The 71,816-nt window shown below is 41.4% G+C and overlaps 4 protein-coding genes and 1 pseudogene across 5 annotated transcripts; all 5 read right to left on the reverse strand.

Moving 5' to 3' along the window:
• Positions 1-16,796: 16,796 nt before the first annotated feature.
• Positions 16,797-17,736, reverse strand: LOC116909313 (annotated as a pseudogene).
• Positions 17,737-38,372: 20,636 nt separating this feature from the next.
• On the reverse strand, positions 38,373-48,202 carry LOC116909213 (olfactory receptor 1361-like). The gene is made up of 5 exons (XM_032912715.1): positions 48,005-48,202; positions 40,264-40,336; positions 39,590-39,716; positions 39,114-39,370; positions 38,373-38,842 (listed from the first exon to the last, which is right to left on the reverse strand). The coding sequence occupies exons 3-5, from the start codon at positions 39,603-39,605 to the stop codon at positions 38,798-38,800; spliced, it is 318 nt and encodes a 105-aa protein (XP_032768606.1). The 5' UTR covers positions 39,606-39,716; positions 40,264-40,336; positions 48,005-48,202; the 3' UTR covers positions 38,373-38,797.
• A 1,668-nt stretch (positions 48,203-49,870) lies between these two features.
• Positions 49,871-50,386, reverse strand: LOC116908479 (olfactory receptor 1361-like; the record flags this gene model as incomplete). Its single annotated transcript, XM_032911632.1, has 1 exon — positions 49,871-50,386. A coding segment is annotated over one exon (516 nt), but the record flags the coding sequence as incomplete, so codon positions are not given.
• Positions 50,387-56,126: 5,740 nt separating this feature from the next.
• Positions 56,127-59,428, reverse strand: LOC116909436 (olfactory receptor 1361-like). Of its 2 annotated transcripts, XM_032913012.1 has the most exons (2): positions 58,518-59,428; positions 56,127-56,151 (listed from the first exon to the last, which is right to left on the reverse strand). In XM_032913012.1, exons 1-2 carry the CDS (start codon positions 59,426-59,428, stop codon positions 56,127-56,129), a joined length of 936 nt encoding a protein of 311 aa, XP_032768903.1. The 2 variants fall into 2 exon arrangements, with proteins under 2 accessions (XP_032768903.1, XP_032768902.1); XM_032913011.1 differs by lacking the exon at positions 56,127-56,151 and having other exon boundaries at positions 58,487-59,428.
• Positions 59,429-69,250: 9,822 nt separating this feature from the next.
• Positions 69,251-71,809, reverse strand: LOC116910274 (olfactory receptor 1361-like; the record flags this gene model as incomplete). The annotated part of the gene is given in 4 exon segments (XM_032914152.1): positions 69,251-69,388; positions 70,942-71,303; positions 71,306-71,329; positions 71,332-71,809. Coding segments are annotated over 4 exon segments (1,002 nt in total), but the record flags the coding sequence as incomplete, so codon positions are not given.
• Positions 71,810-71,816: the final 7 nt, after the last annotated feature.

A 71,816-nucleotide genomic window follows, 5' to 3' on the forward strand; every position in this document is an offset into this window, starting at 1 on the left:
AAAGAGCAAGGAGAGTGGACTGCAGAGGAGGAGCTGAGATTTACCTGAGTGCATTGGATTCTATGTTCTACGTATGGTCTCATTGGCTTTGGAAATTAGAGCAACAAATTGGCTCCAAACCTGGGGATTAGAACCCAAGCAACTTGAGGGAAAATTCACTCCTCCCCAGTATAGGCAAGTAGGGCTGGGCTGTAAAGTTGCCTCGGGGTGAAAATCAAACACCTAGTGGGTCTACAAGTTTCTATAGATCTACTGAGAACCTCCTCCCNNANNCCCATTCAGACCATGACATTAACCCATCTCTGAGCTCAGACTTAGCCCCAGCACCAATGTCACAACATAGTTGGGGTTCGTTGAGCCTAAAAGGACCAAGGACGCTGGGGCAGGTCTTCCTCTGAAGCATCAGAGCTTAGCATCAAGAGGTGAAAAAATGGTAGCCGACTTTGCAAAGGCTTCTCACGGGCACAGGAAGCTGATCAGGTGTCTCCACCAAAGCAAGCCTTCCTGTGCTCGCTTTCCTTTATGTCCCATGTCTCAACAGGACACAGAACAGCCAGACCTGCTCTACAGACGGCTTGCACTGCACACCGCCCCAGATCGCTGCACATGCTGCCAGCAGCCATGCAAACAAACAGAGATGGCTCAGAAGGCTTGGGTCCTTCTCCAATTAGCTCGTGCCTGCATATAAATGATTTGGAGAGTAGTGCAGTGTTCTGAAAGGAACAAGAGAGTGAGAGAAAGGCATTAGAACTCTGAATCAGGTAAGAAAAAGTACAGACACACACACACATACACACACACACACACACACATACACACACACACACACACACACACACACACCTGAATATTAGTAAAAATAGATATCCTTTGGTTTTCCTAAACTGCCAATTTGAATAGTTCCTAAGGAATAGATGTAAAAGACAAATTTCATTATAACAATTTCAATTATCTTTGTTTACTACATGTTCTCAGAACGCAGGACTCTCAGTAAAAACAAAATATTCAAGTAATTAAGGAGAGTACAAGATAAGATTTTGACCAACAAAAAAATACAGAAAGTGAAGTATAGATACAGGAGCTGGAAAATTTGCTATAACAAAGGTTCCGAACTTCATATATCAGGCCCAAGAACAGAAAAATTGCAACGAATATTGGAAGCTGAGTCTACATAATGGTATAGAGGTTGTCAATCAAAATTAGGGACATACAGAGAAAAAAAAGACAAATTTAGAAGACAGAGAGAGAGAGAGAGAGAGAGAGAGAGAGAGAGAGAAGAAAAAGAAGCACTGTAGTGGTAGGCAGTCCTTTTATACAAAGCCCATAACTGGTACAATTGGTGGCAGTGATGGCTTTGGGCTCCAGTGAGTATTGGGGATGACCTTAGACCCCTTTGAGATAACAGGGAAGACTTTCAGACACAGCCTTCCTGGAAACCTTGGAAGGCCTTATGTCCAGCAAAATACTTGGTCAAAATTGAGGTGCCAACGTGAATTTCAGAAACTCTGTAGAAGGAAGAAACTCCTTAGGGGAAGGTCTTAGGTCCCACGGAGATCCTGAGAAGGTCTTAGCATTGAATTAGAACCTTAGGAAGGAATCCATAGAGGTCCAAGTACTGAGGAAGGCCCTGGATCCCTGTGACTCCCTAAAGAGGTCTTAGTGAATAGTGAGAGGATAAAGGCCTTCTCATACTCTCAGAAACTTGGAAACCCTTTGGGAACGGATGAGTACTCAAGAAAACATTATTCTGCAAGGAAGCCCAGTGAGAATCTCACAATATTTACATTCAAGTTAGCATCTTATGAAGGCCATGAGCCCCAGTGAGTGTCACGAGCAGGAAGGAAGGTATTTGTCCTCTTAGCAAAAGGGATAACTGGTCATACTGAGGTTCTCCACCCATGGTTCGCACAAGTTCCTAAGCACAATGCTATTCCTACCTCTTCAAGGCTGCTCAGCTCTATGGCAGTTCCAAGTTTCCTTACAGTCTATACCCCCTAGTGGTTGTAACTGAATCCAAGAACTTCCTCAGTATGACAGACATAATTTTTAAAAAAGCCTTTGAGTCATAAAAAAAAGCTTAAGTCTGGAAACCCACAGTGCCCAGCCTGTGCCTGATAGTCAGACTGCAGGTATATCAATTACTAGAGATAATCAGACATGTGACAGAATAAAGTGACAATGCCCCCTGCCCACTTGAGAGTATATAATCAGAGAACAAAAGTAATGCGTAGTACTTTGCCTTTACAGGACTGCTGAAGACTTTGAAAGGGACACTATGTTGGTCTTCCCTACGGATGGAGGGTTTCCTGCGATCTTAACCATTCAACTGCCTCCTTCCCTGAGAGAATTGAGCCAAGATTCAGATAAGATTCTTCAGGCAGGTGAGACGCTTGGGAAGATAGATTTATGACCTTAGTTAGGAACTTGGCCGTACACCTATGGGAAGACACTCAGCATAAGAAATTACATCTTTTCTTCTAGCAGCTGCATATACCGACCGTCGAGATCAACACGGGCAGGGAATTGCTGGGTAGGCCTTAGGTGTCCATGAGATCCTGGGACGGCATGAGACTCCAGGTAGACACAGGAGACTGCTCAGAACCTAGTTTGAATCTGGGATATTATTAGACATCAGTGAGACTCTGACAGAAGAAAAGGTACTGGTTCCATTCTGCTGACAACATGACACCTCAATGGTAATTTAGAGAAGGTACTAGTCCCCTGAAAATACCTGGGAAAAGCTTTGAACCCTAGAAACATCATAGCAATGGAACAGGTTCCACTGAGACCCTGGAGCAGGATTGAGTCCAAGAGAGAACCAAGGAAAACATTCAAGTCCAAGGAGGTCCTAAGGAAGACTTTAAGCCTTAATGAGAATCTAAGATAGACTTTAGATCCGAAGGAAAATCTCTGGGAAGCCATAGCCATGAGTGAGAAGGTTGGGAATGATTTCTTCCTCAGTGAGAATGTGGAAGACTGTTAGAAGCAGTGAAAAACCACAGTTTGGATTTGGTGAGGCCTTGGGTTTCCCTGAATACCATTTGAAAGCCTTGGGTCGCAGTAAGAACACCAGAAACTCTTCTATCCCAGGGAGGTATTGGAGAAGACTTTAAATGCTGTGTGATCCTGGGGACATTCTTAGACTGACAGAGAATCTAGGCAAAACCTTAGGTTCAACTTTGCAATATTGGAGGACTCAGATCGAACCCTGTCAAGGCCTGAGACCTTGTGTTTCTCAGGAAGGCCTAACATACCAGTGTCATCTTGCCAGAAGATCGCGACACACTGAGAATCTCTAAGATCCTTTCTATTCCAAAAAGAACCTAGGGAAGACAGGAGATCTCAATAACACTTTGAAGAAGGCCTTTAGCCACATGGAGATCTTTTGGAATGTTGGAGGTCATATTTCGAACATGAAGAAAGCCTTCATTCCCTGTGAAAATCTCGGGATGATTTTCCATGATTCCATGAGAAGTTGAGAAATATATCAGCCCAGTTGATACCCTGTGTATAGTAGGCTCGAGCGAGATGCTGTGCAAGGAATTAGGCCAGAGATACAACTTTGGAAAGCCAGAGGGGTAACCTGGGAACTCTTGTGGGCCTTGGGCCATAGGCTTCATTGTGTCTTTGGAGGGAGGTCTTAAAGCATAGGTAGTGTTCCCATTTAAATTATCCAGTCCTGCTTTTTGTATTGTGATGCTAATTCTGCCCCAGAGAGCAGACCACCAAGTACCCAGGTGATTTCATGGGAACCTTCTTCCTATTATATTAACCTGTCAATAAATCTAGAGCGTGTGATCGGAGACTAGAAGGGAAAGGTGAGACTGGAGGTTTGACGGTGGTAGCAGTTGGACAGAGGGAAGGGCAAAGAGCAAGGAGAGTGGACTGCAGAGGAGGAGCTGAGATTTACCTGATTGCATTGGATTCTATGTTCTACGTATGGTCTCATTGGCTTTGGAAATTAGAGCAACAAATTGGCTCCAAACCTGGGGATTAGAACCCAAGCAACTTGAGGGAAAATTCACTCCTCCCCATTATAGGCAAGTAGGGCTGGGCTGTAAAGTAGCCTCGGGGTGAAAATCAAACACCTAGTGGGTCTACAAGTTTCTATAGATCTACTGAGAACCTCCCTCCCTAAGCCCCATTCAGACCATGACATTAACCCATCTCTGAGCTCAGACTTAGCCCCAGCACCAATGTCACAACATAGTTGGGGTTCGTTGAGCCTAAAAGGACCAAGGACGCTGGGGCAGGTCTTCCTCTGAAGCATCAGAGCTTAGCATCAAGAGGTGAAAAAATGGTAGCCGACTTTGCAAAGGCTTCTCACGGGCACAGGAAGCTGATCAGGTGTCTCCACCAAAGCACGCCTTCCTGTGCTTGCTTTCCTTTATCTCCCATGTCTCAACAGGACACAGAACAGCCAGACCTGCTCTACAGACGGCTTGCACTGCACACCGCCCCAGATCACTGCACATGCTGCCAGCAGCCGTGCAAACAAACAGAGATGGCTCAGAAGGCTTGGGTCCTTCTCCAATTAGCTCGTGCCTGCATATAAATGATTTGGAGAGTAGTGCAGTGTTCTGAATGGAACGAGAGAGAGGGTGAGAGAAAGGCACTAGAACTCTGAATCAGGTAAGAAAATATAAAGACACACACACACACACACACACACACACACACACACACACACACACATTAATTTTAGTAACCTAGCCAATTTGAGCCAGCCCCAATCCCAATTTGGCCAGGCTCAAGTCCAATATGGCTCCCTACATCTCCCCCGTTTTTCTTCTATAAAAGACCATTAGGTGGAAGTAGTGGTCTGAGAGAGATCAGACATGCCTCACAGAGTGCCCAGTCGGCCATGTGATCCACTCTTAGTTAGGGCTGCACCCCAATGTCTAGGAATGAACTTATTCTGTAAACACACTGTTCTGGGCTATACGTGTGTGTTTATTGGTGGGGAGATTAACTGGGCAGAGGAGCATTTGATCGGCCTGTACGTTTAAACAGGGTGTAGCCACCTCTGTCTTAGGATCGACCTCTCGAACCCTAGCCTTATCCGTCATAGGATTACCTGGTCACCCTCAAGGCTCCGTGTCTTAGATTGGTCAAGGGTCAGAGGAAGTTGCCCGTCACTAAGTATGGCTACTTCGGGTCATCTTCTCATTCCTTTTACTTGAGCCCAGGAGGGAAAGAGTAGGGGCCAGGTGGTATTAATTTAGGAGAATGTGGAAGTTGAGCCTCTCCTGATATGTTGTGGGCACCTCATCTTGTTTGTCGTCTCTCTGGTTCTCCTCAGCTGTTCCGGTCTCCAAGCGATGATAATGTACTGAAACAGAATTTCTAGGCAAAGCAGAATCTATTTGTGATTTAATAAAGCGTGTAAGTCGTTGAAAGGCCCAAGGACTGAAGGAAATCAACAGAAGCAGGCCCACAAGGGGTTCTAAAATCGAAGGCAACAGGGTAGAGAGCCATGGGGATGTAGAGAACCAGTTTTTATACCAGGACTCTTGTTGTTCTCGTTCTCTCTTTCATTTTTCTAGGCTATCTCTCACTTTTCTTAGACTGTCTTCTACAAGTCCAGTCTTATCTACATACACACAGCATTCCTCTTTTAAGGCTGCACAAATTCCTCCTTGTTGTAGGAAGAGCAAATCAAGCCCTCTTCTATTTTGCAGTACTACTTCTGAAAGGGAGGCAATAGAATCTTTTAAATTGGCTAAGCCCTCTCTCAGTTCAGCTAGGTCCTGGTCAATTGCAGCACTGAGTAAATGATAGCGTTGTTGATTTTGTTGGGAGGTCACAAGAGAAGTGATGCCTGTGCCTGTCCCTGCCCCTGCTGTCCCAAGAGAACTGCGAGAGTGATGGCCAATATAGGCTCTCTCTTTTTTTTCGATGGGGTGCACCAGCATTTCTATCCCAAAAATCCAAGATATCTTGTGGCTCACGAATGTTGAGTCTGGGGAGTAATTGTACTAATACACAATAATCGTGCTGCTGCAAGAAATCAGATATTATTACATAGGTAGTCAGCCCTGATGAACATGCCAGATAGGTATGATTTGGGGCGAGCAGGTACTCATGTTTGTTAACAACCAAGGTATGGTTGCATATTTCTAACAGCTGGTGAGGAGGGAGCATATGTTCTCCCAAAATACAACTTTCCACCCCGGATCCCTTGGTGAGGGTAAATCCTAAAAAGTCTCCATCTTCCTCCAAGGGCACAGGAATGACTCCGGGGATCTGAATCAGGAGAGCTGAATCTTCATGCTCCCAGGATCAGCATGTCTCACAAGCCACTCAGGCAGCTGGCACACTCCTGTAGCATCCTGTAGGAAAAATACAAAGATTCCCTCTTCCCCATAAAAATACCTGGACAGGATCATGCCAATATGTGGATCTTTCTACTTCACCTAGGCAGAAGTATGCCTAGTTGTAGGGTGCCATAAACACTCAGAGTGTTCCTTGGCGTCCAAATTTTAAAATTGAAATAAAAAGAGCATTATTTAGCATACAGGGATAACTCCCCCTTTTATTTATTAAGATATTGTTAAAATATATACTTTGATTTTTATAACAAATTATTGTCTCCAGCATTATTGTTTTGGTGATATAAAGAATGAAATTTTTTGACTAATTGTTCCTATGTAAGGCCTATAGGTCCAGGCAGTCCAGTTTGAGTTCTTAAATGGCCTATGAAGGAACAGTACTTAGTGCTCTTAACCACTAAGCCATCTCTCCAGCCCCTCACCAGCTTTATTTACCTAAACATAAGGATTAATTAAAAATGCCAAATCCTGTAAACATGGTCCAGATTTAGCCTTACTTAGAAATCCCTGAGTTGGCAAGGTGAGGCTGGAAGTTGAGAGTAAGCAAATGGAGTCTTCTTCTTTCTGTGAGGGTGTGCTATCAACTCCATTACCATTTCCAAGGAGCTGGGTGTGAGTCTATGGTTTTGTTTAGTTGTCTGAGGCAGAGCACTGAAAGGACAGTGAGTTGTCAGACATTCACACTGAAATCATCACTCACTGATTTCATGTAGAAAACTTGCCTCTGATAAAGCACTAAATAATTGTAAAATTTGAGGGTTAGTAGTATCTAAAAAAAAGGAAAACTTTTTAATCAATTGTAAACCTTAAGCCACACAGTGGCTATCAGTATATGAATTGAAAGCTTGATTTTTTTTTTAACATTTTAAGAACAGTGGCTATAGCACGTAATTTAATAATCTGTGGTGAAGCAGGGGAGAATAAACAAGTGGTCCAATCATATATGTAGCATTTTTATTAGATGAACTGCCTATAAATACAGTAAGCACATTTTCTATGGGTTATATTGAAAGATTCCCGTTTGATATTAGTGCAGCCATTTCTTAAGAATGAGAATCTTTTAACTTGGCCCTTGTTTAGCCCCTAGATGTTAGACAATAGACCAGAAAGTACAGAAAACACATTCCTATCCACTCTCTAGGAAGCTGCCAGACCATAAGAACAGATGGTATAGAACATATTTACCTGCAGGGCAATTACAAGACAAGAAACATCTCTGGGAAGCTAACTGACCACTATAGAAGTGAGATGTCCTTGGTACTGAATGCAGCTATGCTGACATAGTTATAGCTTTGTCCTGGGAACTCCAGAAGAGAAACATATGCCAAGACAGATATCCTTGGTCCTTGTCCTGGGAATCCCAGGATAAGAAAACATATATCAAGTCAGACATCCTTGGTACTGAAATAGCTGCATTGATGTGGTTACCGCCTTATCCCAGGAATTCCAGGATGAGAAACATCTGCATAGTTATCCTTGGCACCAAAATAGCTGAGCTAATGAAACTGTGTAATCTTTAATGACCACTTAAGCTGTATATTTCTGTTGTTTGAGGCTCTTCACATCCCTCCTGCCTGAGGACCGTGTTGAGCCCTAATGCATTGGTATCTCAAAGTAAACCTCTTGTTTTTACATCAAGACTGAGTCCCTTATGTTCGTGGGGTGGTGAGTGTCCTCAGGACTGGAGCGAGAGTCTCCTCTGTCTGAGGGTCTTTCAGTATGTACAGATTTACAGTAAATACAAAAGCATGCAAAGAGTAAAAGTATCAATTTTGCCTGAAAGATTTGTATATGTAATAGGCCAAATATCAGTATTTGTAATAACCAATTTAATTGCTGTTTGGAATAAGGTATGTTTTACCAGGTTTCTTTTTAAAATACTTTCAAGACTCTAGCCTACAATTCTGTATTAACACAACTGAAGCTTTATCTCCAATGAGGATAACAAACAAAGGCCTAAGTCCTTTGGTAAGGTGAGGTACTTAGCCAAGTAACATATCCTTAGAAGCTTAAAATTAGTTTCAAATATTCTTTTCTGGAGTAGTGCAACAGCTACTCCTCAAATATTAAAGCTCATTTTGAGAGCAAAGGTTTGTAGTAAAAATTTCCATATACACTGAAAGATTTAAAGTTTTAACCTCTTACATTGAAGAAGTGACAAAATTACATAATATAAGGCTATTAGCCATTTTTTTGTAAAATTTTTAATGATATTGAAAGGAAAATTATACAGATTTAAGGTTTAAAAATATACAGTTAAAAGAATAAGTTTCAAAATTCAGACTCAGGGCTAAACACTGTGAAAAGCAAGTCCAGGCAGCCCCGCCCTGCCGCTAGGACTAACAGACCATAAAGATAAAGAAAAGAAATGCAGGAACCAGCCTGAGTTATCAGGACTGACTCAAACCATCTGGCAGAAGGGCACCTCCCCCAGCTTACTAAGAGTCACACCTTAACCAGATGTCCTTCAAACCCTGATAAGCCCCTAGCTTCTAAACCCTGTACGCTCCAGTCAGCACGTACTCTTCTGCTGTGCTGTAATCTCACTGCCATGTTTAAATGAGCCAATCACTTATAGCCGCGCCAGAAATTACCTAATTGTGTGTAACCGCGCCAAACCCCCTAGCCTTCCCTATATAAACCCCTGACTTTTGAGTTTCGGGGTCGACACCTCTGTCTCCTGCGTGGGATACGTGTCGGCCCGGAGATCCCCCGTAATAGATCTCTGTAATAAACCTCGCCTTTGCTTATTACATCCAAAATGGTCTCTCTGTGTCTGGGATCCACGATTTCCGAAGACTTGAGTAAGGGTCTCTCTTCGGGGATCTTTCATTTGGGGGCTCGTCCGGGATCGGTGTTTCCTGGGGCGCACCATCCTGAGACTCGAGCTAGGTTCTTTCAATATCACTTCATGGGCTCTGTAAAATTATAAGCAAGCTCACGAAATGAAAACTCCTCACAATCACCAGGATGTAAACAAATTGCATAAAAACAATCCTCTAAATCTATCTTGAAATGGCAGTTGGAGTAAACAAACAGGCTGTAATGCTCTCATAAGTTCTAAAACCTCATCAATCCTTTGTAAATCCTGTAACAATCTCTACCTGTTTGATTTTTTCTCAATTACAAATAAATGTGAGTTAGTCAAAGTAACACTGGCAATCCTTAATCACAATCCTTAAGTTCTCCTTGTAACACCAGAGCACAACCACAACTTTGGGAAGTCACCTGAGTTCTGAGTACATGACTAGGCAGCTGTCCTTGGGGCAGTAGAATTAGTATCAAAATACAGATAACTTCAGGGCAAACCACAACTTTGGAAAGCAAAACTCAACTTCCAACAAACAATCTAGTCTCCAAAATCTAGTCTCCAAGACACCGAGTCTATCCTTCATGCTATAAAGTTTGACTGCCAATTCCTACATATGAACGCATGATGGTGCGGTCTCCAATACCTCAACAAAGAGACATTGCCCTAAATTCTTTTAGAAACCTGATTTCTAGGATAAGAGTTCCATAAAAATATTATCTCAATTTAGACCTGTTTCCCAAGGTTGGCTCATGCCACATGTTGTCTAGAATGACTCCATCCAAATTACCAGTTTTATGTCAACTTTCTGTTACCGACATATAATTTTTTAACCATATCTAATAACTTAAAAGCCAATAATCCATGACCAAGGCATGCAGATCATATTTATACATTTAAAACCAGTCAGAAACAAAATTGAAGTGGCTATTTAGACCAAGCACCACTTTTACTTTTCTAGCTGTGATTTTAAGAGAAGCACCTTGTCACCTGCTAATAATAAGTCAGGGATTTTTCTAACAGAAACAGCCATCAGCTCCTGTACCATAGAAGCTGAGGAGCTGTTGGCGCCTTTAAGATCAGCTCCTGCAGACGCTCAGCCCCCGGGCAGCTTCTCCAGCTGATTTAGGCTCTTAGCTACAGGTGCAGGGCTCCAAAGGCCGATTGAAACTGTTTTTTATTCATTTGTTCCTTTTTTTTTTTGAAACGAGTTAAAACCAAATCAAGGTGTGAACGACCAGCAGATAAAGGTTTTACCATTTTTTCTTTTGAACATGAAACATAAAACAATTAAACAACGAGAAACAAAAACCACAGACATAAACTGACAGACATGGACAGCTTGGTGACAGACAATAGACATAGAGGGGAAAAACTAGATGGTGTCCCACCGAAGGGACCCAGATATCCTACCTATGGAACCCAGAACCAGAAATAAGCATTTCTCCAATAGGAGCCAGCAGAGAGGCAGGACATCTCCTGCCTTTCTTCTGTTCCCAGGAGAGCTCTGAAAGTTTTTCTCTTTCTCCAAAGCATCTGCGGAGAGTCCGGGAGGACTGTTTTTCCCAAACCCATTCTCTCTCATGTCTAGGGTGTAAACTATCTCTAATCAGAGTCCAAAGACTAAAACATAACTCTAAAAGAAAGCATACACAAAAACACCTTACCTTTACCTTGTCCCTTTTTTATTACAAGTTTTACTCATGCTAGTCCAAATCATCAAGGCCTTTTCTAGCCCATCTTACCCCAATACGTCCTTGCTTCAGCCCCGGCTTCTTCACCTTGAAACTCCTCTTATGCTAACTTGGCCTGAGCTGTGCTGTTGCCCATGCACAGCCTGTAGCTTGCTTGCTAGCAGGCCTGCACGCTTGTCACCCTCAGCCCCACACTTCCCTACTCTGTGTTGTCCCCCCCTTAGAGGCTGGGAGAAAAAGTAATTAAAGGAAGAGGCTGTGAGCCCCAGGGGATAAGGGGATGTTAAAGGGGAATGTCAAAGATACCACAAGTTACAGGATTGTTTTAAGGCTCCAGGAGACAAGGGGATGCCAAAAGGTTTTATGGCCCCCTGGTTCCTGGAACAGAGCTACTAAATCAGGAGAAGGGTCCGGTCCTCAGGTCCTCATTATTTTTATCTCTTGTCCTGTTAGGGTAAAAGTGTGTCAGAGTTGATGAAGCATCTCCATTTGAAACACATCTGGTTAGTCTTGGGCCGACTGGTTTCCTGGAATGCTCTTTGCAGGAACAATGGCTGAAAAGGCACAGTGGGGGCTTAAACAAACACCACAGGGGCAGAACAGTTCTCTTGCATTTTTAACAATCTGTCTCCCTGAGTCCTGTTGCTGAGTTTTGGGCTAATTTAAAACTCTATCTCTAATTCCCCTCTTCTAACTCGGCCTCAGAGGCAGGGTCTAGACCTGAGTCAGAGGGGTGGCGATAGTAGCGGCTTTTGGCCTCAGCCACCGCCACCGCCGTGTATGTTGTCCCTGGACTGAACCAGTTGCCCGCGACCCTCGAACACCCAGATGGCCCTCCCATCAGCCCGCTTCAGTCCAGCTTCCCCGCAGCGGCCTGGTGCCTATGGCACCGCGGTTGCCCCACAGCCCCCATGCCGGCTCAGAGGGCGCAGCACTTGGGAGGAGCCGCGCAGGGCGCTGATGCCGCAGGGCGCGCCAAGGAGCACCCCGAGCAGCAGAGTCCTTTTTTTTTTTTTTTAAACAGTCTAGTTGTCCAGAGTCAGAGAAAGGGGGTTATCAAGTCTGTCCCATCGTCAAAGTCACAAGTAACACAAAACAAAGACCTAAGACACACAGTAGCCAGCACAAAACACAAAGACACAAAGACACAGACGCGATCTCCTGAATCGGAACTGCCTAGGATCCTTTTCTATACAATAAGACATTTAAACACTTTCCAATCTTATTCCAACTATAGGAATTAATTTCTGGTCCTTCAATAATAAACCAAGGACAAGTTTCTGACACAAAGACAAAAAAAATTCGCTTAAAATTAACCAGGGGCACTTTTCATCAATAAAACAAAAGAACTTGATTAAATCCTTTTTCTTAACTCTTAATCCTCTCTCCCTGAGTGAGCCCTTGATCTCTCCTATGAAACAGTCCTCCTCAATCCATATCTTCCCCATGACAATGGGACGATAACTATTCGACCTGTCATTACCTCCCTCTCCAGCGACACACGAGCGATACGGCCTGAAGAGTCCTCGATTCCCACTGCAGCTTTCTTGTCTCTGTCATCCAGTAGTTGGCCGTGCTTCGGGTCCCTGTTCAGCGCCACTTGACCCATCCAGTGGGTCTAGTTATTCAGGCTTCCGAAGAGGCGATACCTGAGGTTCAAGGGGGGGAGAAAAGAAGGAGACCAAGCAAGGTTCTGTTGTCAAGGTCTCATTTATTGGGGTGAGTGTTACAGCTTATAAGGCATTCAGATAGGGGGAGTGCTCTTTGTGAAACACAAAGGAAGGAGGGACGAGGGTACACTGATAGCAGGAGGTGAAGAGGTCATGCGGTGGAGACACCGGGTATTTGCTCAGGAGACATCTGGTATTTGCTCGGGCTGAAGCATTCCGTGGCTGTTATCTTCTTGTGCCATAAATTCATGGGAAAGGCTTTTGATCAACAATCTCATGACTTTATGGCAGTCATTTTAGGGCTGAACATCTGTGGCATGCAACCAACAGTCACGTAGGCATTCTGAGCTATACAGTCACAAAACGGCCAGGCACAAATCCAATACAGCTCCCTACATAGGTGGGTGGGGAAGCACCCTCATGGAGGGAGAGGGGATGGGAGAAAGGGTGGATGTTGTATCAGGGGTTTGTGGAGGGTTGACCGGGAAATTGCATATCATTTCAGATGTAAACAATTGGAATGATTAATTTAAAAAAGAAAAAGAAAGATGAGGAGAAAACATTTCATGTTTCAAATTAATTTTCTTTTGTTTTATGTTGTTTATTGAGACAGAATTTCACAATGTAGCCTATGACCCAGAATCCATAATATAATCTAGGCTGGCCACAAACTCATCACTATAGATCTGTGATATTAGCCATTTCAAAATAAATTTCAAATTCTTCTGTACATTTTCATGTTTTAAAAGAGAAATAGAATTACTAAGGTGTGGACATACATAAAATTAATAAAAATAGAAGTACAAAAACTTGCAGTATTTTGGATACTTCTTTTATGAAATAGATATGACAGAAAGGGATAAAGAGTGAAATTCAATGACGTGCTGGATCCTGTGATTGCAGAAGGCCTTTCCCTTTTAATTAACCATTTTCCTGATTTAATATTGTATGTCACTCTGCATAAACATCCACTCAAATGTAGTAGAATTGTTTTTGTTAGCATCAAATAAAAATTTCCCTATTTGCAGCATCAGTACTGTGATATTGATATATATCAAAATCAAGGTCTCTGTGTCTCTGTCTCTGTCTCTCTGTCTCTCTGACTCTCGTCTCTCTCTGTCTCTCTCTGTCTGTCTCTGTCTCTGTCTCTGTCTCTCTCTCTCTCTCTGTCTCTCTCTCTCTCTCTCTCTCTCTCTCTGTCTCTCTGAAACAGGGTCCTCACATAGTCCCACTGTCCTGGAACTCACTATGTAGACAAAGCTGGCTGACATACTCACTGACCAGAAATCATGCACAGTAAACAAACAACAAGTAAGCAAATGTAAAATGGAACTAAGCAAAAGTTTGACAAAATTGCCAGATTAAAGAGAGACTTCAGAAAAAAGAAATGTGAGAATAGCAGGGATCAGGTAGAGATAGGTAATCGGAAGATCCTGATCAAAAGAAACCGGTCATTAGAGGCCCTCAGCAGACTCGTACTGGAAAAAGAGTGAGCAAAGCAGAAGACAGGGTGAGTGGTAGTGCAAAGCTGGGGCTCAGAGAGGAAGGACAACAGACAAAGGGTGAAGGCAGGAATACTACCAGATACATGACTGAATTCTACAAGGAAAGGAAGGAAGGAGTTGGGGAACTGCTTTTACAAATAATGTCTGAAAACAACAATCCACACATCTCAGAAGTCCTACCAACTTTAACCATAAAGAGTGTAAGAACTAGAAGTGGTAAATGTCTTTTGGGTCAAGCTGTACACATGGGCTCACAGTAGTGTGACAACACATATGAGACCTGTGTAAGCAGAAGCTACACACAATTAGCAGAGGAAGTGGCAATGGAGTTTCACTGGTAGCCTCTGGCTATAGAGCTGTTGGCAAGTGTTAGCCACCAGGAAAGGAAGAAATGGTTTTCATTAAGAATGTAGCAGCTTTAACTCAACCACAGTCCAGTTAAGGCCACACATCAGAGTATATATGGCAGCACAAGTTAAAATGGTGTGAAAGAAAGGAAGGAAAGGGAGAGGGAGGAAGGAAAGAGTGAAGGGTAGATGGAGGAAGGGAGGAAGGGAGGAAGGGAGGGTGAGTGAGAGACAGAGTGAAACAGAAAGAAACAAATAATGAAAAGATAAAAATAAAAGAAATGAATATTATCATTACAATTGAAAAAGAAAAATCTTAGAAATAAAACTACACAAGATCAGTAAAACCGAGTTACAGGCACTAACTTTAAAAGTTCTCTTCCATCTCTTGTATTCTGTTGGTGAAGCTTGTATCTACAGCTCCTTGTCTCTTCTTTTGGTTTTCTATATCCAGGGTTATTTCCATGTGTTCTTTCTTGATTGCTTCTATTTCCATTTTTAATTCCTTCAACTGTTTGTTTGTGTTTTCCTGGAATTTTTCAGGAAAACTTGTTCTCTAAGGGAGTTCTTCACGCCTTTCTTGAAGTCCTCCAATCAATGATCAAATCTGATTTTGAAAAATCTTTGCTTTTCTGTGTGTTTGGATATTCCATGTTTGTTTTGGTGGGAGAATTGGGTCCAATGCCATGTAATCAGATTATCTCTAGTGTTACTTTGTTCTGCTAATTCTGACAAGACTGTCCTCTCAAGCCTGTGGTCAGGAAAACCTGTTTTACTGTTTTCTTTCAATGGGGACAGAGTGTTCTGCTTTTGTGTGTGTAGTTTTGCCCCTCTACAGGTCTTCAGCTGTTCCTGTGGGCCTGTGTCTTTAGTTCACCAGGCAGGTCACTTGCAGCAGAAAAGTTGGTCTTACCTGTGGTCCCGAGGCTCAAGTTAGTTCGCGGGGTGCTGCCCACGGGCTCTCTGAGGTGGCAGCAACCGGGAAGATCTGCGCTGCCTCTTCCGGGAGCCTCCGTGCACCAGGGTTCCAGATGGCCTCCGGTGTTTCCTCTGAACAATGTGTAGAGAGCAGTGTCTGCCTCTCTGAAGGTTTAGCTCTCCTTCCCACGGATTTGGGTGCAGAGAACTGTTTATCCGGTCTGTTTTTCAGGTTCCGGTGTCTCAGGCAGGCTTGCCTCACCTGGGCCCTTCTCCCACGGGAGCCCAGAGGCCTTATACCTCTTGGGCCAGGGATGTGGGCAGGGTGGGCAGTGTTGGTGGTCTTCTTTCTGCAGCCTCAGGAGTTCCACCTGACCAGGCGGTAAGGTATCTCCAAATAAAAATTGAAACCTAACAAACTTTTTACTAAGTGAAAGATTCAGCACAACCAGGCCTGCATAGCAAGACTCTGTCTCATAAAAAACGACAAGAACAACAACAGCAGCAGCAGCAGCAGCAGCAGCAACAACAACAGCAACTAGAACAACAGCAGCAGCAAACAAGAACAAAAGAGTTGCTACACGAGAACACCAGTAGACATTGACAGAAACAGGAAAAGAGGACAGAGGGACTGAAAAGTCAACCTAGAACTTTAGAAGGCATAGATCATTTTAATTGAATCATCATATTTCCTGCTAAATGTTAGATGCTATATACTGCCCAGATATTAAGAATAATATCAGAAGTCCAAATGAGCTGCAGAGGGAGGGTTTCTGGAGCTCCAATCCCTCCCTTCTCAACACACCAAGTCTAATTTTCCCGTGAAAAGGACTCAGGCTCTGTGGTGAGAATGAATAGCTGTGGTTTCCCAGAGGTGTCCCAGATATTCCCATTTGGTTCCTGGCACTTGGCCAAGGACAGGGAGCATTGCAAAGAATGTCAGAAGCAGATAGGTCTCCAACATAGTGACAGCACAAGATGTTGTAAGCACAACTGAAGACCAGAACAGAGGATCTGCTGATGCCAACAAAATAGGAGCACACCTATTGTCCTGAAAATGTCGTAGGAGTATAGCTGCTACTGCTTGCCCAAGCAGAACCCAGTCTTCTATTGAACCCTCGTGAACATCAGGAAGAAAGGCATTCAGAATTATCCCAACTCAAAAACCACATCCCATCTGGAGCAGGAGTCAATTCCCCATTTTTAGACATCACCCAGTTTTGAGCCTACCATTACTCACTTTCCAGTGTTGTCCCATTGAAACACCTCACTCTTCTCCAAAAGTGTGCAACAGTGCACATGGTGCATTCTGCCAAGGCATTGACATGACAATTCAAATAACAACATTTGTTAAAGAGTTTTTCATTCTTTTATCTAAAGGGTTTGTATCCTGGACTACGTATCTGGTAAAGATAATTGATGCTTTTCTTATAAAAGGTAAGTGCTAAGTTTCAGATAATTGACAAAACATGAAGAATTCTTAGACAATAGTTCCCTCTGTGATGTTCAACACTTTCAACATTACTGCTTAGATGGAAATCTCATGGCGAGCACTTTCCTTAGAGCACCTTTCATGTCCCTGTTCCTTAGGCTGTAGATGAAAGGGTTCAGCATGGGGGTCACCACTGTGTACATCACAGCAGCTGCCATGTCCCTCCCTGCTAAGTGAGAGGATGATGGGTTGAAATACAGGGATATGATGGTGCCATAGAAAAGGCAGACCACAGCCAGGTGTGAACTGCAGGTGGAGAAGGCTTTCCATCCTCCCCTGGGGGATGAGACTCTCAGGACAGCACAGGTGATGTGGATGTAGGAGATGAGGATGCAGACAAATGGGGTGACCATGACCACAGCTCCCTCTGTATGAATCATCAGCTCATTGAGATTGTGTCTGAGCAGGAGAGTTTCAAGAGAGGAGTTGCATCACAGAAGAAGTAGGGAATGATGTTGTCTGCACAGAATGAGAGGGAGCCATGAGCAGTATGTGCAACAGACAATTCAGATTGGCTACCACCCATGACCCCATAATAAGAAGGGCACAGACCTGATGGGTCATCTCTATTGTGTACTGTAAAGGGTGGCATATGGCCACAAATCGGTCATAGGCCATCACAGCCAACAAAAAATTGTCCATGTCACTAAACACACAGAGAAAATACAGCTGGGTGAGACACCCAGGGAAGGAAATGGCCTGACTCTGGAGCATGTAGTTGGCCAGTACCTTGGGAACAGTAGTGGAGGAGAAGCAGATATCCACAAAGGACAGGTTGCTGAGGAAGAAGTACATGGGGGTGTGTAGGCGGGAGTCTGTGCTGATGGCCAGGATGATGAGCAGGTTTCCTAGGACAGTGGCCAGGTACATGGTGAGGAAGAGCAGGAAGAGGAGCTGCTGCTGCTGGGGCTGCCTGGAGAGTCCCAGGAGGAGGAACTCTGAGATGCTCGACTGATTGGTGCTGCTCATGAGTCTGAGCCCAGCTACAGAAAGGAGAAGCAGAGGTCAGAAGGCAGTGTTCAGGTTTGGATGGTACAATTAGGTTCACATTAATCCTGCATTAGAGTTTCTGAATTAAGATCCAGTCTAGGATCTTAATTTACACATACTCAATTTACAAATTTCAGATTTAGGTTGTATTGATTCCCCAGATTGACCCATTTAGTTTTATTAGATATAACATACAAGGATTCATGCACAGCACTCTTACCTGTATCTGATAACATTTCCAGGCTTCCTCCCACTCCTTAGAAGCTCAAAGGAAAAGAGAAGCAGCCAGTTTTTGTATTTATCTCAAGTTGCAACTGGTTGTCCTGTGACTCCTGCTGCTGCCCCCTCTATGGGAGAGAATGAACAGCACTTGATGCAGAAGAAACATCAGCATCTCTAATGCCCTGAAAATACCAGAACATGCCCCCTCTATTATTTTACCTTGGAGGTTTTGGGCAATTGTGTTCTTTATTCTAAGGATTGGAAAATCTTGGGATTATGGTTAGGTTCTGAGAAGTTAAAGAGTGGATGATCACTGCCCCACGACTCCATGTTAGAAGAATGAAGTCCCACTGGGAATAGAGTCCCTGAGTGTCTCATTAAAGACCAGCAGAAAGTAGATGTGTAAGCCTGCTCTTGGTCCCTCTTGTTCAACACAGGTAGAACATATCATGTAAGTTCACAGTCAGAACTTTGTGATGAAGCAATCTGTGTGAAGACCCAGAGAGAATTCCCTGAAACTGATCTAAGCTTTTAAGGTTGAAGAATCAGTTCTCATTCTTCTTCTCCTCTGCACAGAAAATGAAATCATGGCACTATCTGAGGGAAAGTTCTCTCTTTCTTACATTTGATTACTTACCACATAGGGCTTATGGCTCATCTATCTATAGGCTGCCCTGGGAGTAACTGACATTTCAGGGTCTGGTTCAATCCTGTGAAATACACAGTGTAATGTTCAGTGAGTGAAAAGGTAAATGGGGGAGTGTGTAGTTCTCCACGCCTGAAGGATACCTGTCCTCAGAAACCCACATCCTTGGGAATTGTGTCTTGCCAGCCCACAGTGAGGTGTGCAGTTCTGAAAATGTATAGACCCTGTGTGCAGCTCCAATAGCTTCCTTTGTACTCCCCATCCCTTTCCTAGATACAATTCATGACAGGACTTCTAAACCTAGCATGGGGACACCCTCAATGTGACTTGCCCTGTCCATGTACCTCCAGAAGCTTACAACCCGCTTCCACTTGATTTACAGACTAATAAGCAAAATTCTGAGATGACAATAAGAACTGCAAACATACAATAATAGTGGAAAGAAGTTGGGGAAAGTCCTACTAGCTCTTGAGTTCAAGATTTGGGGCACTTTTAATGATAAGCTAGATGAGGCCTTCCTTCCCAGTCAGTGTCAAACAGTAAAAGCCAATTCTTTCTCAGCTCAGCCTGGGAAGTTGTTGATAGAAGTGATAGCATGTTCTGGCTTACACCTCTCATCCAGACACACTGAAGTCCGAGGGAACAAGATTGCTGTCATGTTCCAGGCTAGCCTTACCTATCCATACCAGACCCAGTCTCATAAAAAGAAAAACAACACAAAGAAAAAGATACATTTGAGTCTGGAGAGATGCCTTAGAGATTTAGAGCACTTGTTGCTCTTGTGGAGGGACCAGGTTCCACCCCCCGCCCACAGGATCAAACAAACAAATAAAAAAGAAAATACGAATATGTTGTGGTTTGCCCTGGAGTTGTCTGTGTTTTGACACTAATTCTGCTGCCCCAAGGATGGCTGCTTAGTCACATACTCAGTGCTCAGGTGACTTCATCAAAACCTTTTCCCCATTTTAACTTGTAAAATAAGGGCAAGAGTCAGTGATTGGTCAGGTGGGGCAGAAGACGGGAAGAGAGGGGGTGGATCAAGGAGAGAGGAGGAAGGGAGTTGGAGTTGAAGCACATGGCATGGAGAAACCACAAGTTAAAAGTGATTTCACAGCTAGGGAATAGAGTAGCGTAGTGGTAGATTTGCCCAGTACATTCATATTGTACTCATATTAATTGAGTTGTGTTTTCTTTGCACAAGGTTATTCAGGTTGCAGAGGTTACTGCAACAAATTGGCACCCAACCTATCCATTTGAATTCAACTAACCTGAGATAAAGTTCACTCCTCTCTACCCCCAGAATTCGATGCTGACAGAGATCTGGGCTGGAGTACTGGTGGATTGATAGCTGGCTGGGTCTGAGGAGTCTACAGAGAACTACAGAGAGGCTCCCTCCCCCAAACCCCAGACAGAGAGCTACAGCCAGGGGCAGCACCAAGAATCTCAGGGAGGGATAGGAGAACCTGGAGCACAACTGCCTGTGAGGTAGTTTTCTGGCCGGCACATTGAAGAGGTTGCCTGAGATCAGCACACAAGCAAGCACTGCCAGTGGCAACCCAAAGAAGCCCCTCTCTCAGATTTAAGAATTTGAGAGGACTGCACTGTTCTGAGTCCCAACATCAGAGGGAGAGAAAGGTACAAAGGGCTCCAGACCAGGTATTACTTTGATATAAAGAGAGATACATATCCTTTTGTTACTTAAAGATGAGAAACACAATGATTATCTTTTGAACTTTATGGAGTGATATTTTGAATGGTCTGACAGGGATGGATTTTGAGGAAATAGACACCTTATCATTTACTGGTACTGCAATATTTATTCTCTTGATTTACTATGTCTTCTCAAAAGACAGGGCTCTAGATAGCAAGTTCCTTGCTTTACAGAAGAAATTACAAGTAACACTAGAGCAAAATTTTCTCAAGTTCATAGAGGAGTTTGAACAACAGAGGGATAAGCTTAAGACTTGGCAGCATGGCATAGAGGAAACATTAGAACTAAAGGTGCAGGAATTCATAGGTCAAAATAAGCAGCAGAAAGAAGAGAATGAAGGATGGACACAGGAGCTGGAAGAGATGCTAGGGAAAAGAATTCGACAACGCACAGATCAGATTGAACAGCAAGGAGATAGAGATAAAATTTGGAAGCAAAGTCTAGAGGATAATTTACTAAAGCTAGCAAATCAAAACAAGGCAGATGCTGCAATATCAGAATTACAACATGAAGAGAAGCTAAGATTATGGAAGCAGAGCTTAGAACAGAAAATACAGGAAATTATGGAGCAGCATGAACAACAGAAAGAGAAATCTAAGACTTGGCAATGTGGCCAAGGAAACACTAGAAAGCACAGGAAAGTATAGATCAGAATAAGAGACAGAAAGATGAAAAAGAAGGTGGGAGGCAGGAGCTGGAAAAGACGTTAGAACAAAACATGCAGCAGCTCACCAATCAGACTGAGCAGCCAAAAGAAAATAATGAGGTTTGGAAGCAAGACTTACAGAATAACTTCTTAAAATTAATCATTCAAAAATAATGGACAGCATACTATCATATGTGCAATATAGAGAAAAATTTAAAGTGTGGAGGCAGAATCTTGAACAGAGAACACAGGAACTCAAGGAACAAGAAGAGCAGCAAAAGAAGAGATATGAAGCATGGGCACAGACCTTAAGGGAGGAATTTAAAATTTCAATTAAGGAAAATACTAAGGTGGAGATAGAAGACAGAATTAGAGAAAGCTGACCTAAGGTTAGTAGAAAACAAATTTTAGTCTGTCCGATTAGTGTACAACAAAGACCTCCAGATGATGATCTTCTATAGGGTTAAGAAGAATTTGAATGGCAACCCATGGATGTGTTAGAACTCAGGAAATTTAAGGAAAGTGTAACTAATTTTGGAATGCATTCACCATTTGTAAAACAAATCCTGATTTCTTGGGCTATTAAAAATAGAATAATCCCCCAAGACTGGAAAGATATAGCAAGAGCAAAACTAGAGACTGCTGCAAATTTACAATGGATCTCATGGTGGAGAGAAGAGGTGAGGGAGTTAGCACGATGAAATAGAGTCAGGGGCAGAGAGATTTCCACAGATCAACTGCTTCCTTCCTAATAAAAATTTTAAATTGTCAGGGAACATTATCAAAGACAGTTATAGACTATCCAAGCTGTCCATAAACATAATACAGTAGAGGCTGACAATTTAGTTCTACCCCAAGGAACCACAGCTGCTAAGACAGTAACAGCCTTGATCAATGGTCTATGATAAAAGAAAAACTACAGGCATTAGAACAGGTAGTCCAGGAGCAGCTGGAGGCTCAGCATATAGAGGAGTTCACCAGTCCTTGGAATTCTCCAGTATTTGTCATTAAAAAAAAGGTCTGGCAAATGGAGGATGTTGACAGATCTCAGAGCGATTAGTAAGATTATTCAATCAATGGATTCCCTGCAGCCTGGGATCCCACTGCCTTCTCTGTTGCCTAAGGAATGGCCTATCATGGTGATTGACCTGAAAGATTTTTTTTTCACAATTCCTCTACATGAAGGCAATAGGGAAAGGTTTGCTTTCTCAATACCTACCTTCAATAGAGATCACCCAATAAAAAGATATCAATGGAAAGTCCTGCCACAGGAATGTTAAATAGCCCTACCTTGTGTCAATATTTTGTACAACAGTCATTGGAGATCATTTGCAAACAATTTCCCCAATCTATTATTTATCATTACATGGATGACATTCTTTTGGCTGAGCCAGATATAAATATCCTGGAAAGAATGTTTGCTGAAGTTTAAAAAAAAAAACCTTGCCTTGCTGGGGATTGCAAATTGCTTCTGAAAAAATGTAAAGAGGGGATTCTATGACTCATGTAGGGTATAAAGTCTACAAAGGGTTAGGCCACAAAAGGTGTAAACTAGAAGAAACCAATTAAGGAGCCTTAATGATTTTCAGAAGCTACTGGGAGATATTAACTGGCTGAGGCCTACGATTGGCTTGACCACTCAAGAGCTAGGCAATTTATTTCACACCTTACAAGGTGGCAAAGACTTAAATAGCCCAAGGAAACTATCAGCTGTGGCTGAGAAAGTGCTAGCTTTGGTAGAAAGGAAATTGCAGGATACACATCTAGATCGTATTGATCCAAAGATGGCCTGCATCTTAATCATCTTACCCTCTACTCATTCCCCTACAGGAATTCTCATGCAGAGAGATTATATCTTAGAATGGATATTTTTAGCACATAAACAGAGTAAGAAACTAGAAACCTACATTGAGAAGGTTTCTGAATTGATACTAAAAGGAAAAATGAGACTTCAACAATTAGTCGAAATGGATCCAGCTGAAATTGGGTACCTTTTACTAACACAGAAATTGCCTCTTTATGGGCACAAGAAGAACATTGGCAAAGAGAATGCAGTAACTTCTTGGGACAGATTAACAACAGATACCTTAAAAGCAAGAGACTTCAGTTCATAAAAAGAACTAATTGACTTCTTCTTCATATCATAAAGGGAACTCCAGTATGTAAAGACCCTACATTTTACACTGATGCCAGGAAGTCAGGAAAGGCAGGATATAAAACAGAAGATGTAAGTAAGGTGGCTGAGAGTTCCTATAAGTCAGTTCAAAATTCTGGATTATATGTGATACTCATGGTGTTATCCGATTTTCAAGAGTCTCTTAATATAGTAACTGACTCTCAATATGCAGAAAGGGTTGTTTTACACAGAGACTGCTGAACTTATTCAGGATGATTCTGAATTGACTTCACTATTTACTCAGCTACAACAAATGATCAGAAATAAGAGTTACCCAATATGTATGTGTATATATTCCATAAAAAACACCAGGTTAATAGTAGAGGTTTAAAGAAAGAATTCTCTATCACTTGGCAACAAGCCAAGGAGATTGTGAGGCAATGTCCTACTTGCTCATTATATAACCAAACACCACTGCCCATAGGCACTAACCCTAAGGGTGTCCAAAGAAATGGGTACACGGCAGATGGATGTCTTCCATTTTGCATTTCAGTTTGGTAAACTGAAATATGTGCACTATAGACACATATTCAGGATTCAATGGGCAACTGCCTTAGCTTCAGAAAAGGCTGATTCTGTAATTAGACATTTGTTAGACATCACGGCCACTGTGGGACTACCCATACAAATTAAAATGGAGAACGGTCCAACATATATCTCTAATAAAATGAAACAGTTTTTTGAATATAAAACTATATATATCTATCTATATCTATATCTATCTATCTATCTATCTATCTATCTATCTATCTATCTATCTATCTATCTATCTATCTATAATAAAACATGTTACAGGCATATCACACAATCCTACAGGATAAGCGGTTGTGGAGAGATCTAATAGAACTCATAAACCTGATAAACAATTTCAGTAAAGTCGCTGGATGTAAAATTAACTCAAACAAACCAGTAGCCTTCCTATACTCAGAGGATAAGCAGGCCGACAAAGAAACTTGAGAAAGGACACCCTTCTCAATAGCCAGAAATAATATAAAATACCTTGTGTGACTCTAACAAAGCAAGGGAAAGATTTGAACACACATAGCAGCACACAAGAATAAATTCGTGGACATTGCACACACACACACGTGCTCTCACAACATATCTATACAGTTTTATTCATTACTAAAACTTAAAGAAGAGGAATATCAGAAATTCTGAGGAGCAAAAGATAGACTCATGACCTGCTTCAGAATAAGTTTATAGGCTGAGTGAAGTCGCCTAATGCCTGTTTGTATTTGTGTAATTCTCATCAGGGAGACTGAGGAAGGATGATCTAGAGGCCAAGGCCAGCCTGGGCTACACACACACACACACACACACACACACACACACACACACACACACACACACCACTTGGAAGAATTTTTCACAGAGTTAGAACACATAACAAGAATGACCTCAGGTACTATTCTTTGTAAAGATGTTATCAATCTTAATGGATTTTTAATTTTTTAAAAAATTTTTATTTGTATAAGTGTGTAGGAGGTCTTCGTGTTCACACATAAGACTAAGGGAACCATAAAAGCTAAACTTACAGGGATATCTATTCAAAAGGAGAGCTGTTTTCCTCCCAGAAAGATGAGAGAGGATGTGGCTAATAGCCTTGACTCCCGCTATGGCCAGGCCAGAGTTGTCACCCATATCCTTATCTTGAACTTGTCTCAATCTATAGCACCAACCTCATCTGTTTTGTTTTTGTTGTTTTTTACTTTTTTTTAATTTATTTTTTATTAGATATATTTCTTTATTTACATTTTAAATGTTATTCCCTTTCCCAGTTTCCTGTCCATAAACCCCCCTCCCTTCCCCCTCCCCCATATGGGTGGTTCCCCCATCCACCCCGCTTACCACCCCACCCTGACCTTTCCCTGCACTGGGAGTCCAACCTTGGCAGGACCAAGGGCTTCCCCTTCCACTGGTGCCCCAACAAGTCTATTTTCTGCTACATATGCAGGTGGAGCCATGTGCAGGTCAGTCCATGCATAGTCTTTGGGTAGTGGTTTAGTCCCTGGAAGCTCTGGTTGGTTGGTGTTATTGTTCTTATGGGGTAGAAAGTCCCTTTAGCTCTTTCAATCCTTTCTCTAATTTCCCCAAAGGGGATGCTGTTCTCAGTTCAGTGGATTACTGCTAGCATTCACCTCTGTATTTGACATGCTCTGGATGTGTCTCTTAGGACAAATCTATATCCAGTCTCTTTCAGCATACACTTTTTAGCTTCATCAATCTTATCAAATTTTGGTGGCTGTATATAGCTGGGCCACATGTGCGGCAGGCTCTGAATGGCCGTTCCTTCAGTCTCTGCTCTAAACTTAGCCTTCATATCCCCTCTTATGAATATTTTTGTTTCCCCTTTTAGGAAGGAGTGGAAGCATCCAAATTTTGGTCTTCCTTCTTCTTGAGCTTCCTGTGGTCTGTGAATTGCATCTTGGGCATTTTAAGCATTTGGGCTAATATGCACTTATCAACGTGTGCAAATCAAGTGTGTTTTTCTGTGATTGGGTTACCTCACTAAGGATGATATTTTCTAATTCCATCCATTTGCCTATGAATTTCATAAAGTCATTGTTTTTGAGAGCTGAGTAGTACTCCTTTGTGGAGATGTACCACATTTTCTGTATCCATTCCTCTGTTGAAGGGCATCTGGGTTCTTTCCAGCTTCTGGCTATTATAAATAAGGCTGCTATGAACATAGTGGAGCATGTGTCTTTGTTATATGTTGGGGCATCTTTTGGGTATATGCCCAAGAGAGGTATGGCTGGGTCCTCAGGTAGTTCAATGTCCAATTTTCTGAGGAACCTCCAGACTGATTTCCAGAATGGTTGTAGCAGTCTGCAATCCCACCAACAATGGAGGAGTGTTCCTCTTTCTCCACATCCTCGCCAGCATTTGCTGTCAACTGAGTTTTTGATCTTAGCCATTCTCACTGGTGTGAGGTGAAATCTCAGGGTTGTTTTGATTTGCATTTCCCTTATGACTAAAGATGTTGAACATTTCTTTAGGTGTTTCTCAGCCATTCAGCATTCCTCAGCTGTGAATTCTTTGTTTAGCTCTGAACCCCATTTTTAATAGGGTTATTTGTCTCCCCGCAGTCTAACTTCTTGAGTTCTTTGTATATTTTGGATATGAGCCCTCTATCAGTTGTAGGATTTGTAAAGATCTTTTCCCAATCTGTTGGTTGCTGTTTTGTTCTACCAACAGTAACCTTTGCCTTACAAAAGCTTTGCAGTTTTATGAGATCCCATTTGTTGATTCTTGATCTTAGAGCATAAGCCATTGGTGTTTTGTTCAGGAAATTTCCTCGAGTGCCCATGTGTTCGAGATGCTTCCCCACTTTTTCTTCTATTAGTTTGAGTGTATCTGGTTTGATGTGGAGGTCCTTGATCCATTTGGACTTAAGCTTTGTACAGGGTGATAAGCATGGATCAATCTGCATTCTTCTACATGCTGACCTCCAGTTGAACCAGCACCATTTGCTGAAAATGCTATCTTTTTTGCATTGGATGGTTTTGGCTCTTTTGTCAAAAATCAAGTGACCATAGGTATGTGGGTTCATTTCTGGGTCTTCAATTCTATTCCATTGGTCTATCTGTCTGTCTCTGTACCAATACCATGCAGTTTTTATCACTATTGCTCTGAAATACTGCTTGAGTTCAGGGATAGTGATTCCCTGGGAAGTCCTTTTATTGTTGAGGATAGTTTTATCTATCCTAGGTTTTTTTTGTTATTCCAGATGAATTTGGAAATTGTTCTGTTTAACTCTGTGAAGAATTGGATTGGTATTTTGATGGGGATTGCATTGAATCTGTAGATCGCTTTTGGTAAAATGGCCATTTTTACTATATTAATCCTGCCAATCCATGAGCATGGGAGATCTTTCCATCTTCTGAGATCTTCTTCAATTTCTTTCTTCAGAGGCCTGAAGTTCTTATCATACAGATCTTTCACTTGCTTGGTTAAAGTCACACCAAGGTATTTTATATTATTTGGGACTATTATGAAGGGTGTCGTTTCTGTAATTTCTTTCTCGGCTTGTTTCTCTTTTGTGTAGATGAAGGCTACTGATTTGCGTTAATTTTATACCCAGCCACTTTGCTGAAGGTGTTTATCAGGTTTAGTAGTTCTCTGGTGGAACTTTTGGGATCACTTAAATATACTCTCATATCATCTGCAAATAGTGATATTTTGACTTCTTCTTTTCCAATCTGTATCCCTTTAATCTCCTTTTGTTGTCTGATTGCTCTGGCTAGAACTTCAAGAACTATATTGAATAAGTAGGGAGAGAGTGGGCAGCCTTTTCTAGTCCCTGATTTTAGTGGGATTGCTTCAAGTTTCTCTCCATTTAGTTTACTGTTAGCTACTGGTTTGCTGTATATGGCTTTTAGTATGTTTAGGTATGGGCCTTGAATTCCTATTCTTTCCAGGACTTTTATCATGAAGAGTTTGTAAAAACATCTTCCCAGAGACTGTATTGAGGAGAAATTTACACCAATTTCCCTCATGAATATCGATGCAAATACTCAAAAAGTTCTCAAAAACCGAATCAAAGAAAACATCAAAATGATCATTCACCACCATCAAGTAGGCTTCATCCCAGGGATGCAGAGATGGTTCAATATATAGAAATCCATCAACACAATCCACTATATAAACAAACTCAAAAAAACTCGTGATCATCTCATTAGGTAATGAGAAACAATTTGATGAACTTCAACACCTCTTCCCGATAATAGTCTTGGAAAGATCAGGGATTCAAGGCCCATACATAAACATAGTAAAGGTAATAAACAACAACCTAGTAGTGAACATCAAACTAAGTGGAGAGAAAGTTGAAGCAACCCCACTAAAATTAGGGACTAAACAAGGCTGCCCACTCTCTCCCCACCTGTTCAATATAATACTCAAAGTCCTAGACAGAGCAATCAGACAACAAAAAGAGGTCAAAGGTACAACTTAGAAAGGCAGAAGTCAAGATATCACTAATTGCACATGATAGGACAGTATACTTAAGTGACCCCAAAATTCCACCAGACAACTCATAAACCTGATAAACAATTTCAGTAAAGTGGCTGGATGTAAACTTAACTCAAACAAACCAGTAGCCTTCCTATACTCAAAGGATAAGCAGGCCGACAAAGAAACTTGAGAAAGGACACCCTTCTCAATAGCCAGAAATAATATAAAATGCCTTGTGTGACTCTAACAAAGCAAGGGAAAGATTTGTATGACAAGAACTTCAAGTCTCTGAAGAAAGAAATCAAAGATAATCTTAGAAAGATTTCCCATGCTCATGGATTAGCATGATTCATACAGTAAAAATGGTGATCTTGCCAAAAGCAATCTATGGATTCAGTGCAATCTTCATCAAAATTTTAACTTAATTCTTCATAGAGTTAGAAAGACCAATTTGCAAATTCATTTGGAATACAAAAAACACAGGATAGTGAAAACTATTCTCAACAATAAAAGAACTTCTCAGGGAATTGCAATCCCTGACCTCAAGATGTTTTACAGAGTAGTAGTGATAAAAACTATATGGTATTGGTACAGAGACAGGCAGTTAGATAAGATTAGTGACAGAACTGAAGACTGAGAAATGAACCCAAACATGCATGGTCATGTGATTTTTCACAAAAGAGCTAAAACCAGCCATTGGAAAAAAGGTAGCATTTTCAACGAATGGTGCTGGTTCAACTGGAGTTCAGCATGTAGAAAAATACAAATCATTCCTTTTTTATCTCCTTTTATAACACTCGCATCCAAGTGGATCAAAGACCTCCACATAAAACCAGATACACTGAAACTAATAGAAGAGAAAGTCAAGAATAACCATGAACACATAGGCATAGAGGAAATTTTCCTTACCAATGGCTATGCTTTAAGACCAAGAGTCAACCAATGGGTCCTCATAATATTTCAAAACTTCTGTAAGGCAAAGGACATGGTCACTAGAACAAAAAGGCATCCACGAAGTTGGGAAAATATCTTTACCAATCTTACATTTGAGAGAGGGCTAATACCTAATATACAAAGAAGTCAAGAAGTTAGAGTTTGGAGAATCAAATAATCCTATTTAAAAATGGGATACAGACCCAAATTCTGTGAAGGAGAGAGCTGAACACCCAGAAGTTAGGACAATCCTTAGACTCCAAGACAGTCCTTCACTTCTGCCCACCTCTCCACCTCCCTGGCCTGAGAGAAAACTGCATAGAGCTTCTGGATACAGGAATACAGGAGCAGTCAGGAGCAGGAACCTCGTGGGTTCAACCTGTGCCCAGAATTGAACTGAACCAGTCACATAGCTCTCAGTACTTAAATCTCATGGGGGAGAGAGCTGGACACTCAGCAGTGCACACACTCCTGAAAACTCAGAGGAGACTACTCTCTGCACACATTCCGATCCGAGAGGAAATCACCTAATGCCATCTGTGTCCCCTGGGCACAGGGACCTAGGAGCAGTCAGGGGCAGGACTGTTCAGGTTTTTGCCTGTGCCTAGAGCTGAAAGCCAGTCAAGAGGAGCACCTACACACTTGAGAGCAGAGCTCTCTGTTCCCAGAACCAGCTAAAAGAAAACAAGTCTACAGAAATGCTGATACACAGGTCTATAGGAGGGTCAATCCACTGTCAGAGACAGCAAGACATGCTAACACCAGAGGCAAACTGATGGCAAGAGGCAAGCACAGGAACCTAAGCAACAGAAACCAAGTCTATTGGCATCATCAGAGTCCAGCTCTCCCACCCAAGCAAATACTGGCTATACTAACACACTTGAAAAAGCAATATTTAGATATAAATTTAGATATAAAGTCACATTTTATGATGATGATGGAGGACTTTAAGAAGGACACAAATAACTCCCTTAAAGAAATACAGGAAAACATGAGTAAACAAATAGAAGCATTTAAAGAGGAAACACAAAAATCCCTTAAAGAATTACAGGAAAATACAACCAAAGTGGTGAAGGAATTGAATGAAACTGTCCAGGATAAAGAATGGAAGTAGAAACAATAAAAAAGCACAAATGGAGACAACCCTGGATATAGAAAATCTAAGGAAGAGACCAGGGTTCATAGATTCAAGCATCACCAACAGAATACAAGAGATAGAAAGGAGAATCTCAGGGGCAGAAGAAACCATAGAAAATATGGACAGAACTATCAAAGATAATGTAAAATGCAAAAAGCTCTTAGCCCAAAACATTCAGGAAATCCAGGACACAATGAGAAGATCAAACCTAAGAATAATAGGTATAGAAGAGAGTGAAGACTCCCAGCTCAAAGGACCAGTAAATATCTTCAACAAAATTATAGAAGAAAACTTCCCCAACCTAAAGAAAGAGATACCTATAAACATACAAGAAGCATTCAAAACTCCAAATATATTGCACCAGAAAAGAAATTTCTCCTGTCACATAATAGTCAAAACACCAAATGCACAAAATAAAGAAAGAATATTAAAAGCAGTAAGGGAAAAATGTCAAGTATCATATAAAAGCAGACCTATAAGAATTAGATCAGACTTCTCACCAGAGACTATGAAAGCCAGAAGATCATGGGCAGATGTCATACAGACCCTAAGAGAATACAATTGCCAGCCCAGGCTACTATATCCAGCAAAACTCTCAATTAACATAGATGGAGAAACCAAGATATTCCATGACAAAACCAAATTTACAAGATATTTTTCTACAAATCCAGCCCTAGAAAGGATAATAGATGAAAAACTCCAACACAAGAAGAGAAACTATACCTTAGAAAAAGCAAGAAAGTAACCTCCTTGCAACAATGCCAAAAGAAGAGAGATACACCAATATAATTCCACCTCTAACAATAAAAATAACAGGAAACAACAATGACTATTTCTTAATATCTCTTAACATCAATGGACTCAATACTCCAATAAAAAGACATAGACTAACAGACTGGATACGTAAAGAGGACCCAGCATTTTGCTGCATACAGGAAACATACCTCAGAGACAAAGACAGACACTACCTCAGAGTAAAAGGCTGGAAAACAACTTTCCAAGCAAATGGTCCAAAGAAACAAGTTGGAATAGCCATTATAATTTCGAATAAAATAAATTTTCAACAAAAAGTCATTAAAAAGATAAGGACGGACACTTCATATTCATCAAAGGAAAAATCCATCAAAATGAACTCTCAATCATAAATATCTATGCTCCAAATGCAAGGGCACCTACATTCATAAAAGAAACATTACTAAAGCTCAAATCACCCATTGCAACTCACAAAATAATAGTAGAAGATTTCAACATTCCACTCTCACCAATGGACAGATCATGGAAACAGAAATTAAACAGAGACAGAGAAACTAACAGAAGTTTTGAATCAGATGGTCTCAACAGATATTTATAGAACATTTCATCCTAAAAAAGGATATACCTTCTTCTCAGCACCTCATTGTACCTTCTCCAAAATTGATCATATAATTGGTAACAAAACAATCCATAACATATACAGGAAAATAGAAATAATCCCATGCATCCTGCCAGATCACCACAAGCTAAGGGTGGTCTTCAATAACAACAACAATGACAGAAAGCACACATATACATGGAAGTTGAACAACACTCTACTCAATGATAACTTGATAAAGGAAGAAATAAAGAAATTAAAGACGTCTTAGAATTTAAAGAAAATGAAGGTAAAACATACCCAAACTTTTGGGACATAATGAAAGTCATCCTAAGAGGAAAACTCATAGCTCTGAGTGCCTGCAGAAAGAAACAGGAGAGAGCATATGTCAGCAGCTTGACAGCACACCTAAAAGCTCTAGGACAAAGAGAAGCAAATACACCCAAGAGGAGTAGAAGGCAGGAAATAATGAAACTCAGGGCTGAAATCAACCAACTAGAAACGAAAAGGACTATACAAAGAATCAACAGACCAGAATTTGGTTGTTTGAGAAAATCAACAAGATAGATAAACTCTTATCTAGACTAGGCAGAGGACACAGAGAGTGTATCCAAATTAACAAAATCAGAAATGAAAAGGGAAACAACCAAAGAATCTGAGGAAATTAAAAAATCATTAGATCCTACTACAAAAGCCTATATTCAAGAAAACTGGAAAATCTGGAAGAAATGAACAATTTTCTAGACAAATACCAGGTACCAAAGCAAAATCAGGAATAGATAAAAGATCTAAACAACCCTATATCCCCTAACAGAAAGCAGTTATTAAAACTCTCCCAACCAAAAGAGCCCCGGACCAGTTGGATTTAGTGAAGAATTCTATCAGCCCTTCATAGAAGACCTAATACCAATACTGTCCAAAGTATTCCACAAAATAGAAACAGAGCACTACCAAATTCCTTCTATGAAGCTACAGTTACTCTTATACCAAAACCACACAAAGACCCAACAAAGAAAGAAAGAGAACTTCAGACCAATTTCCCTTATGAATACCAACACAAAGATACTCAATAAAATTCTTGCAAACTGAATTAAAGAACATATTAATATGATTGTCCATCATCATCAAGTAGCCTTCATCCCAGAGATGCAGGGATGATTCACTGTATGTAAATCCATCAACATAATCCACTATATAAACAAACTCAAAGAAAAAAAACACATGATCATCTCATTAGATGCTAAGAAAGCATTTGACAAAATTCAACACCTCTTCATTTTAAAACTCTTGGAAAGATCAGGAATTTAAGGTCCATAACGAAACATAGTAAAGGCAACATATAGCAAGCCAGTAACCAATGTCAAATTAAATGGAGAGAAAGTTAAAGCAATTTCCTAAATTCAGGGACTAGACAAGGTTGCCCACTCTCTCCCTACTTATTCAGTATAGTACTGGAAGTCCTAGCCAGAGCAAACAGACAACAAAAGGAGGTCAAAGGGCTACAACCTGTAAAGAAAGAAGTCAAAATATCACCCTTTGCAGATGATAGGATGGTATATACTTAAGTGACACAAAAGATCCTCTGGAGAAGTAGAAAGACTGATAAACAACTTCAGCAAAGTGGCTGGGTATAAAATTAACTCAAAGAAATCAATAGCCCTCATGTACTCAAAGGATAAACAGGCTGAGAAAGAAATTGGTGAAATGACCCCCTTCAAAATAGTCATGCATAACATAAAATACCTCAGTGTGACTTTAACCAAGCAAGCAAAAGATCTGTATGACAGGAACTTCAAGTCTTTGAATAAAGAAATTGAAGAGAATCTGAGAAGTTGAAGAGACCTCCTATGCTCATGCATTGGCAGGATTAATATAGTAAAAATGGCCACTTTGCCAAAAGCAATCTACAGATTCAATGCAATCCCCAACAAAATTCCAACACAACTCTTTATAGTTAGAAATAGCAATTTGAAAATTCATTTGGAATAACAAAAAATCCAGGATAGTGAAAAGTATCCTCAACAATAAAAGAACTTCTTGGGGATTCCCCATCCCTGACCTCAAGCAGTAGTATAGAGCAATAGTGATAAAAACTGTATGGTATTGCTACAGAGTCAGGCAGGTAAATAAACGGAATAGAAGACCCAGAAATTAACCCACACACCTATGGTTACTTGATCTCTGACAAAGGAGCTAAAACCATCCAGTGGAAAAAAGATAGAATTTTCAACAAATCATGCTGGTTCAACTAGAGGTCAGCATGTAGATGAATGAAAATCGATCCATTCTTATTGCCTTGTACAAAGGTTAATTCCAGGTGGATCAAGGACCTCCACATAAAATCAGATACACTCGAAGTAATAGAAGAAAAGTAGGTAAGAGACTCGAACACAGGGGCACTGCTGAAAATTTCCTGAACAAAACACCAATTATATATGTGCTAAGATGAAGATTTGACAAATGGGAACTCATAAAACTGCAAAGTTCTGTAAGGCAAAGGATACTGTAATTAGGACAAACAAATTGTGAAAACAACTAACAAATTGTGAAAAGACCCTTACCACTCCTACACCCAAGAGTTAATATTCAATATATACACAGAATTCAAGAAGTTAGACTCCAAAGACAAATAACCGTATTAAAAAGAGGTACAGTGTTAAATGAAGAATTCTCAGCTGAGGAATATTGAATGGCTGAGAAGCACCTAAAAAGGTTCAACGTCCTCAGTCATCAGGGAAATGCAAAACAAAACCACCCCGAGATTCCACCTCACACCAGTCAGAATGCCTAAGATCAAAAACTCAGGTGACAACAGATGCTTTTGAGGATGTGGAGAAAGAGGAACACTCCTCTATTGTTGGTGGGATTGTGAGCTGCTACAACTACTCCAGAAATCAGTCTGAAGGTTCCTCAGAAAATTAGATGTTTTACTACCTGATGACCCAGGTATACCACCCCTGGGCATATACCCAGATGATGCTCCAACATACAACATAGGCACATGCTCTACTATGTTTATAGCAGCCTTATAATAGCCAGAAGCTGGAAAGAACCTAGATACCCTTAAACAGAGGAATGGATACCTAAATGTGGTACATCTACACAATGGAGTGCTGCTCAGCTATCAAAAACAATGACTTTATGAAATTAAAGTCAAATGCATGGAACTGGAAAATGTCATCCTGAGTGAGGTAACCCAATCATCAAAAACCATACATGGTATGCACTCACTGATAAGTGGATATTAGCCCAGAAGTTCGAATTACCCAAGGTACAATCCAGAGACCACATGAAGTTCAAGAAGAAGGAGGACCAAAGTGTGGATGCTTCAGTCTTTCTTAAACTGGGGAACAAGACTATTCATAGGAGGTGATATGGAGACAAAGTTTGGAGCAGAGACTGAAGGAATGACCATTCAGAGATGGATATGCATATATATATATATATATATATATATATATATATATATATACACACACACACACAATCACCAAAACTAGATAATATTAATGAAGCCAAGAATTGCATGCTGTCAGGAGCCTGATAAAGCTGTCTCCTGAGAGGCTCAGCCAGAGTATGACAAATACAGAGACAAATGCCAGCAGCAAAACATTGAACTGAGAATGGGGTCCCAACTGGCAGAGTTAGGGAAAGCATTGAAGGACCTGAAGGAGGTTGTAACCCCATAAGAACAATACCAACCAATCAGAGCTCCTAGGGACTAAACCACTACTCAAAGCATACACGTGGATAGATGCCTGGCTCCAGCAGCATATGCAGGAGAGGATGGCTGTGTTGGGCACGAATGGGAAGAGAAGCACTTGGTCATGCCAAGGCTGAACCCTGCAGTGTAGGGGAAGGTTAGTGTGGGGAAGCAGGTAGGGGGTGTGTTTGGGAAGGGGGAACACCTTCCTAGAAGAAGGGGGTGGTGGATGGGCTAGGAGTCTTATGGATAGGAAACTGGGAAAAGGAATAATATTTGAAATGTAAATAAACATTTTCCAAAATATATAAATAAAAAGAAACGAAAAGGATGAGAATATATTTTGTGTTTCAAATTTATTTCTTTTTCTTTTATTTTGTTCATAAAAACAGAAATTCACAGCACAGCCCATGGCCCATAACCCATAATATAACCTAGTCTGGTTACAATCTTGTGATCCTACTCCCTCAGCCCCCCAGTGCTGGTACTGTAGGCCTGTGATACCGTGTTAGCCTTATTAGTCATTTTCAAAATAAATTTCAAAATGCATGGTATACTTTTAAGTTTTAAAAGAGACATAGAATTACTAAGGGGTGGACATACATAAAATCAATAAAAATAAGGGTACAAAGACTTGCACTAATTTTTGAAAGCCTGTTTTATAAACTAACTGTTGAAGGCTTAGATGTAGTAAAATTATCTGAGCCCATTAACATAGGTATGACAGAAAGGGATAAAGAATACAAGTGACTGACATGGTGGATACTGGGATTGTAGAAGGCATTTCCCTTTCAATTAACCATTTTCCTTCTTTAATATTGTATGTCACACATGTTTATGAGAAGATAAATCATTAACTTAAACGAATAGTAGAATTGGTTTTCTGTGGCTTCAAATATTTTTCCCTATTTGCACCATCAATATTAATATTGATAAATATTGATATGTATTGATATAATGATCTCTCTCTGTCTCTCTCTGTCTCTGTCTCTGTCTCTGTCTCTGTCTCTCTCTCTCTCTCTCTCTCTCTCACACACACACACACACACACACACATTCTTGGAACTCACTATGTAGACTACCCAGGCAGACTTACTCCCTGCCCAGGAAACATTCACAGTAAAGAAATAAAAAGCAACCAAGTGTAAAACAGAACTAAAGGAAAGTTTGACAAAAATGCCACCTCAAACAGAGACTCAGGAAAAACCAAATGTGAGAAAAGCAGTGATCAGGTGGAGATTAGTTAATCAGGGAGATCCTGATAAAGTATACAGCTCGTCAGTGGCCCTCAGCAGACTTGCACTGGAAGAGCAAAGACTGAGAAAACCAGAAGACAGAGGGAGGAACAGTGCAAGTTGAGGCTCACAGAGGAAGGAAGAGCCAAGGACAATGGAGGGTGGCTGAAGGCAGGTGGTGCTACCAGACACTTACAGAACAGGATTCTACAGGGAAGAGACAGTAAGGAGTGGGGAAACTGCTTTTAGAAAAAAAATGTCTGAAGTTGTCTCAAATTACTTTGAGAAAAATAATCCATACATCTCAGAAGTCTTACCTACTTTAACCATAAAGAATGTTAGAACTAGAGGTGGTAGATGTCTTACAGGACAAGCTGCACACACATGGGCTCACAGTGGACTGACAAAATACATGAGACATGTATAAGCAGAAGCTACACACAAGAAGCAGAGGAAGTGAGTACGAAGTCTCACTGCTTGTTCCTAGCTGTAGAGCTCTTGATAAATGTTAGCCACTAGGAAAGGAAGAGACAGTTTTCATGAAGAGTGTAATCTCTTTAACTCATCCACAGTCCAGTGGAAGGTATATACACATCAGATATACACATAAGAGTATATGACAGCACGAAATTGGTGGGTGTGAAAGAAAGAAAGGAAGAAAGAAAGGAAGTAATGAATGGAGGAAAGGAAGGAGATAAGGAGGGTGGGGGGGACAGGGAGACAAACAGACAGTGAAATAGAAAGAAACAAAGAAAAATGAAAAGAAATGTTAAAAGTAAAAGGAATGAATATTTTCATTACAATTGAAAAAGAAAAATCTTAGAAATAAAAATACACAAGATCAGCACAACCAAGTTAGAGTCACTAACATTAAAAGTTATATTATGAAATGAACATTGAAAGCTCATAAATTGTTTTTGCTAATTGAAATTTCAAGGGCAGTTAGGCCTGTCCAGTGAGACTGTCTCAAAGCAAACAAAAAAGCAGTAGCTACATGAGAACACCAGCAAACACTGACACAGGCAGGGAAAGAGGGCAGAGGGGCTGTCCTGTCTGCACACTAGAACTGTAGAAGGCACAGATCAGTTTTATTAATTGACATACATGCTGCTCAATGTTAGATGCTGTATAATGCCCAGATATCAAAAATGACATCGTAAGTCCAAGTGAGCTGCAGAAGTACAGTTTCCTGGAGTTCCAAACCCTCCCTTCTCAACACACCAAGTCTGATCTTCCTGTGAGATTGGTTTAGGCTGAGGTCTCTGTGGTGAGGAAGAACAAACATCTGTGGTTTACCAGAGGTAGCCCAGATATACCCAGCTGGATGCTGGCACTGTGCCAAGGGACACAGAGCATCGCAAAGCATGTCAGAAGCAGATATAGGTGTCTGATACAGCGACAGCACAAGGTGTTGTAAGCACAACTGAACACAAGATCAGAGGATCTGCTGATGCTAACAAAATAGCAGCATGCCCATTGCCCTGAAAATGATGGAGGTGTGTGGATGTTGCTGCTGCTTGGCCATTCAGAGCCCAGTCTTGTAGTGAACATCATGAAGAGAGCCATTCAGAATGATCCCAACTCAGAATCCACATCCCATCTGGAGCAGGAGTCAATTCCAACACCCAACCCAGTTGTGAGCTTACCATTACTCGCTTTCCAGTGTTGTCCCATTGAGACTCCTCACACATGCCCAAAATTGTGCACAGGTGCTCATGGTGCATTCTGCCAAGGCATTGAAATTACAATGCAAATAACAAAATTTGTTGAAGAATTTTTCATTCTTTTACCTAAAGGATTTGTATTCTGTGTTCTGTATCTGGTAGAGATAATTGACACTTTTCTTACCAAAGGTAATTGCTAAGTTTCATATAATTGACAAAACATGAAGAATTCCTACACAATATTTCTCTCTGTTATGTTCTACACTTTCAACATTACTTCTTGGATGGAAACCTCAGGATAAGCACTTTCCTTAGAACTCCTTTTATGTCCCTGTTCCTCAGGCTGTAGATGAAAGGGTTTAGCATGGGGGTCACCACTGTGTACATCATGGCACCTGCCATGTCCCTCCCAGCTGAGTGAGAGGATGAAGAGGAGAAATATACAGCAATGATAGTGCCATAGAAGAGGCAGACCACAGCCAGGTGGGAGCCACAGGTGGAGAAGGATTTCCATCTTCCCCTGGGGGATGAAACTCTCAGAACTGCACAGGTGATGTGGATGTAGGAGATCAGGATGCAGACAAATGGGGTGACCACGATCGCAGCTCCCTCTGTAAGAATCATCAGCTCATTGAGATGTGTGTCTGAGCAGGAGAGTTTCAGGAGGGGAGTTGCATCACAGAAGAAGTGGGGGATGATGTTGTCTGCACAGAACGAGAGGGGAGCCATGAGCAGTATGTGTAACAGACAGTGCAGATTGGTTACTACCCATGATCCCACAACAAGAAGGGCACAGAGCTGATGGGTCATCTTTGTTGTGTAGTGTAAAGGGTGGCATATGGCCACAAATCGATCATAGGCCATCACAGCCAGAAGGAAATTGTCCATATCAGCAAACACACAGAAGAAATACAACTGTGTGAGACACCCAGAGAAGGTAATGACCTGACTCCCTAGTATGTGGTTGACCAGTACCTTGGGGACAGTGGTGGAGGAGAAGCAGACATCCACAAAGGACAGGTTGCTGAGGAAGAAGTACATGGGGGTGTGCAGGCGGGAGTCTGTGCTGATGGCCAGGATGATGAGCAGGTTTCCCAGGACAGTGGCCAGGTACATGGTGAGGAAGAGCAGAAAGAGGAGCTGCTGCTGCTTCTGGGGCTGCCTGGAGAGACCCAGTAGGAGGAACTCGGAGACACTGGACTGATTGGTCCTGCTCATGAGTCTGAGTCCAGCTACGGAAAGGAGAAGCCGAAGTCAGAATGCAATCTTCAGGTTTGGATGATATTACCAGGTTCACATTAATTCTGCATTAGAGTTTATGAATTAAGATTCACTCCTAAATTACATGTACTCTATTTACAAATTGGAGATTTAGGTTGTGTTAGTTTCCTAGATTGTCCCATTAATTTTATTTGATATAACATACGAATATTCATGCACATCATTCTAACCTGTATCTGGTAACATTTCCAGTCTTCCTCCCACTCCTTAGAAGCTCAAAGGAAAAGAGGAGTAGCCAGTTATTTTATGGATCTCAAGCTCCAACTGGTGGTCCTGTGACTCCTGCTGCTTCCTCCTCTATGGGAGAGAGTGAACAGCACATGTTGCAGAAGAAACACTGGCATCTCTAATACCGTGAAAATAGTTAACATGCCAGTTCAATTATTTTACCTTAGAGGTGTTGGGTAATAGTGTTCATTATTCTAAGGCTTGGAAAATCTTGGGAATATGGTTAGGTTCTCAGAAGGTGAAGAGTGGATGATCACTGTCCCAGACCTCCGTGTCAGAAGGAGGTCCAGGAGAATAAGATATTTTCTGCAGCAAGAAGTCCCACTGGGGATAGAGTCCCCAAGTAACTCATTAAATACCAGTGTAAAGGAGTTGTGTAAGTCTGCTCTTGGTCCCCCTTGACCAACAAGTGTGCAACATATCATCTAAACTCACAGTCAGAACTTGAGGATGAAGCAATCTGTGTGGAGTGAAGTCCCAGAGAGAATTCCTTGAGACTGATCTAAGCCTTTAGGGTTGAAGATTTGGTTCCCACTCTTCTTCCCCTCAGCACAGAAAATGAAGTCATGGCACAGTATGAGGGAAAGTTCTCTCTTCCTCACATTTGATTACTTACCACATATGTCTTATGTCTCATTTGCCTATAGGCAGCCCTGGGAGTAACTGGCATTACAGGGTCTGGTTCAATCCTGTAAAATATACAGTGTAAGGTTCAGTGAGAGAAAAGTTAGATTGGAGGTGTGTGTAGTCCTCCATGGCTGAAGGATACCCGTCCTCAGACAACCCACATCCTTGGGAATTGTGTCTTGCAGTCCACAGTGATGTGTACAGTTCTGAAACTGTATAGACCCTTGAGCGCAGCTCCAACAGCTTTCTTTATACTCCCCATCCCTTTCTCAGAGATGATTCATGACAAGACTTCAAAACCTAGCATGGGGATATTCTCAATGTGACTTGTCCTGTCTATGTACTTCCGAAAGCTTACAACCTGCTTCCACTTGATTTACAGACGAATAAGCAAAATTCTGAGAGATGACATCAAAAACTGCAAACACACAAGAGTAGTGGAAGGAATCAAGGGTAAGTCCTACTTGTTACTAAGTTCAAGATTTTGGGCACTTCTAATGACAAGTTGACAAAAATGATACCATGTGCTGGATTGCACCTCCATCCAGACACACTTAAGTCTGAGGCAACAAGATTGCTGTCATGTTCCAGGCTAGCTTTATCTACCATGCCAGACCCAGTCTCATAAAAACAAGACAGCACAAAGAAAAGAGATATTAGAAGCTGGAGAGATGGCTCAGTGGTTTAGAGCATTTGTTGCTCTTGCAAAGGGACCAGGTTTGACTCCTACCCACAGGAACAAACAAGCAAATAAAAAATAAAATAAGAAAAGAAAGTTTAATGGCATAAATGAAATGATATGAGCTGTTAGATTATTCCTGCATCCATGTGCTTAAACATCTGTGCCGTCTGCTCTGAATTTGTGTTTGAAATTAACTACAATAAAGTTCTTAGTTTAAAATCAGTACTTTTCCTGACCATGGTGGTCCATGCCTTTATTTCTAGCATTTGGAAAACAGGAGCAAGTGGGTCCCTGTGAATTCAAAGGCAGGACTGGACTACACAACCAACCTGTCTTAAGAAACAAACAAACAAACAAACAAACAAACAACCCATTAGCAAACTTGGAAGGTAGTTCAGAGGGTCAAGCGCTTGCTGTGTAGGGTTAAAGTCCGCAGTTTAGATCCCAATGCCCACAATATACCTAACAAGTGCAGCAGCCAGCCTGTAATCTAAGTGCAAGAGTCAGAGAAGAGATTCTGTCTTAAAGGGGCTAGGTAACCTAGCTTAGTCAGCAAGCTCTGGGTCCAGTGATAGAGCCTGCTTCTGTAAAGAATTTGGAAAGAGATACATGGCACCAATCTCTGAGTTCTACATGCGTGCACACACACATGGACCCCACCTGTGTACACACATAGGAGCACACAAGCATAAATGAATGGACATTACCCTTACACATGTACTCTCACAATATATCTGTACACTTTTATTCATGGATTACTAAAACTTAAAGAAGAGGAATATCAGAACTGAGGATGAAGCAAATGATAACCTCATGACCTGCTTGAGAATAAGTTTAAGGCTGAGTAAAGTTGTCTAGTTCCTGTTTGTATTTGTGTAATTCTATCAGGGAGACCAAGAAAGGATGATCTAGAGGCCAAGATCAGCCTGGGCTACACACACACACACACACACACACACACACACACACACACACACACACACACCTGGGTGTGTTGGAGTGCTGCTTGGCAGAATTTTCCACAGAGTCAGAACACATAGAAGCAATATCCTCAGAAAATATTCTTTGTAATTATACTATCAGTCTTAATGTATTTTTAATTTTATTAAAAAATTTTATCTATGTAAGTTTGTAGGAGGTCCTTGTGCTCACAAGTAAGCCTCAGGGGGCCATAAAAGCTAAGCATACAGAGTTGTCTCTTCAAAAGGAGGGACATATATTTTGTTTTCATCCCAGAAAGATGAGAGAGAATGTGTTAGTAGCCTTGGCTCCCTGTGTAGCCCAGCCAGAGTTGTCACCCAGACCCTTATCTTGAACCTGCTTCCTCAGTTAATCTACAGCTCCTAACTTTATGGAAGATGTCACTTGCAGTTTATGAGTATCCATGCAGTCACATCTGAAACTTTGTTGTGCACATGGGATTGAGTTAGTTACACCCAGGAAACTTGTTTTCAAATTTCCTTTCTGAAACATGTACAAATAAACTTCATTGTATCAGACTCTCAAGGTCAATCCAACAGCTACGACCGAGTTGAGCTGAACTGTATTGAACTGCATTTTAAAAATAAAACTTCCCAAAGACTGTACAAAGAAGGAGAACTTCAGACCATTTTCCCTCATGAATATCAATGCAAAAACACTCAATAAAATTCTTGAGCATTGAATCCAAGAACACATCACAATGATCCTTCACCATGATCAAGTAGGCTTCAATCCAGGGTGGCAGGGATGGTTCAATATACAGAAATTCACTACCACAATCTGTACATTGATGTCAGTATGCAGGTGATGGCAAGTACAAGATAGAATGACGCCTGTCATAGGACGGGAAGAATGAATGGGTGGAAGAACAGTTTTAGAAAGGGAGGAGACCAGAGTGAGAGGAGGAAGCAGACAAGAGAACATGGAGGCTGATGTTAAAATTTCTCTCTGCACATTTACAGGTTGTTATGACTATTTATTAGAGAAGGATGTGTGCAGGATTTTGTGTTGTCCAGATGAGCTATTTTATCTTTATCAATTGGATCAGAGGTTATTGTGTGGTGTGTTCTTTCATGTGGTGATTTAATTGAATTCAAGAGAGTGTGAGGTGGCAGGACACAATGGGCCTGCCACAGAATTGGGATGTGTATGCCTGGCAACCTGCCTTGGGAACTAGATGGGTAAGGAGATTGCTGCCAGGCTTATAGAGTAGCCATTGGCAGTGTGATATGAGATGGAACTTAGCAGGTGAGACGCTTTGTTGACTGAGATGAAAATATCCCACAGATGCCGTGTGGCCCTACATTGCCAGCAATAATGTGAGATAAAAAAGAAATCTTTTAAAAAAATTATACAGCAATAGTAATCCACTATATAAACAAACTCAAAGAAAAAAAACACATGATTATCTCATTAAATGCTGAAAAACATTTGTTAAAATTCAACACCCTGTAAGGATAAAAGTCTTGGAAAGATCAGGAACTCAAGGCCCTTACATAAATGTAGTTAAAGGCAATATACAGAAAACAAGTAGCCAACATCTAAATACATGGAGAAAAACTTGAAGCAATCCTACTAAAATCAGGAACTAGAAAAGGCTGCCCACTTTCTCCCTACCTTCTCAATATAGTACTCTAAGTCCTAACCAGAGCAATTAGACAACCATAAGAAACCAAACAGATACAAATTGGAAAGGCATAAGTCAAAATATCAGTATTTGCAGGTGATATAATAGTATACCAAAGTGACTCCAAAATCATACGAGAGAACTTCTAAACATGATAAACAATTTCAGCAAATTGGCTAGATAGAAAATTAATTCAAACCAGTAACCTTTCTGTACTCAAAGGATAAACACGCTGAGAAAGAAACATGGGACATGACATCCTTCATAATAGTCACAGATAACAGAAAATACCTTGGTATGACATGTATGAGAAAAGAGATCTGTAAGTAAGGGATTTAGCTATCCATTCCTGCAACAAAATGCTTGAGAAAATTCAAAGAGACTCTGTGTCTGACATCTCAGTCTACATTTGCTTGGTCTTGTTGTTTTGGATTTATGAAGCTCCACATTTCAAGATGGACATGTGTGTTGGAGATGTCTGTTCACCTCATGCCATCCTTAAAGCAAAAAAGAGCCCAGGAGAGAATTTGGGAGTCCAAAATCTCCTTAAGGATCTGCTTATGACCTGACATCTTTGCACTTAGCCTTACCCTGAGATGTCCTACCACTTCCCAATAGCAACCAGATTTGTAACACATGAACCTGAGACACATCTATCAGAAATCCCTGAGTAAGCATTACTACTAATCCCATTCACATTAAAGAATGATAACAAGAGCTGGAGAGATGACTTAGTGGCTAAGAGACTGTCATTCCAGAGGACCTTGCTTGGTTCCTAGCATTCATGTAGCAGCTAATCTGTATAACTCCAATTCCAGAAGTTCTCTGGTCTTCCAAGGAATTGCACATATAGACTACACAGCTAAACATACAGGCACATGATAGCACCCGCACCACCATGGTATCAAGAACTGGGTGTACGCCTGGGGGATTGAACAGAAGACACAGACTCGGGTTATTCATGCTACAAGAATGCCGATTCTTTACTGAGGTTCACAGAATATATACACCAAGTCCACAGGGTGTAAAAAGCCCTGGAAGCACAATGGAAAAACAAGTTTATGTTCTCAGGATGAAAACAGGAACTGACCCAATGGTCTTACAGCCCATCGCCCAAATAACAAAAGCCAAGATGTAAACAAAAGTTTACACATGTGTCAGTAAGGCTAAGCAGGGGGCAAATGCTGCGATAGTCCAGGAGGGTCCCACAAGTCCCCCTTTTCGATTTTAAAGTAGCGCCTGTCTTAGGCCACTCTGGGAAAACCAATACCATTTCGCATCATTGGGAGTCTCTGCCAGTCTCAGTGCCCCTGTCTTACGAGGGAGCTGATCTCAAAGGGTTGTCCATCATAGGGTAGCTACTTCTTGTAAAGGCTGAACCAGATTTGGGCAGGGGGATTGTCTCCTGCCAAGGAGAGCAACACTTGTTTAGTTGTTGCCTGGGACTGGGAATGTTGCCTATGCATGTGACAAATAAGTAAAGCCAACTACTGCAGCATCAAGGGCCATAACACCGAAGGCTAGTGTAAGGTTTTGAACTCTACCTGGAATCACACAAACATGTGAAAATAGGAGAACAGGAGGCCATATGAGATAAAAGTGCTGTCTGTTCAGCCATTTCTGACCTGAAGAAATACACAGATACACTGCTAGAGTTCTGTGCTTAAACTGACAGACAGAAGTTAATGAAAAGACAGAAAAATCATTACATATATCTAAAAATGAAGGTCTCAGCCATACATTGAAAGACTGGATCTACCATTATTGCGGGATTGCAGACCTCTTGATGGAATGGCATTCATAGAACAGAAAAGATCTTTAATGACAAGGTAAAAATCAGACACTCTGAATGGTTGCCGGATTGGTTGCAGAAGTTTAAGAAGAGCATTGCATTACACTCCTACAATTTTTAGTAGTGAAGCATATGCTGATTATGAAATGTCAGAAATGATATTAGAGATCCTGATGATACAGACCTATCATCTAAGCTTCTAGCAAAAATGAGACTGTAAGATAACAAATTCAGGGCATGCCTTGGTTACAAAGTAAATGGAAATTCAGTCTGAGCATTTTGGTGGAAAACTAACCATTCAAAAAAAAGCACAAAATGGGACAGGATGTCACCCAGTAGTGGCATGCTTTCCTAGCATGTGCAAAACTCTTTTGATCCAACATCTTTATTATCAAAAACAAATAACAAGCAAGCAAGTACACAAACGAACAAAAAGAATGGAATCGAAGAAGGTTTTAGCATCTGTAGCAATGTTCCAGTCTTTCATTCAACTAATGATGGAAATTGCTGAAATGGTTCTTGAACCATTGGTTACAGTAATAAATATAACAAAAAGTGTATCTGTACTGCACAGGCGATAACTGTACCTGGCCTAAGGTGTTCAGTTTGGAATGGGTTGAAACCAGTGCGTATTAGTAACACACTGTTGACTTACGAAATTCTAGAACAATCTCCATGATGTATGCAGAGCTAATGAGCTTAGTGACTCAAGGGGAAATTTGAAAATGTCTACCTTCAAACACCTCCTATTCTGCAAATAAAGGTCCTGTCATCTGGAAAAAAATGTGCTGTCTGTTAATTTAAATTTAGAATTCCCAATTGTCAGCAACTTCTCTTTTAGGTTTATCCACTGTGCTTGCCTTAACAACAGACTGGGAGAGGGCAATCTCAGATACTGCAGCTGCAGTGGCTGCAGCAGCAATGGCTGTTAAAATAGCAGCAATGATGCCAAAATCTCAGGATCAGCTGATTTTCTCCTGAATGATGGACAGGCAATGGAACTATGCCTGGGATCCTCACAACCAGGGCAGAGTCCTCTGGTCCCAAGCAGTTTCACATAGATGGCATTCCTGTGAAGAATAGTAAAGTCTATCTCCAGCATTATTAGTACCATTACAAACCACAAGGAAAAATGGAGGAATTAAGACATATTAAAATTTTTACTAAACCTACTATTTTCAAATTTAAGGAAACCTTCAAAGGTGATAGACATATTGTAACAGGCAGTGAAATTACCCTGTCTTAACATCAGAGGAGCAGCATCTAGGCATGTAAGAGCACCACAAAGAAACATTCCAGGATTAAGTGGAGGGAACAATGTGTCCTGCCTGCAACAGCTTCCACATAAGCCCATGTGCTGCCTCCAATCCCCCAGAGACAAGTGGCCACCACTCCACCCACATAGGATCATAACAGGAAGCAACTTAGTAGTGGCCCTCATGACAAGCCTCCCACTCCCATTCCATCTGCATGGGGTCGAATAACCAGTTCCCCATTAGACACAGGTTGAGGGTCCCCTGTCACACTTCCCCAAACCCTTACCAGGGGCAAATCCCTGTTCATGCAGCATTCTCTGCACTGTTTTGGTGGCAACTACTGCTCCCATATCATGCAAGATGTTTCTCCCCCATAACACAGAGCATCTCTCTGAGCTGTCTGGGTGTACTGCTCCCAACATTCTCCTCTCCATATGAGATAATCTCCCCCAGACAGCATTGCCCTACATAATTGTAAGTAAAGGGAGCAAATGAGACCATAAACAGAGCAACTCCTTAAAACTCAGAGGAATATGTTGTCTAATAAATTGACCTGCGTTGTTGGGGGTCCAAGACCTCAACAACAGGATATGCTGCTCCCTGTCTAGGAGGAGGCTCAGGAAAAATTACCACTGTCCTTGGAGCCTTGTCTCCATAACACCACTCCAAGAAAGCAGAGGGTTCATAAGCAGGAGGAGCAGTAGTTCCTTCTTTAAAGAAAGGATTTTCACTAGGAGGGCGAGATTCTGAGTTTTTTTTTTTAGCAACCTTGCACTTATTAATCTTCCTCTTATGTTCCTCTATTTCTTTTTCTAATGCCTCTTCATCCTCCTCTTAGCTTGAATCCTGATCTGAATCAGAAATTTGTAAAGACTTACCAGAGGCATCATCCCGTGCTGCTCCAAATGATCTTTCTCTAACATTTGTTCCTTTATTTATTTTATTTTATTTTATTTTATTTTATTTTTTTATTTTTTTTTTGGAGCTGGGGACCGAACCCAGGGCCTTGTGCTTGCTAGGCAAGTGCTCTACCACTGAGCTAAATCTCCAACCCCCTGTTCCTTTATTTTAGCATTAGTACTCAAGAGAGCACCCTTAACCAATCTTCACAAAGAGAATGTGGCAACATGAATGATCTCAGGGCCATCTCTCTGCAGCGTTTTTTTTTGCAAATCTGTCTTAACATGATCCCAATCAGGAATACTAAGTCCTCCTGAATGAACAAACCAAGGACTAGTCTTTTCTAAAGTTTTAATAAAGTCCTTAGCTGTTTTTAACCTTTATCCCTGTTCCCTGCTATTTGAGCAGAATTACTGTCTGATCTGTTAGCTGTAATGTGGAACTCAAGGTTGCCATGGTGCAACCCTTTTACTTATTGTGAAGTAAAATTACCTTTGGTTTGTCACTGCACCACTCACCCATTACGTTTCGTCCACTTCGCTGGCTGGCTTCCTCCAACGATCCCATCAGGGACTCCTCTCTTTCCCAATCTCAGTGGGACCTCCACTTCATGGTCTCCACATTGCCACGGTACTGAGAACTGGGCATAAGCCTGAGGGATTTAAAAGAAGTCACAGCCTTGGGTCATTCATGGTACGAGAATGCCAAAGCTTTACTGAGGTTCACAGAATATATACACCAAGTCCACAGGGTGGAAAAACCCATGGAAGCACAATGGAAAAACAAGTTTACATTCTCAGGATGAAAACAGGAACTGACCCAATGGTGTTACTGCCCATCGGCCAAACAGCAAAGGCCAAGATGTTCTTTTCTTAAAAACAAAAGTTTCCACATGCGTCAGCAAGGCTCAGCAGGGGCCAAATGCTGAGGGAGCCCAAGAGGGTCCCACAGCCATACACATAATAAGAATCTCAAAAAGTTAAAGAATGATAAAGGAATACTATGAAGAAATCTTCTCATGAATTCGAAAATCTAGGTGAAACAGACCAGTTCTTTAAAAAATATTTATTTTTATTTCATGTGTACTGGTGTTTATCCTCCATGTTTGTTTTTGTGACAGAGTAGGATCCACAGGACTTGAGTTATAGACACTTATAAGCTGCCATGTTGCTGCTGGAAATTCAACGTGGGTCCACTGGGAGAACAATCAATGCTCTAAAACGCTGAGCCATCTCTCCAGCCCCTAGAGCAGTTCTTTTAAAGACACAATCTATATTGAGCCTTACCGAGGAAGAAATGATCTGAACAGATGTACTCACCTTGCCAGCTTGGGGCTTCTTTTCAGATGGGCTCATTTCAAGGACTATGTTATAAGAAACAAAGCCTTGCTCAGGCATGCAGGAGCTGGGTGGGCAAGTGTTGGGAGTTTTCCCTATGAACATGGAGAGTTTCATAGAACAGCCATAGCAAGAAAAATCTCTAGAATTGTGACATCACAAGACACAGAAAGCTGTTATGGAATGACCTCAGAGTACATAAACAAAAGTATTGTCCTAACCATAAAATGACCCATACTGCATGCTCCAGCATGATGATAGGAGTGACCAGTCAGAGCTCAAGTTTATCTGTTCCTTTCTTCCAGCTGGATATATTAAAAGAGCCAATCACCAGCATCCTGATGGCAGCATCCCATCTGAAGCAACAGTCAAACGCCAATTCCTTTCCAACATCACCCCAAAACCCTCAGAGCTTATCATAATGTCCTTTAGCAGCTTCCAACTGAAACACCCCACTGGTCCCCAACCATACCTATTCTCCCCTTTTGTAATCAGAAGTAAGAGTAGCTGTGTTTGTGGTGCCTTCTGTTGGGATGGCATTCATGGTTGAAATAAAATAATTTCCTTAAAACATTTTCTGAGATAGCACAGCAGTCACGTGCTGTTCTGCCAGAGGACCCAGATTTGGTTTCTAGGACCCACATTGTGTGATTGACATAGATCTGAAACTCAATTCTAGAGAGTCCTCTTTCATTCTCCTTGGACACACATATACAGGTAGAACACACACACACACACACACACACACACACACAAACGTGGTACACACAGATGTGGTACACACACAAATTTTTAATCTTTAAAAGAGAATTAATTTTTATATTTATTTTGGCATGACTAGGGAGTCAAACCTGAACTTCATATGGACTCAGGAAGTGCTCTACAACTGAGCTGTATATCGAGTGTCTAATCATGTCTCACCTCTTGACTATAACATGGATTTTATTCTCCCAAGAGGTATATCAGATGCTTTCCTAACAAAAATTCTAAGTTTCACACCATAGATTAATAAAATCATTAATTATGTATATGATTTTCTTAGCCTTATTGGTAGATGTAGATTCAAGGTAAACACTTTCCTTAAAGCCCCTTTCATGTCCTTGTTCTTCAGGCTGTAGATGAAAGGGTTCAGCATGGGGGATACAATTGTGTACATTATGACAGCTGCCATGTCCTTCCCAGCAAAGTGAGAGGATGAGGGGTTGAAATAAAGGGATTTGATGATGCCATAGAAGAGGCAGAACACAGCCAGGTGTGAGACACAGGTGAAGAAGGCTTTCCATTCTCCTCTAGGGGATGAGACTGTTGGGACAGCACAGATGATGTGGATGTAGGAGATCAAAATGCAGAAACATGGGGTGACTACAATCGTAGTTCCCTCTGTAAGAATCATCAGGTCATTGAGATGTATGTCTGAGCAGGAGAGTTTCAGGATGGGAGTTGCATCACAGAAGAAGTGAGGGATGATGTTGTCCCCACAAAAGGAGAGTTGAGCCATCAGCAGTGTGTGCAACAGAGCATTCAGGTTCATTAAAACCCAGGACCAGCTCTCTGCTCCCAGAACCCGAGGGAGAGAGACCCCACCGCCTGGTCAGGTGGGCACTCCTGAGGCTGCAGAGCGGAAGAGACCACCAACACTGCCCACCCCTGCCCACATCCCTGGCCCAAGAGGAAACTGTATAAGGCCTCGGGGCTCCCGTGGGAGAGGGCCCAGGAGCGGCAGGACCCCTGCCTGAGACACCGCTGGAACCTGAAGGAAACAGACCGGATAAACAGTTCTCTGCACCCAAATCCCGTGGGAGGGAGAGCTAAACCTTCAGAGAGGCAGACACGCCTGCGAAAACCAGAAGAGACTGCTCTCTGCACACATTACTGATTCCAGAGGAAAACACCAAAATACATCTGGAACCCTGGTGCACGGAGGCTCCCGGAAGGGGTGGCGCAGATCTTCCTGGTTGCTGCCACCGCAGAGAGCCCGTGGGCAGCACCCCGAGAGTGAACTTGAGCCTCGGGACCACAGGTAAGACCAACTTTTCTGCTGCAAGTGACCTGCCTGGTGAACTCAAGACACAGGCCCACAGGAACAGCTGAAGACCTGTAGAGGGGAAAAACTACACACACGAAAGCAGAACACTCTGTCCCCATAACTGGCTGAAAGAAAACAGTAAAACAGGTCTACAGCACTCCTGACACTCAGGCTTATAGGACAGTCTAGCCACTGTCAGAAATAGCAGAACAAAGTAACACTAGAGATAATCTGATGGCGAGAGGCAAGCGCAGGAACCCAAGCAACAGAAACCAAGGCTACATGACATCATCGGAGCCCAATTCTCCCACCAAAACAAACATGGAATATCCAAACACACCAGAAAAGCAAGATCTAGTTTCAAAATCATATTTGATCATGATGCTGGAGGACTTCAAGAAAGACGTGAAGAACTCCCTTAGAGAAACACAGGAAAACATTAATAAACAAGTAGAAGCCTACAGAGAGGAATCGCAAAAATCCCTAAAAGAATTCCAGGAAAACACAATCAAACAGTTGAAGGAATTAAAAATGGAAATAGAAGCAATCAAGAAAGAACACATGGAAATAACCCTGGATATAGAAAACCAAAAGAAGAGACAAGGAGCTGTAGATACAAGCTTCACCAACAGAATACAAGAGATGGAAGAGAGAATCTCAGGAGCAGAAGATTCCATAGAAATCATTGACTCAACTGTCAAAGATAATGTAAAGCGGAAAAAGCTACTGGTCCAAAACATACAGGAAATCCAGGACTCAATGAGAAGATCAAACCTAAGGATAATAGGTATAGAAGAGAGTGAAGACTCCCAGCTCAAAGGACCAGTAAATATCTTCAACAAAATCATAGAAGAAAACTTCCCTAACCTAAAAAAAGAGATACCCATAGGCAAACAAGAAGACTACAGAACTCCAAATAGATTGGAACAGAAAAGAAACACCTCCTGTCACATAATAGTCAAAACACCAAACGCACAAAATAAAGAAAGAATATTAAAAGCAGTAAGGGAAAAAGGTCAAGTAATATATAAAGGCAGACCTATCAGAATCACACCAGACTTTTCGCCAGAAACTACGAAGGCCAGAAGATCCTGGACTGATGTCATACAGACCCTAAAAGAGAACACAAATGCCAGCCCAGGCTACTGTATCCTGCAAAACTCTCCAATTAACATAGATGGAGAAACCAAGATATTCCATGACAAAACCAAATTTACACAATATCTTTCTACAAATCCAGCACTACAAAGGATAATAAATGGTAAAAGCCCAACATAAGGAGGCAAGCTATACCCTAGAAGAGGCAAGAAACTAATCGTCTTGGCAACAAAACAAAGAGAAGAAAAGCACACAAACATAACCTCATCCAAATATGAATATAACAGGAAGCAATAATCACTATTCTTAATATCTCTCAACATCAATGGCCTCAACTCCCCAATAAAAGACATAGATTAACAAACTGGATATGCATAAGGAGGACCCTGCATTCTGCTGCCTACAGGAAACACACCTCAGAGACAAAGACAGACACTACCTCAGAGTAAAAGGCTGGGAAACAACTTTCCAAGCAAATGGTCAGGAAGAAGCAAGCTGGAGTAGCCATTCTAATATCAAATAAAATCAATTTTCAACTAAAGTCATCAAAAAAAAGATAAGGAAGGACACTTTATATTCATCAAAGGAAAAATCCACCAAGATGAACTCTCAATCCTAAATATCTATGCCCCCAAATACAAGGGCACCTACATACGTAAAAGAAACCTTACTAAAGCTCAAAACACACATTTGCACCTCACACAATAATAGTAGGAGATTTCAACACCCCCTCTCTCATCAATGGACAGATCATGGAAACAGAAATTAAACAGAGACGTAGACAGACTAAGAGAAGTCATGAGCCAAATGGACTTAACGGATATTTATAGAATATTCTATCCTAAAGCAAAAGGATATACCTTCTTCTCAGCTCCTCATGGTACTTTCTCCAAAATTGACCATATAATTGGTCAAAAAACAGGCCTCAACAGATACAGAAAGATAGAAATAATCCATCGTGCTATCGGACCACACCAATGGACTAAAGCTGGTCTTCAATAACAATAAGTGAAGAATGCTCACATATACGTGGAAATTGAACAATGCTCTACTCAATGATAACCTGGTCAAGGAAGAAATAAAGAAAGAAATTAAAAACTTTTTAGAATTTAATGAAAATGAAGGTACAACATACCCAAACTTATGGGACACAATGAAAGCTGTGCTAAGAGGAAAACTCATAGCGCTGAGTGCCTGCAGAAAGAAACAGGAAAGAGCATATGTCAGCAGCTTGACAGCACACCTAAAAGCTCTAGAACAAAAAGAAGCAAATACACCCAGGAGGAGTAGAAGGCAGGAAATAATCAAACTCAAAGCTGAAATCAACCAAGTAGAAACAAAAAGGACCATAGAAAGAATCAACAGAACCAAAAGTTGGTTCTTTGAGAAAATCAACAAGATAGATAAACCCCTAGCCAGACTAACGAGAGGACACAGAGAGTGTGTCCAAATTAACAAAATCAGAAATGAAAAGGGAGACATAACTACAGATTCAGAGGAAATTCAAAAAACATCAGATCTTACTATAAAAGCCTATATTCAACAAAACTTGAAAATCTACAGGAAATGGACAATTTCCTAGACAGATACCAGGTACCGAAGTTAAATCAGGAACAGATAAACCAGTTAAACAACCCCATAATTCCTAAGGAAATAGAAGCAGTCATTAAATGTCTCCCAACCAAAAAAAGCCCAGGTCCAGACGGGTTTAGTGCAGAATTCTATCAGACCTTCATAGAAGACCTCATACCAATATTATCCAAACTATTCCACAAAATTGAAACAGATGGAGCACTACCGAATTCCTTCTATGAAGCCACAATTACTCTTATACCTAAACCACACAAAGACCCAACAAAGAAAGAGAACTTCAGACCAATTTCCCTTATGAACATTGACGCAAAAATACTCAACAAAATTCTGGCAAACCGAATCCAAGAGCACATCAAAACAATCATCCACCATGATCAAGTAGGCTTCATCCCAGGCATGCAGGGATGGTTTACTATACGGAAAACCATCAACGTGATCCATTATATAAACAAACTGAAGAACAAAACCACATGATCATTTCATTAGATGCTGAAAAGCATTTGACAAAATTCAACACCCTTCATGATAAAGTCCTGGAAAGAATAGGAATTCAAGGCCCATACCTAAACATAGTAAAAGCCATATACAGCAAACCAGTTGCTAACATTAAACTAAATGGAGAGAAACTTGAAGCAATCCCACTAAAATCAGGGACTAGACAAGGCTGCCCACTCTCTCCCTACTTATTCAATATAGTTCTTGAAGTTCTAGCCAGAGCAATCAGACAACAAAAGGAGGTCAAGGGGATACAGATTGGAAAAGAAGAAGTCAAAATATCACTATTTGCAGATGATATGATAGTATATTTAAGTGATCCCAAAAGTTCCACCAGAAGAACTACTAAAGCTGATAAACAACTTCAGCAAAGTGGCTGGGTATAAAATTAACTCAAATAAATCAGTAGCCTTCCTCTACAAAAGAAAACAAGCCGAGAAAGAAATTAGGAAGCGACACCCTTCATAATAGACCCAAATAATAAAAAAGTACCTCGGTGTGACTTTAACCAAGCAAGTAAAAGATCTGTACAATAAGAACTTCAAGACACTGAAGAAAGAAATTGAAGAAGACCTCAGAAGGTGGAAAAGATCTCCCATGCTCATGGATTGGCAGGATTAATATAGTAAAATGGCCATTTTACCAAAAGCGATCTACAGATTCAATGCAATCCCCATCAAAATACCAATCCAATTCTTCAAAGAGTTAGACAGAACAATTTGCAAATTCATCTGGAATAACAAAAACCCAGGATAGCTAAAACTATCCTCAAAAATAAAAAGGACTTGGGGGAATCACTATCCCTGAACTCAAGCAGTATTACAGAGCAATAGTGATAAAAACTGCATGGTATTGGTACAGAGACAGACAGATAGACCAATGGAACAGAATTGAAGACCCAGAAATGAACCCACACACCTATGGTCACTTGATTTTTTGACAAAGGCCAAATCCATCCAATGGAAAAAAAGATAGCATTTTCAGCAAATGGTGCTGGTTCAACTGGAGGTCAACATGTATAAGAATGCAGATCGATCCATGCTTATCACCCTGTACAAAGCTTAAGTCCAAGTGGATCAAGGACCTCCACATCAAACCAGAAACACTCAAACTAATAGAAGAAAAACTAGGGAAGCATCTGGAACACATGGGCACTGGAAAAAATTTCCTGAACAAAACACCAATGGCGTATGCTCTAAGATCAAGAATCGACAAATGGGATCTCATAAAACTGCAAAGCTTCTGTAAGGCAAAGGACACTGTGGTTAGGACAAAACGGCAACCAACAGATTGGGAAAAGATCTTTACCAATCCTACAACAGATAGAGGCCTTATATCCAAAATATACAAAGAACTCAAAAGTTAGACTGCGGGGGGAGACAAATAACCCTATTAAAAATGGGGTTCAGAGCTAAACAAAGAATTCACAGCTGAGAATGCGAATGGCTGAGAAACACCTAAAGAAATGTTCAACATCTTTAGTCATCAGGGAAATGCAAATCAAAACAACCCTGAGATTTCACCTCACACCAGTGAGAATGGCTAAGATCAAAAACTCAGGTGACAGCAAATGCTGGCGAGGATGTGGAGAAAGAGGAACACTCCTCCATTGTTGGTGGGATTGCAGACTGGTACAACCATTCTGGAAATCAGTCTGGAGGTTCCTCAGAAAATTGGATATTAAACTGCCTGAGGATCCAGCTATCGCTCTCTTGGGCATATACCCAAAAGATGCCCCAACATATAAAAAGGACACGTGCTCCACTATGTTCATCGCAGCCTTATTTATAATAGCCAGAAGCTGGAAAGAACCCAGATGCCCTTCAACAGAGGAATGGATACAGAAAATGTGGTATATCTACACAATGGAATATTACTCAGCTATCAAAAACAACGAGTTTATGAAATTTGTAGGCAAATGGTTGGAACTGGAAAATATCATCCTGAGTGAGCTAACCCAATCACAGAAAGACATACATGGTATGCACTCATTGATAAGTGGCTATTAGCCCAAATGCCTGAATTACCCTAGATGTCTAGAGCAAATGAAACTCAAGGCGGAGGATCAAAATGTGAATGCTTCACTCCTTCTTTAAAAGGGAACAAGAATACCCTGGGCAGGAAGAGAGGCAAAAGATTAAAACAGAGACTGAAGGAACATCCATTCAGAGCCTGCCCCACATGTGGCCCATATATATACAGCCACCCAATTAGACAAGATGGATGAAGCAAAGAAGTGCAGAAGTGTAGATCGCTCCTGAGAGACACAGCCAGAATACAGCAAATACAGAGGCGAATGTCAGCAGCAAACCACTGAACTGAGAATAGGACCCCCGTTGAAGGAATCAGAGAAAGAACTGGAAGAGCTTGAAGGGGCTCGAGACCCTATATGTACAACAATGCAAGCAACCAGAGCTTCAGGGACTAAGCCACTACCTAAAGACTATACATGGACTGACCCTGGACTCTGACCTCATAGGTAGCAATGAATATCCTAGTAAGAGCACCAGTGGAAGGGAAGCCCTGGGTCCCTAATACTGAACCCCCAGTGAACTAGACTGTTGCGGGGAGGGCGGCAATGGGGGGAGGATCGGGAGGGGAACACCCATAAGGAAGGGGAGGGGGGAGGGGGATGTTTGCCCGGAAACCGGGAAAGGGAATAACACTCGAAATGTATATAAGAAATATTCAAGTTAATAATAAAAAAAAAAGAAAAAAAAAAGAAAAAAAAATAATGTATGTAGATGTCTCACATTTCTTTGTGAAAAATAATCTATACATTTCTTAAGTCTTACCATTTTTAACCATAAAGAATGAAAGATCTAGAGGTGGTTGATATCTTCCAGGCTAAGCTGCACACACACACACACACACACACACACACACACACACACACTTACAGTAGAGTGAGAACATATATGAGAGGTGTAAGCAGAAGCTAGATACAAGCAGCAGAACAAGTGGATATGAAGTCTCACTGATTGCTTCTGTGCTACAGAGCTCTTGATAAATGTTATCCACTGGGAAAGGAAGAGACAGTCCAGTGGAAGGAAACACATTGGAGCATATGTCTGCACACATTAAACTTGGTGTGTATGAAAGAAAGAAAGAAAGAGAGAAAGAAAGAAAGAAAGAAAGAAAGAAAGAAAGAAAGAAAGAAAGAAAGGAGAAAAGGAAGAAAGTGAGGAAGGAAGGGAGATAAAGAGGGTGAGAGGAACAGTAAGAAAATCAGATAAAGAGAGTGAAACAGAAAGAAACAGAAAAACAAAAAGACAAAAATAAAAAGAATGAATATTTTCATTACAATTTAAAAAGAAAAGTCTTAGAAATACACAAGATCAACAAAGCTAAGTTATAGTCAGTAACTTTAAATGTTATACTATGAAATGAACATTGAAAGCTCATAATTTTTTTTGCAAAATCAGATCTTTAGGACAGCTAGGCCTGTACAGCGAGACTCTGTCTCAAACCAAACAACAACAAGATAGTTGCTACATGAAAACATCAGCAAACACTGACAGAGGGAGGGAAAGAGGCCTCAGAGACTGACATGTCTGCCCACTAGAACTGTAGAAGACACAGATCATTTTTATTAAATTGGCATACTTGGAGCTTAATGTTAGATGCTATATAATTCCAAGACATCAAAAATAACTTCATAAGTCCAAATGAGCTGCAGAAGTAGAGTTTCCTGGAGCTCCAAACCCTCCCTTCTCAAACCACCAAGTCTGATCTTCCTATGAGATTGGCTCAAGCTGAGGTCTCTGTGGTGAGTAAGAACAAATCTCTGTGGTTTTCCAGAGGTGGACCAGAGACTCCCAATTGGGTGTTGGCACTCTGTCAAGGGACACAGAGCATTGCAAAGAATGTCAGAAGCAGATAGGTGTCTGACACAGTGACAGCACAAGATGTTGTAAGCACAACTGAACACAAGAACAGAGGATCTGCTGATGCCAACAAAATAGCAGCTCGCCATTGGCCTGGATATGGTGTAGGCGGTGGATGCTGCTGTTTGCATGGTCAGAGCTCAGTCTTGTAGTGAACATCATGAAGAAAGCCATTCAGAATTATCCCAACTGAAAAACCACATCCCATCTGGAGCAGGAGTCAATTCTAACACTCAACCCAGTTTTGAGCTTACCATTACTCGCTTTCCAGTGTTGTCCCATTGAGACTCCTCACACATGCCCAAAATTGTGCAGAGGTTCTCATGGTGCATTCTGTCAAGTAATTGATGTGAAAATCCAAGTAATAACATTTGTTAAAGGGATTTTCATTCTTTTAGCTGAAGGGTTTTTAGCCTGTGTTCTGATAGAGGCAATAGATATTTTTCTTATAATAGACAAGTACTAAATTTCAGTGATTGACAAAACATGAAACATTCTTAGAAACTAGTTCCCTCTGTGATGTCCAACACTTTCAATATTACTGCCTTGATGGAAATCTCATGGTGAGCACTTTCCTTAAAGCCCCTTTCATGTCCCTGTTTCTCAGGCTGTAGATGAAAGGGTTCAGCATTGGGGTCACCACTGTGTACATTATGGCACCTACTATGTCCCTTCCAACTGAGTGAGAGGATGAAGAGGAGAAATACTCAGCGATGATGGTGCCATAGAAGAGGCAGACCACAGCCAGGTGGGAGCCACAGGTGGAGAAGGCTTTCCATCCTCCCCTGGGGGATGAGAATCTCAGGACAGCACAGGTGATGTGCATGTAGGAGATCAGGATGCAGACAAATGGGGTGACCATGATCACAGCTCCCTCTGTATGAATCATCAGCTCATTGAGATGTGTGTCTGAGCAGGAGAGTTTAAGAAGGGGAGTTGCATCACAGAAGAAGTGGGGGATGATGTTGTTTCCACAGAAGGAGAGTGGAGCCATGAGCAGTATGTGCAACAAACAGTTGAGATTGGCTATGATCCATGACCCCACAACAAGAAGGGCACAGAGCTGATGGGTCATCTTTGTTCTGTAGTGTAAAGGGTGGCATATGGCCACAAATCGGTCATAGGCCATCAAAGCTAGCAGAAAATTGTCCATATCAGCAAACACACAGAGAAAATATAGCTGTGTGAGACATCCAGAGAAAGAAATGATCTGACTCCCAAGTATGTAGATGGCCAATACCTTGGGGACAATTGTGGAGGAGAAGCAGACATCCACAAAGGATAGGTTGCTGAGGAAGAAGTACATGGGTGTGTGCAGGTGGGAGTCTATGCTGATGGCCAGGATGATGAGCAGGTTTCCCAGGACAGTGGCAAGGTACATGGTGAGGAAGAGCAGGAAGAAGAGCTGCTGCTGCTGGGGTTGACTGGAGAGTCCCAGGAGGAGGAACTCTGAGATGCTCGACTCGTTGGTGCTGCTCATGTGTCTGAGCCCAGCTACAGAATGAAGATGCAGAGGTCAGAAGGCCATCTTCAGGTCTGGATGTTACAACCAGGTTCACATTAATCCTGAATTACGGTTTCTGAATTAATATCTACTCCTATTTTCCAGAATCTCAATTTACAAATCCCACTTTTAGGTTGTGTTTATTCACTCTGGGGAAATAACATACAAGCATTCAAGCACATACACCACTCTTACCAGTATCTGGTAACATTTACTGTTTTCCTCCCACTCCTTAGAAGCTCAAAGTAAAAGAGAAGCAGCCAGTTATTTTATTGTTCTCAAGCTCTTACTGGTGGTCCTGTGACTCTTGCTACTGCCGCCTCTATGGGAGAGAGTGTGCAGCACTTGTAGAAGAAACATTGACATCTCTACCACTCTGAACATACCTGGAAAGGCCAGTTCTATTACTTTACCTTGGAGTTGTTGGGCAATGGCTTTCTTATGTAAGGATTGGAAAATCTTGGGAATATGGTTAGTTTCTGAGTAGGTGAAGAGTGGATGATCACTGTCCTAGACCTCCGTGTCAGAAGGATGTCTGGGAAAATTTTATAGATATTTACTGTAGCATAAATTCCCACTGTGGATAGTGTCCCCAAGTATCTCATTAAAGACCAGCAGAAAGTAGCTATGTAAGCCTGCTCTTAGTCCCTCTTGACCAACCAATGCGGAACATATCATCTAGGTTCTCAGTCAGCACTTGGGGATGAAGCAATCTGTGTGGAGTAAAGTCCCAGGGAGAATTCCCTGAGACTGATCTAAGCCTGTAGGTTTGAAAAATTAGTTTCCATCTTCTTCCCCTCAGCACAGAAAAATGACTTTATAGCACCATTTGAGGGAAAGTTCTCTTTCTCACATTTGATAATTTTCCACAAAGGGCTTATGGATCATTTGCTTATAGACAACCCTGGGAGTAACTGGCTTTACAAGGTCAGGTTTGATCCTATAAAATATACAGTGTAAAGTTCAAGGATAGGACAGCTCGATCAAAAAGTGCACAGTCCTCCATGTCTGAAGGCATCCTGTGCTCAGGGAACCCACATCCTTGGGCATGGTATTTTCCCAGCCCACAGTGATGTGTGCACTTCTCAAAATCTATGGACTCTTGAGTGCAGCTCCAACATCTTCCTATATACTCCCCATCTCTTTCCCAGAGATGATTCATGGCAGGACTTCAAAACCTAGCATGGGGACATCCTCAGTGTTTCTTGTCCTGTCTATGTACCTCCAGAAGCTTATAACATTTTCCCACTTGATTTACAGATGAATAAGCAAAATTCTGAGAGATGACAACAAAAACTAAAAAAAACAGAATTGTGGAAGGAAGCTGGGAAAAGTCCTACTTGCTGTTGATTTCAGGATTCAGGGCACTTTTAATGACTGGAGAGATGAGGCCTTCATTCCCAGTCAGTATTAAACAATAAAAGCCAATTCTTTCTCAGCTAAGCCTAGGAAGTAGTTGATAGTTGATAAGAAAGATAGCATGTAAAGAGAGAGAGAGAGAGAGAGAGAGAGAGAGAGAGAGAGTGAGCTCACCACCCAGATAGGTGGGCACCCCTGAGACTGCAGAACGGGGAGACCGCCAATACTGCCCACCCTTGCCCACATCCCTGGCCCAAGAGGAAACTGTATGGGGTCTCTGGGAACAGGAAGATAGGGGCACTCAAGTGGCAGTCCCCCTGCAGTCCAGACACCACCTGGACCTGAAGGGACCGGATCAACAGCTCACTGCACCCAAGTCCCATGGGAGGGAGAGCTAAACCTTCAGAGGGGCAGACACGCCTGGGAAGCCAGAAGAGACTACACTCTGCCTACATTTCTGACTCTAGAGGAAAACACCTAATGCCATCTGGGACCTCTGTGCACAGGGGCCCGAGAAAAGGCGGGGCAGGCCCTTCTGGTTGCTGCCTTCATTGATAGCTGAAACACAGCCCCCTAGGACCGACTTCAGGCCCAGGAACAGAGGTAAGACCAACTTTTCTGCTCCAAATGACCTGCTTGGTGGACTCAAGACACACGCCCACAGGACAGCTGAAGACAAGTAGACAGGAAAGACTACATGCCTGAAAGCAGAACATTCTGTGCCTATAACTGGCTGGAAAAAAAAAACAGGAAAACAGGTCTACAGCACTCCTGACACACAGGCCTACAGGACGGTTTAGCCACTGTCAGAAATAGCAGAACAAGGTAACACCAGAGACAACGTGATGGCGAGAGGCAAGCGCAGGAACCCAAGCAACAGAAACCAAGACTATATGGCATCATCAGAGCCCAATTCTCCCACGAAAGTAAACACTGAATATCCAAACACCCCAGAAAAGCAAGATCTTGATTTTAAATCACATTTGATCATGATGATGGAAGACTTCAAGAAAGACATAAAGAACTCCCTTAGAGAAACGCAGGAAAACGTAAATAAACAAGTAGAAGCCTATAGAGAGGAATCACAAAAATCCCTGAAAGAATTACAGGAAAACACAATCAAACACGTCAGAGCCTCCTGGGTCCCCTGGGTGCAATGTTTCACCCCCTCCCCTTGTCAGACCCTTCTGGGTCTCTTGCAGGGTTTGATTCCTGCTGAGCCCTGCTGATGCATGTGGAAGCCTTTTGTTCCTAACAAAGGAGCAGTCTGGCCGGATACTGACACACCAGGGCGATGGTCAATTTGTTCCTGTCTTTTGTCTTCCCAGTCTTTTGTTTTTGAGATTTAGGCTGGTCTTCCTTGATTAGTCAGTCTTTTGTTACTGAAGTCTTGAGCCAGAGTTTCCCACTGTGCTTCCCAGACCTTTTCCACCTGGTCAACTTGGGGTATACATATTTGGTGAATAAAGCTACTGGAGCCCCTTCCTTTTCTTGCTTAACATGAATAACCTGTGTGTGTATGTTTTTTAATCCTGCAGGGTTACGCCCGATTCTTGGAGTCCTGTCGGTGTGGGCATCAACAACTGGAGGTTCCACCAAGATCGGAGAAGAGAAGATTTCTGACGGGATGTCCCGGAAGGCCGGCCAGTGAGGAAGCAGGGACGTATTGGGGTAAGATGGGCTAGAAAAGGCCTAAGTGATTTGGGCTAGTGTGAGTAAAACTTGTAATAAAAAAAGGACAAGTTAACAGTAAAGTGTTTTTGCATATGAGTTCTTTTAGAGTTATGTTTTAGTCTTTGGATCCTGACTAGAGATAGTTTACACCCTAGACATGAGAGATAATGAATGGGTTTGGGAAAAACAGTCCTCCCAGACTCTCCGCAGATGCTTTGGAGAAAGAGAAAAACTTTTTCAGAGCTCTCCTAGGAACAGAAGGAAGGCAAGAGACGTCCTGCCTCTCTGCTGGCTCCTATTGGAGAAATGCTTATTTCTGGTTCTGAGTTCCATAGGTAGGATATCTGGGTCCCTTTGGTGGGATACCATCTAGTTTTTTTCTTCTATTTCTATTCTCTGTCCTTGGTGCACCCAGCTGTTTGTGTCTGTCAGTTTATGTTTGTGGTTTTTGTTTCTCATTGCTTAAATGTTTTATGTTTCATGTTCAAAAGAAAAAATGGTAAAAACTTTATCTGCCAGTCATTCACACCTTGATTTGGTTTTAACACGTTTCAAAAAAGGAACAAATGAATAAAAAACAGTTTCAATTGGCCTTTGGAGACCTGCACCTGTAGCTAGGAGCATAGGTCAGCTGGAGAGGCTGCCCGGGGGCTAGAGTCTAAATGAGCTGATCTTAAAGGCACCAGCAGCTCCTCAGCTTCTATGGTAGGGAGCTGATGGCTGTTTCTCTTAGAAAAATCCCTGACTTATTACTGGACTTATCAGGTGACAAGGTGCTTCTCTCAAAATTACAGCTAGAAAAAGTAAAAATGGTGTTTGGTCTAAATATTAAAGATATGTGTAGCCACTTCATTTTTGTTTCTGATTGGCTTTAAATGTATAAATATGCTCTACATGCCTTGGTTATGAACTATTGGCTTTTAAGATATTAAATATGGTTAAAAATTGTAACATTGGTAACAGAAAGTTGGCTTAAAACTGGTAATTTGGATGGAGTCATTCTAGACAACATGTGGCATGAGCCAACCTAGGGAAACAGGTCTAAATTGAGGTAATATTTTTATGGAACTCTTATCCTAGAAACAAGGCTTCTAAAAGAGCTTAGGGCAATGTCTCTTTGTTGACGTATTGGAGACCGCACTGTTGTGTGTTCATATGTAGGAATTGGCAGTCAAACTTTATAGCATGAAGGATAGACTCAGTGTTTTGGAGACTGGATTTTGGAGGCTAGATTGTTTGTTAGAGGTTGAGTTTTGCTTTCCGAAGTTGTGGTTGTGCTCTGGTGTTACAAGGAGAACTTAAAAGTTGTGGTTAAGGATTGCCAGTGTTACATTGACTAACTCAAACTTATTTGTAATTAAAAAAATCAAACAGGTAGAGATTGTTACAGGATTTACAAAGGATTGATGAGGTTTTAGAACTTGTGGCATTACAGCCTGTTTGCTTACTCCAACTGCCATTTCAAGATAGATTTAGAGAATCGTTTTTATGCAGTTTTTTTATGTGAAAGATCCCCAAAGGGAGACCCTTACTCAATTCTTGGGAAATCTCGGACACCAGACACAGAGAGACCATTTTGAATGTAATACACAAAGGCGAAGTTTATTACGGAGATCTATTACGGAGATCTCCGGGCCGAAACGTATCCCATGCAGGAGACAGAGGTGTTGACCCCAAGTGGCTGGGAGAAGGGCTTTTTAAAGGAAGAAGTCACAAGCTCCAGGAGATGATGGGATGTCAAAAGGAAATACCAAAAATGTCACAAGGGGAAACTCAAAGTCACAGGATTGTTCTTAAGACTCTAGGGTTTAAATGAGGGGAAAGGTCAAGCATTCTCCTGGGAACAGATCTTGATTGTCCTTTAGGGTAAATGTTTGTCAGAGTTGATGAGGCATCTGCATCTGAAACACATCTAGTTAGGCTTGGCAGCCGGTTTCCTGGAATACTCTCTGGAGGACACAATGGCTGGAGGGCACAATGGGGACTTGAACAAACATCACAGGGGCAGAACAAAACCCATTACTCATTTACTCACATCCGGTGATAAGCGAAGTGTAAATGAGTCTGTACCAGTTCTCCTGCATTTTTAACAATCTGTCTTCCTGAGTCAGATCCTGTTGCTGAGTTTTGAGCTAATTTAAAACTCTATCTCTCAATGTCCTGACGATTGTGAGGAGTTTTCATTTAGTGAGGTTGCTTATAATTTTAGAGAGCCCATGAAGTGCTATCCTTAAAAAATTTTACAAAAGAATGGCTAATAGCCTTGTATTATGTAATTTTGTTGCTTCTTCAATGTAAGAAGTTAGAACTTTGAATCTTTCAGTCTTTATGGAAATTTTACTACAAACCTTTACTCCCACAATGAGCTTTAATATTTGGGGAGTAGCTGTTGCTCCAGAAAAGATTCAATATTCCTTTTTAATATTTGAAACTAATTTTAAGCTTCTAAGGATATGTTAATTGGCTAAGTATCTACCTTACCAGAGGACTTAAGCCTTTGTTTGATATCCTCATTGGAGATAAAGCTTTTGTTGTGTTAATACAGAATTGTAGGCTAGAGTCATGGAAGTATTTTAAAAAGAAACCTGGTGAAACATACCTTATTCCAAACAGCAATTAAATTGGTTATTACAAAATACTGATATTTGGCCTATCACGTATACAAATTTTTCAGGCAAAATTGATAATTTTACTCTTTGCATGCTTTTTGTATTTCCTGTAAATTTGCGCATGCAACCCATAGAAAATGTGCTTACTGTATTTATAGGTCGGTCATCTAATGAGAAGGATACATACATGATTGGATCACATGTTTATTCTCTTGAGTTTCCCTCTGCTTCAGCACAGATTATTGAATTATGTGCTGTAGCTTCTGTTTTTTAAATGTTAAAGAATCAAGCTTTCAATTCATATACTGATAGCCAATGTGTGGCCTACGGTTTACAATTGATGACAAATTTTTCCTTTTTTTTATATACTACTACAATTACTTAATGCTTTATGGGAGGCAAGTTTTCTACATGAAATCAGTGAGTGATGATTTCAGTGTGAATGTCTGACAACTTGCTGCCCTTTCAAAGCTCCGGCTCAGACAACTAAAGAAAACCATACACTCATACCCAGCTCTTTGAAAATGGTAATGGAGTTGATAGCATACCCTCACTAAAAAAGGAAGACTCCATTTGCTTACTCTCAACTCCCAGCCTCGCCCTGCCAGCTCAGGGATTTCTAAGGCTGAATTTGGACAATATTTACAAGATTTGACATTTCTAATTAATGCTTATGTTTAGGTAAATAAAGCCTGTGAGGGGCTGGAGAGGTGGCTTAGTGATTAAGAGCACTAAGTACTGTTCCTTTATAGGCCATTTAAGAACTCACAGTGGATTGCCTGGACCCCTTAGTAAGGGAGGGCAATGATACCAGGCAGATTATAGGCCTTACATAGGAACAATGAGTCAAACAATCTCATTCTTTATATCACCAAAACAATAATGTTGGAGACAATAATTTGGTATACAATTCAAATTATAGATACAAGTGCTCAGTGTCCTCAATTTCTTCCTATATCACGTAATAGTGATAATCATCGAGGACTTATTTTAATAAATAATATCTTAACAATATCTTAATAAATAAAAAGGGGGAGTTATATCCCTGTATGCTATACAATTATTTAAATAATGCTCTTTTTATTTCAAATTTAAAATTTGGATGCCAAGAAACACTGTGGGTGTTTATGGCACCCTACAACTAGACATACTTTTGCCTAGGTGAAATAGAAAGATCCACGTATTAGCATGATCCTGTTCAGGTATTTTATATGGGGAAGAGGGCATGTTTGTGTTTTTCCTACAGTATGCTGCAGGAGTATGCCAGCTGCCAGAGGTTGTTGGTGAGACTTGCTGATCCTGGGAGCATGAAGATTCAGCTCTTGTGGTTCGGGTCCCTGGAGTCATCCTTGTGCCCTTGGAGGAAGATGGAAGATTCCCCCTCACCTTTTGCAATCAGAGATTCTGGCGTTGCTGCAGTCATTGTTACCACCATGTGTGTCCTGTCCCACCTCGGCCTGTGCTCCGACCCTCTGTGCACTACTGCTTGCCGGAGAAGACTGGACTCCAGCCGTTACCCTTGCCCCTCCTCATTCCCCTGGCGACTCTCACCACCGTGACTGGTGTTGCCATTTTGCAGTCTGTGACTTCACAAGAATGCCATCTCCATGAATAGCCTATTAAGAACACCAGTGGAAAGGGAAGTCCTTGGTCCTGCCAAGACTGGACCCCCAGTGAACATGATTGTTGAGGGGAGGGTGGTAATGGGGGAAGGATGGGGAGGGGAACACCCATATAGAAGGGGGGGAAGGGTTAGGAGGATGTTGACGTGGAAACAGGGAAAAGGAATAACAATTGAAATGTAAATAAGAAATACCCAATTTAATAGATGGAGGGGAAAAAAGAAAAAGGGATAATAGTGTCTAAAAATGGAAAAAAGAAAAGAAGAAACAAAATACTCACAGGAGGAAATATGGAGACAAAGTGTGAAGCAGAGACTGAAGGAAAGGCCATCCAGAAACTGTCACATATGGGGATCCATCCCACATGCAGTCACCACACAGTCACTATTCTGTATGCTAAGAGGTGCATGCAGACAGGAGCCTGATATAGCTATCTCCTGAGAGGCTCTGTTTGAGCCTGACAGATACAGAGCCGGATGCTTGCAGCCAAACATTGGACTGAGATCAGGGTCCCCAATGGAGGAGTTAGAGAAAGGAATGAGATTATTGAGGAGGTTTACAACCCCATAAGTAGAAAAACAATATCAACTAACCAGACACACCAGAGTACCCAGGGACTAAACTACCAACCAAAGGGTACGCATGGATCAACCCATAGTTCCAGCAGCGTATGTAGCAGAGGATGGCCTTGTTGGTCATCAATGGGAGGAGAGACCCTTGGTCTTATAAAGGCTTGATGCCCCAATGTAGTGTAATGCCAGGGCAGGAAGGTGGGAGGGATTGGGTGGTGGGTATTATCGTCATCGAGGCAGGTGGGGGGAGAGGATGGGATAGGTGGTTTTTAGAGGGGAAACTGGGAAAAGGTATAACATTTGAAATTTAAATAAAGAAAATATCCAAAAACAGAAAATAAAAAATAAAATGAATTGCAAAATGTTCATTTTTGACATTTTGTGGAAGAATTTGAAGGGTATTGGTGTTACTTCTTTGCAAGTCTGGTAGAATTTTAACAATATAGCCCTAGACTTTTGTTTTTGGAAATGTAAATAAAGAAAGTATACTATAAAAAGGGGAAATGTAAACAGATCCATATTTATCATCCTGAAAAATACTCAACTCCAAGTGAGTCAAAGACCTCAATATAAAACCAGATTCACTAAATCTAAAAGATAGGAAAAGAGAAATTTCCTGTAACATTTTGCTACATGATACAACTTCTTGAAGACAGCACCCATAGCTTATGCACTAAGATCAACAATTAATAAATCTGACATGAAACTGAAAGGCCCTGTAAGGCAAAAGACACCATCTATAGCACAAAATAGAAGTATACACAATGGGAAATAAAATTTTTACCCACCTACATCTGACAGAGCTAATATTCAAAATATGTAAGTAACTCAAAAAAGTCAATACACCAAGAAAGCAAAGAACCCAATTACAAAATTGTATACTGAGCTAAACAGAATTCATCAAAGAAATCTGAAATGGCTGAAATAGACTTAGGGAAATTCAATGATTTTAGTCAAAAGATTAAAATATTGAGAGATAGCACATGATTGGGAGGATGTGGGGCAAGGGGAGCACTCTTCCTTGGCTGGTAGGAGTGCAAACTTGTATAACCCCTCTGGAAATCAATTTGGCAGTATTCCAAGAAAACTGTAAATAGTTCTACCACAAGACTCAGATACACTACTCCTGGGCATATATGCAAATGTACCTCCACTATAATACATGGACACTTGCACAATTATGTTCATAGAAGCTTTATTCATAATAACCAGAAACTGGAAATGTCCCAGATGTCTATCGAGTGAATAATGGATGATGAAAATGTAGTCTATTTACACAATTGAATTGTAATAAAGAAACAATGACATCATGAAAATCACAGAAAAATGGATGGAAATAGAAAAGATCATCCTTAGTGGGGTAATCTATACATACCCCAAAGGATATACATGCTATGTACTCATTTATAAGTAGATACCAGCCCTAAAGTACAGGATAACCATGCTACAATTCAAAGACTCAAAGAAGCCAAACAACGAAGAAAGCCCAGGGGAGGATGCTTAAATATTACCCAGAAGAAATAAAATGGACATCGAAGGTGGACAGAGGGAGGAAACTGGATGGGAGAGAGGATGGGAAGGGAGCTGAGTGAGAGGTGAGGTGTAGGGAGATCATGGGAGAAAGAGAATGGAAATCAGCAATGGGTAGATAGGTGGTTGGGGCCACATCTCTGGGATATGCCAGAGACTTGGGATGAGGGAGGGTCAAGGGAGTGTTTACAGGTGACACTATATGGAACCCTAGTTGTGGAGAGATATGGAGCCTTAAGTGGGTACCTCCTCTGGCCAGGCAGAACTCAAGTAGAAGGATAAGGACAGCATCACTCAAAGAACCCTGGACCTAAAATGTGTCCTTACTACAAGATGTGCAGGGAAAGAGATGGAGCAGACTAAGAGAATGGCCAACTAATGACTGGCCCAACTTGACATCCATGCCATAAACAAGTACCAATTCATGACCATTCATGATACTGTTATGGTTGTAGATAGGAGCCTAGTGTTAACTGTCATCTGAGGGTCTGAATTCACAGCAACTGACAGAAGCAGATGCAAAGACTCACAGCCAACATCAGACAGAGCTCTGGGAGTCTTGTGAATGAGCTGGGGAAAAGATTAAGGGTCCTGGAGGGGATAAAGACTTCGCAAGAAGACCAACAGGGTGTACTTTGAGGCTTTAAAGTAGAAATGACTGATGTTTATGTAGAAGTGTAGATTTGTGATGCTCTTATAGATTTTTTGTAAGATTACTTTTTAGCTACAAACTGCGGCCTGCTCGAAAAAGAAACTGGCTGAGAAAAATACCTTGCGTGCTTAAACTTTGCTGATCTGTAACACATTGCTTAGTTACAAATGTATATGGGTTCTTGGGAATAATTTTTTGTCAACAATACATAAAACATTTGATCATATGAGGGTACTGGGAAACATGTTTTATCTTAACATACTCATTGCAATCTTTCACTTAAAGACAATAGAATGTAAGCACATTGTTATTTTTGTAGTGTTCATAAGATACTGCTGGACATATACGTTGTGGTAGAAAAATTGTTAGAGCATTGCTGAACCCAAAAATAAATAAATAAAAGTTTTACTATGAAATGAAAATTAAAATCCAATGTATAAGTGAAATTTACAGGACATCCAGGTCTGCATAGCAAGACTCTGTCTTAAATAAAACAATGACAACAAAAAAAAATAGTACCTACAGGAGAACACAAGGAAACACTGACAGAGTGAGGATAAGAGGGCAGATGGACTGACAGGTCTGCACACTAGAACTGTAGAAGGCACAGATCATTTTTACTAAATTGATGTATTTTCAACTTAATGTTAAATGCTATATAATGCCCAGATAACAAAGAATAACATAAGTAAGTCCAAATGAGCTGCAGAAGTAGGGTTTCCTGGGCTCCAAACCGTCCCTTCTCAACCCACCAGTCTGATCTTCGTGAGATGAGCACAGACTGAGGTCTCTGTGGTGAAAAAAGAACAAGCAACTGTGGTTTTACCAGTTGGGTGCTGGCTCTGTGCCTAGGGACACAGAGCATTGCAAAAAAATGTGAGAAAGCAGATGGGTGTCTGATACAGTGACAGCACAAGATGTTTAAGCACAACCCGAGCACAAAACAGAGGATCTGCTGATGCCAACAAAATAGCATACGCCCATTGCCTTAGCTGGCATAGGCTGTGGATGCTGCCTGCTTGTTCATTCAGAGTCCAATCTTGTAGTAAACTTCATGAAAAGAACCAATCAGAATTATCCCAACTCAGAAACCACATCCCATCTGGAGCAGGAGTCAATTCCCCATTCCAACACCTTTTGAGCTTACCATTATTTGCTATCCAGTGCTGACCCATTGAGACTCCTTTCTCTTCTCTAAATCTGTGCAGGGGTGCTCATGGTGCACTCTGCCAAAACATTGACATAACAATCCAAATAACAACATTTGTTAAAGAGTTTTTTCTTTATTTTAGCTAAAGGATTTGTATCCAGGTCTCTATATCTGATAGAGAGTGTAGATGCATTTCGTAAAAAGGACAAGAGCTAACTTTCAGATAATGGACAAAAATGGATGATTCTTAGATGATAGTTCCCTGTTTGATGTTTGACATATTCACTATTACTGCTTAGATGGAAATCTCATGGTGAGCACTTTCCTGAAAGCCCCTTTCATGTCCCTATTCCTCAGACTGTAGATGAAAGGGTTCAGCATGGGGGTCACCACTGTGTACATCATGGCAGATGCCATGTCCCTCCCAGCTGAATGAGAGGATGCGGGGTTGAAATACACAACGATGATGGTGCCATAGAAGAGGCAGACCACAGCCAGGTGGGAGCCACAGGTGGAGAAGGCTTTCCATCTTCCTCCTGTGGAGGAAACTCTCACAACAGCACAAGCTATAAGAATATAAGACACGAGGATACAAACAAATGGGGCTAACAGTATCAGCCCTGCAACAGTAAGAATCATCAGCTCATTGAGGTATGTGTCTGAGCAGGAGAGTTTCAGGAGAGATTAGCATCACAGAAGAAGTGGGGATGATGTTGTCCCCCAGAAAAAGAAATCGAGCCATGAGCAGTGTATGTAAAAGAGCATTCAGATTGGCAGCCAGCCATGACTCAACAACAAGAAGGGCACAGAGCTGACGGGTCATCTTTTTTGTGTAGTGTAAAGGGTGGCATATGGCCACAAATCGGTCATAGGCCATCACAGCCAGCAGGAAATTGTCCATATCAGCAAACACAGAGAGAAAATACATCTGTGTGAGACACCCAGAGAAGGAAATTTCCTGACTCCCAAGTATATGGTTGGCCAGTACTTTAGGGACAGTGGAGGAGGAGAAGCAGACATCCACAAAGGACAGATTGCTGAGGAAAAAGTACATGGGGTTGTGCAGGCGGGAGTCTGTGCTGATGGCCAGAATGATGAGCAGGTTTCCCAGGACAGTGGCCAGGTACATAGTGAGGAAGAGCAGGAAGAGGAGCTGCTGCTGCTGGGGCTGACTGGAGAGTCCCAGGAGGAGGAAC

Source organism: Rattus rattus, chromosome 9 (genome assembly GCF_011064425.1).
Source record: "Rattus rattus isolate New Zealand chromosome 9, Rrattus_CSIRO_v1, whole genome shotgun sequence".
Classification (NCBI taxonomy): Eukaryota; Metazoa; Chordata; class Mammalia; order Rodentia; family Muridae; genus Rattus; species Rattus rattus.

Bases quoted from the DNA above. Each gene is read 5' to 3' on its own strand.
- LOC116909213 (XM_032912715.1), bottom strand. The intron at 38,843-39,113 runs GTACTGGTCAAC...CGTTCTGTGCAG, and splicing joins CCTCCACCACTGTCCCCAAG to ACAACATCATCCCCCACTTC.
- LOC116909436 (XM_032913011.1), bottom strand. From the start codon at position 59,428: ATGAGCAGCACCAACGAGTCGAGCATCTCAGAGTTCCTCCTCCTGGGA.